General features: G+C 30.7%; 1 protein-coding gene and 1 pseudogene across 2 annotated transcripts; one reads left to right on the top strand and one right to left on the bottom strand.

Annotated features, from left to right (window-relative positions):
* Positions 1 to 43893: 43893 nt before the first annotated feature.
* Positions 43894 to 45962, bottom strand: BDCG_04262 (oxidoreductase). The gene is made up of 3 exons (XM_045419925.1): positions 45388 to 45962; positions 44855 to 45238; positions 43894 to 44769 (listed from the first exon to the last, which is right to left on the bottom strand). Exons 1-3 carry the CDS (start codon positions 45635 to 45637, stop codon positions 44522 to 44524), a joined length of 882 nt encoding a protein of 293 aa, XP_045276126.1. The 5' UTR covers positions 45638 to 45962; the 3' UTR covers positions 43894 to 44521.
* Positions 45963 to 52248: 6286 nt separating this feature from the next.
* Positions 52249 to 52337, top strand: BDCG_16900 (annotated as a pseudogene). The gene has a single exon. The product of its transcript is annotated as a tRNA-OTHER (tRNA).
* Positions 52338 to 72089: the final 19752 nt, after the last annotated feature.

Here is a 72089-nt window from a genome sequence, read left to right as displayed (position 1 = left end):
GTTTTTCTCTTTGTTATATAAGATCTATAATATTATACTGATCTATTCAGCGTAGACTTCTTACAGAAAATGAATGAAATATATATAATAATATTTATCTTTTACAGTGAACTCTTATAATTGATAATTAATTTATTATCTCTTTTCTTTTCTTACACATTTTCTTTATTTACTAGTTACTACTCTTACACAATCTCTATATAATACAGTATTCAGTGACTAGATTTAGCAGCTTTCATCTCTTGTAATTCTGTCTTATGTATTATACTGTCTCTCTTTACCTGCTCAGATTACTACAGTGAACAACTTATTAAAACTAACCTCACTCAATCTCTGAGCATTCTCAGAGATTGAGATGACTTAATCTGATATGTTCACAGATGTTTTAGATACTTTATTCTCTGTTATCTCTGTAATTAAACTGATATAAACAGTTGAATTCAACTCTGAATCTCTTTTTCTTCTATAATCTGATTCATGTGTAAGTCTGTCACTCTGAGACTGCTCTTTACTGTGTTACACTCACTGTCTGTAGTATGTTATTGTATAACTGACTAGAGTTACATTACTTATTAAAGTGTGATTTTTATCTGATTTCTTCATTGCTTCTATGAAAAGATTGAAATAAGTGTGTGACGGGCTGTACCTGATCAATCATATAGACTATTCTGTTACACTTCACAGATTTCAACCGCTTCATTCTTGAATGTGTTCACTCCGATTCTCAGCCATTATCAATCGCCGATCCTCGGCCGCCACAAACGCGTACACTCCGATTCTCAGTCATTCTCAATTACCGATTCTCGGCCGCCACATACGCGTATAAATATCCACTTCAATCACTGATTCTCACACTTTCTCTTTTCTTTTCTTCTCTAACATTTTTCTCTTTGTTATATAAGATCTATAATATTATATCAATCTATTCAGTGTAGGTCTCTTACACTAGAAAAATGTTTATCATCTTCTTATTAGAAATGATTATTCACATATTATCTTCTCATTAGAAACAATTATTCATTGAGAGATATCTGAACATGTAATAACATGTAAGAAATAGAGAAACAGCTAAACAGTTAAGTGAACACTGAGCTCTCAGATAGAAGCTTACTCATCAGTTACTCTGACTCTGTAACAAGATCTTACAAAGAGAGTAAGATCTTATAAGACAATGTCAGTTAAAGATCTGAGAGTTCTGACACTCAGATGTATAAGATATTTATATGATTACACTTCTTCAGATTTCACAGATATAACACATCTGACAAACAATATAATCATCTCTAATGATAATATGAGAGAATCTCTGAACACAAGTATAGACACAGTGCTACAGTGACTTTGAGCAATGTTGAAACTATATCAATAACAAATAGCTGATATGCATGCAACTCAATAATATCAATATGAAGAGATTTAACAATTATTACAATAAGAAACTCATGCAATTTTAACATCTACAGAATTGAATATAAAAGTGCTGAAAGAATGTTTAGATACTTCTGCATATTTCAATGCTTCTAATCTCACTCTCTACACATTATGAAGAATGAAAATGCTCACAAAACTGAGTGTAGATAAAGATGCTATTGATTTACTAATTAATCAAGATTGATATATCAATGAATAATTGAAGAATTATGTGAAACAGAAGTTTCATTCATGAATGAAAGCATGTGAATCAGTGTTACAAATATCTGACAATATCATGAAATATCTTGATATTCTGTTTTAAGACACTGCTATGTAACAGAAGATGTTAAATTGATTACAGAGTATCTGACAGAGAAACATTTCTCTTACAATATTTATCTCTGACTTTGACATCAAGATCTTAGAAGCAGATGATCAATCTTGAGAGAATTGAATGAAGATTAATATGCTTAAGAAGACATTAACTTTCAAACTCTTACAGGCTCTTGTAAGTGTAGATAAAGACCAGACTTATAAAGACTTCTACACACAGCTTCAGACATTGAATGACTATCTTATCAAGCTCAAGAGTATACAGAACAGTGATAGAAGATATTACATCTCAGTGACTTATACATCTGCACTGAGGAATAACAATGATGCAGATATCATGAATTGAGTAGACTTAAATGTCTATATATAAGCAAGAGTCTCTGCTGTCTGAACAGGCTTCTGAGTTTCTGAGATCACTTCTGAAGAAGTCATCAATCAATATCAATGAGAAGTATGCATTAACTGTAATTAATCAGAGCACATTGCTTTCAACTGCTGATTGACCTATGTATCTCTCTAATCAAGAGAAAGATCAGTGTCTTCTCATTTAAAAGATAAATCAGTGTCTATGTGTGTCAATCACATTGCAGTGAAGAAAGATTTAGAAGATAACTATAAGAATGTTCTGATGAAACAGGAAAAAGATTAACTTCTGTTCAAATTTATAAACAGAAGCTTGAAGAGATTGAATGATAACAATTTAAAGAGAAAATGACAATGAATGTGATTCTTATATCTACTGTGATTGATAATATATATAATATGAAAGTCATGATAGATAGCAGTCTATGTCACTATACAATGATAGAATCTTCAGTGTATTCTCTTATTAAAATCCTGACTTCTCACAGAATTTAATGACTTAAAAGATGTTTGTATCTATTACATGATGAAACTAAATATAGATGTGAGAGAATATCAATATAAAGATGTCTATGCATATGAAGTTGATAATCTTGATTATAATCTTATATTGAAACTTGTCTGACTATCTGAATAAGACATCTTATTGAATACTTGAAACAGCAGCTTGATATTCTCTAACAATGATAGAATTCATGAAGATAATATTTACAAGACTATGAATCTTATACAGATCTCTGTCAACACTTATAAAATACTCTGAAAAAGAAGTTATTATCAAAACTGCTGACAGAGTTACTGACAAAATCACTGATAGTAGAATTATATGTCAATCTATTTTATCAGTCTAATCAATATTAAGAAGACTCTAGAAAAGTTATTCTGTATTATAATAACAGATTCTTTTATAAAACTTTCTCAATAATATTATAATTATCTAGATATCTTTCAATAAAATAATATTATAAATATACCTTCTTTACAAGACTCAGAAGTGAATCACAGTATCAAGTTAGAAAAGAAGAATAATAAGAACTCTGAGTCACTGTGAAACTCTCTTTATAATATATCTTGAGATGAACTTCTTCTTCTTCAGAAGACACTAAATAATCTATTACATAAGAAATTCATATATATTAGTAACTCTTCTGCTGCAGCTTCTATTCTCTTTGTAAAGACGTCAAATAAAGAACTTTGATTCTGTGTGAACTACTGAGGTCTGAACAGATTGACAAAGAAATATTGATATCTCTTATCTCTTATCAATGAAATTCTAGTATGAATTAGATAAGCTCAATAATTTACAAAGCTAGATATTATTACTGTGTTTCATAAGATTTGTATTACTGAAGAAGATGAATGACTTACAGCATTCTGAACATATTATGATCTCTTTGAATGAATAGTCACACTCTTGAAACTGACTAACACTTTTAGTATATTTCAGAAGTATATCAACTAAGCACTCTGAGATTTTCATAATAAGTTTGTATCTGCTTATCTAGATAACATTCTCATCTTCACTGATAAATTCAGAAAAGAATATCAAGAGTATGTGTGAAGAGTATTACAATGACTATAAGAAGCAGAACTATCAATTGATATTGATAAGTATGATTTTAAAGTTAAGAGTATTAAATACTTAGATTTTATTATAGAAGCTGACAAGAGAATTCAAATGAATTCTGAGAAGATCTCTATCATTCTTGAATGAGAAGCTTTATATACTGTGAAAGATGTATGAAGCTTCATTGAATTTACTAACTTCTACTGATAATTAATATGAAACTTCTCAGATATCATGAGATCACTTACAGATCTCACTAAGAAAGACTCAGTATTTTAATGATTAGCAGATGCTAAAGCTGCATTTATATAAATGAAGAAGATATTTATTAATATCTCTCTACTAATAACATTTGATTCTGATTGTAAGATAGTTATTAAGATCAATTTCTCTGACTATGTAACAGAAGAAGTGATATTATAATATAATGATAAAGATGTTCTATAATCATATATCTTCATATCTAAGAAACTTAGTCTCACTGAATACAATTATGAAATCTATGATAAGAAACTCCTCACTATTATACACTATTTAGAAGAATGAAACTCTGAACTCTGAAGTGTCTCTGAATTTGAGATAATCATAGATTATAAGAACCTCAAATACTTCATAACTATCTGTAAACTCACAGAATGACAGATATGATGATCTGAGTTCTTAAGCTGCTTTTATTTTATAATACACTACTGTTCTGATAGTCAGAACTCAATGACAGATGTTCTCTTATAATGAGAGCAAGATATATTATCTAATGTAACAGATACTCACTGAATGAACTGAGAGTATAAGCTCTTGAACCTGAAGATACTAGTTAATCAAGATAAAACAGCTTATGACACTATACATACTTCTTCAATTAGAACTATATATACTTCTTCAGTTAGAACTATTACTGATATCTCAACTTCTTCTGAATCTATATTAGATAAGCTATGACATATAATAGCTCAAACTGATGAACTTCTCTTAGCACTCACTGAAGTAGTATAATAAGAAGCACTCTGATTTTCTTCAGCACTGTATATAAGAACTGACATCTCAGAATATTTAATTAATGATAATAACACTCTATAATTCTGTGAATAATACTGAGTCTCTCACTCTGAACTCTTACACACGTGAATAATGCAAGAGATGCATGATTTATATATAACTGATTATTCAGACAGTGAATAACTGTATAGAATAATCTTCTAAAAGTGTTATTAATCTGAGATATTAAACAGTATCAGATATTTTATCTGAAACTGTAATTACTATTCTTCTATTATCTTATGAAAGAACTGTAGAAAAGATCTACTGAAATCACTTGATATTTCTGATAGAATCTGATAAGATGTAGTAATTGACTTCACTGTTAATCTATTTAAGAGTAAAGATTGTAGAAACATTCTGATCATTGTTAACTAACTAAGTAAGAATATAATATTAAAATCTTATAATGAGATGAATACTGAACAAGTTACTGAAGTCTTCTTACAAAGTTCATTCTATCAGATATATGAATTACTGAGATTGATAGTATTGAATTAAGACTGTTAATTTATAAGTACTCTCTGAACAAGAATCTGTCAAGTTCTCAAGATTATATATTATCTGTTAACTGTCTATCACTCTGAGACTGATAATATATCAGAATGAATAATTCAGACTGTAAAGAATTATCTTCATAAGTTCTGTAATTACTTATAAGATGATTGATATAATCTTCTTCTATACACAGAGATTACTATTAACAGTCAAGATATTATTTTAACAGATATAAGTCTGTTCTTTCTTATATATAAATATCACATGAAAGTGTTGAATCTTCTAGAGACTACACAGTTCACATTAAATCACTACAGTCTGATTCAAATCACTGATAATATAGTAATAAAGCTCTGAGATATCTGTGACTCAGCAGAGGCCTTTATAATGACTGTGAAATAAGATCAAGAAGATCAAATCAACATCTGATGAGATTCTACAGAGTAGTATAAGATAGAAGATCTTGTATAATTGAATCTCAAGAATATATAAATCACATGTTCATCTTATATGCTAGAATACTGTTATATCAGATCTAAAGTGATAGAAGTTTTAGATAGTCACAACTACTGTCTTAATACATTATCAGAAATTTATAATGTCTTTCATACAAGCTTACTCTGTCACACTGTTATTAATTCATTCTCTTCTCAACTGACTTCTGACTGACAGCTGTCAGACATCATAGAAGAAGATAATGAACTTGAGTGAGAGATTGAGAATATTCTTGATAAGAGACTCTGCAGCTGCAGCTGATAATATCTTGTGAAATGAGTTAGCTATAATCAGCTTATCTGAACTCTGAGTTCTATATTATCTGAAACAGTGGCCCTTGACTGATGAGAACTGCTTCTGAAAAGAAGGAACTAATTTGATGAGCTGTGCCTGATCAATCATATAGACTATTCTGTTACACTTCACAGATTTCAACTGCTTCATTCTCAAATGTGTACACTCTGATTCTCAGCCATTCTTGATCACTCATTCTCAGCCGCCACATACGCGTATAAATATTCACTTCAATCACTGATTCTTGTACTTTCTCTTTTCTTTCCTTCTCTAACATTTTTCTCTTTCTTCTATAAGACCTATAATATTATACCGATCTATTCGGCGTAGGCCTCTTACAAAGTGAGATTATCTGATTTATAAGTATCTATGATTTCTCTTACTTTGTAAGACTTTTCAATGATAAGTCTCTTCTTTTTCAACACTGATAATAGTGCTGTAGATAATTATAATTTACTCAGATCTTACATCTTTATCTTTATAAGATGTGAATTATTTATTAAGTTATATAAGATCTGTCCCTCTAATTTTTTCAATGTGTATATTCTCAGAGAATGTGATTTGAGTATTTTATATAGCTTAAATCATCTAGGTTGAAACTTCTCAGAACTCTTATTATGTATAAAAACTTATATTCTTATCTTGAGACTTGATTTCTTAACTACTGAGTCTCATATTCTTTTCAATTGAACTGTTTAATTCAGAAGTAACTTGTTAGCTTTTGCATGTATATGACTGATCTCTTTCATTCTTAATTTTATATCTGCAACTGCTGTATCTACAACTATTGCATTTATAACTATTATTCTCTTTCTTCTCTTTTCTGAAGCATTCTCTGAGATGTGCAGATGCAATTCCTGTAACAGATAGAATAGTAAAAACTTGAAGACTGCATACTGTTGAATCTGTATGACTAATATTATCTGTTCAAGATATTTATCTCATAGTCTTGTAGACTTGTTTACTAGATATTTCATTACTATATTACTCAAGATTTCATTCAAGTGTTTCATCTGCTCATTTATTTATAAGTGATATAACATTGTTCTACAATGTCTTTTCTGTAACTGACTCATGAAATGCCTCACTACTTCTTTTATAAGATTTGTATCATTATTAGTTAGAATCTTGTATCACATTTCATAGTTGATATAGATCTCATTATATAGAAACTTCATCATCATCTTCTCTATTCTCTCTGAAACTGCTTTTGTGACTGATCAGTCAGTAGTGTAGTCAATAGCAGTAATTATTCAATAATTTTCATTTGATATTCATAGTAATATATTCATAAGGTTCATCTCTCATCATTTAATCAGTTGTATTATATATTTCATTAAATATTATACTTTCTTATATTCTAATCCTTTCTTAGATTCTTTTGCAACCTGGCAATTCAGACACTTATCAGTGTATGTCTTAATATTCTTGACTATGCTTGATCAGTACACTCTTGATTTGAGTACATTTATGAGTTCAGAACTTTCTAAGTAACTGCATTTCTTATATATATAAGCTATTAAGTTGTGTCTAAATAAATGTTTCAGATAGAGAGCTTCTGCATATTCTAGATCATAATAAAGTATAACATTATTTTTCAATTTTCTCAGCTTGAAGTTAAGAAGTATCTCTTCTACTACTTTTACAAGATGCTTATCATCTGATATTTTATCATTTCTTAAGTAAGAAATTATTGTATTCACTTATTCTGATTCCTTGCATCTTCTCAGTGTGTTTAATATGAACTCTTCTTATATCTGATTCACAGAATTCTTGCTCATGAAATCAGGTCTGTAACTGATTATATCAGATATTACATTGTTCAATTCCTTTTAGTATTTAATATGAAGATTGTATACTTAGAACTCTGAGATTCAACATACTAAACATTTGAAAGATTTCATTATTAATTATAAATAGATGAGACTTTCATGAGCTGTAATCACTGTTATTATATGTCTGTTATTAACATATCTATCTTATAATATCAGCACATGCTTAATCACTAGCAATTTCTTTTCATACACTGAGTAATTGAGCTCAGTGTCTGATAGTTTACTATCATTATATATCACTGAGTGTAGCTTGTTATTCTTGCTCATCTGCAGAAGAGCATCTCTGATAGCTTATTTAAATGTATCTGTCTTGATACAGAAAGGTTTATCATGATCTGATTAAATAAGTACTGAGAATGTTATTATATGTTTTCTCAGTGTGAGAAAGACCTCTTTGCATGCAGTATTTCAGATGATTGAATAAAACTTCTTCTTTTACAGATTTGTATCTGTTTCTCTTAAGAGATCTGAGAGTGATGCAGATATTCATATGAAATCCTTGATAAATCTGCACTAATATGAGATCAATCAAAGAAACTGTTATACATGATGTATATTTCTCAGCTACAGTCAATTCACTATGACATTCAATTTCTTCAGAATGAGATGTATACAGTTATCACTTACTACATATTCTATAAACTTCAACTCTTCTGTTTTAAACACACACTTTGTTGATTTAGTATAAAGCTTATACTCTGTCAGAGTTTTAAGCAGTTTATTGAGATACTTCAGATATTCATTGTATAAGTTTGAGAAGACTAGAATATTATTCAGATATATCAGATATGAGATTTTATTCTGTTTATAAAGAATTGTATTCATCATTATTTGAAAGATAACAGGTGTATTTATCAGACTGAATGATATTATCAGAAATTCAAACTTCTCTTATTATATATTAAAGACAGTTCACAGTACTGACAGTTTGTCTATATGAATCTGTCAATATTCTGAGAGAAGATCAATCTTTGATAGATATCAGATGTTTTCAACTCTATTCAACTGTTGTTGAATCTGTGATAATGAGTATTTATTCTTAATTATAAGCTTGTTGAGTGCTTGATAATTGATACACATCTATCACTTCTTATCTGTATTTTTCATAAATAGAACTGAGAAGCCTCACGCACTTGATGAGAATTATATGAGATCTCATTCTAGAAGATCTATGATCTGACACTTCTGTTCTTCAAGATGTGTTTATGACAGAGAATATACATTTTAATTGACTGGTTTCATGTTCCCTGTATTAATCTCATGTATAAATTCTCAATTCAGTGACAATTCTGATGAAAGATCTGTTCAGAAGATCTCATAATTCTTCAGAAGTTTCTTCATATACTTATCCTTCTGTATATTGTTTATCTTAATTTTCACTGCTTTCAGGTTCTGTATAACATACAGAATGCTTTCAGATAAGGTCTTGTAAATCATTCTCTTTACTTATTGATGTATAAGCAGATTTAATTCTTCTATATCAGAGACATGAAATATTCTTCTCATATCAGTTGATAAAATTGTATGAACTGTTTTCTTTCTATCAGTTAACTGTATATGATATGTACAGCATTGAATCTGCAGATTGAACCTTTGAAATCAATCAAGTTCAAGAATAAGATCATATTTTATATTCTACAGCTCTCATGCTTAAATATAGCTAGACTATTCTCTGAAGTGTAAGAGAACTCTTACTCTTACAGATAATACTAAATACTAGTTATCAGACAATATTATACATCAGGAATTCTTCACTCAATGAATCTCTTTTAGTCTTTGAATTATATAATTATTAATATATTATATAGAAGCTTCTGTGTCTGCTAATACTTTTGCAATTATCTCTTAATTATTATTTAAGTACTCTCTATACATTAATATTTCAGATCTTAAGATATTGAAATAAATACCTGCTGCTTCATTCTTATCTGCATCTTATTCAGAAGCCTGCTTTCTCTGAATATTCACAGAATTCAGAGAATCATCTAACATGAGCATCTCTTTCACTTTAAAGACTTTTCATAGAATATCAGTGAGTGTCTTTTAGCTCACTGTTTCTGCTAGTTTTTTAACTCTCTTGCTTGTCTTAACTGTGTACACTGTATGTAATTCTTTATATCATGATTTTAATATCTGCAGTTGAAGCAAGCTTGATGCTTATAATATCTAGATTTTCACTCAGAGAATATCTTTTTTAATGATTTCAGTACTTTAGTAATGATATTCAAATCTAGATCTATTATATTCAGATGTGAGACTTATGTTATAGAAGTCTGATTACTTATTCTTCACTGAGATATACTTAATTATAGTATTTTGTATTACAATTGACTTACTTGTTTCTATAGAATAAGAATATTGTATACTTCTTTTATCATATCTAATTATAAGATTAAGTGTTTTCATTTCACTCTCAACTAAGGTATAAGATCATGAATGAACATTTATAAATAGAAAGATATTAAGAGCTAGACTGGCCGCTGGAACCATGAATTTCACATTTGATCTCATTTGGTCTGGTCTCATACATTTCTTGGCGTGAATCCCGCTGGGACTGGCTATCAAAAAAACATGTAAAGTGACTATATATCAGATCTTAAAATGAAACCATGACTTGAAAAAATGAGAAAGTGATCTCATTTGATTTCATTTAGTTCTATTCTTGACATAAAGTTACTATTTTTAGACATTTTAAGGTTTTTTTTAGACTATTTTTAATGTTTTAAAAAGTAACGCTTTTTGATAACACTCAAATGAGATTTAAAGTCATTTAAAGCAATAAAAATAATTTAAATGAAGAAGTGAAAATCATGGTCTTATTTGAAAAATGTGATAAGAGTAGACAATAAGTCTCACTGAGACAGTATGAAACTACTATGTAATGTTAAAACCATGTAATGAGATCAGTTGAATTGATAATGTGTAAGAAATTCCGCTTCTTGCGGATTCTTTACCTCTATTCCTATCTCTCATGTAATCAATAGGGCTAGCGGCCCTTGGCTAGACACAACTATATAGACTGGAGTTCGCGAATACTATTCACAACTCAGCTTGAATGCTATTATACATTTAATCTCTACATTTTATCTTTCTACTGTGAATACTTCTAGTAGTTAACAGTACATATCATGTCAAGCTGCAAATACCTGAATAATTGTCTGTGAGCACTTATTCTTACATTTCAAGCTCAGTCAGTCAGCAACTGCCTGTTATAACTGAAAGAATTAGAAACTTGTATACTTCAATCTTTACAAACTCTACTGCAGACACTCAGAAGCAGTCATCTGAATCATGAATAATCTCTGTGAAAGAAGTCTCAGAGAACTTATTAATTACTTACAGAACATTATTCTCTGTATCTGTGACAGAGAAATTCTCTGAACTCATGAATAAATCAATCTCAGTGAAGAACATTCTTGAGTATTTTCTATAAGATCAAGCTATTTTTCTATAAGAAATGCTTACTGTCTGCAAACACTCTTAAACTGAGTCTCTAGACATAATCTTCAGAGATACTTATGAATTGAAAAGAAACTTTCTTAAGCTGTGATTACTTAAGATCACTTATCAAATCACAATCTATAAAAGCTTTTATGAGTTTGTATTTGAAATTGACTTACAAGTCTGACTGTGTAATATGAAAGATAAAGAAGCTGTTATCTATCTAATGACAGATTTCTATTACACTGAAGTCAAGAACTCACTGAATCATCTAAAGAATGATTATAAGAGATTCTGCTGATCTGTTCTCAAGATCTATCTAGAGAATAAGTTAAGAGACTTTATAAACTGAACAGAGAATATCTGAGCTGTGATTATTAATATTAGAAAAAGAGATGAGAAATCTGATGAAGACTACTCACAGTACTTCATAAAATTGTGATATGAATTGAGATCTGTGAAAACAGAGCTGTGAAATAAGATCTGAATGATAATATTTATAAAGAGACTGAATAAAGATATACAGAACAAGCTTATTGAGTAAGACTCTAAGCTCTTGACTCTGAAGAAACTGATGACTCTCATTCACTGCTTACAGATCACTGTAAGAGTCACAGATCTATGAAGAGCAGATCACTGACCAGCTCTGCAAGGATCAGAATAACAGAGAACAGATTTGTTAGAAAAAGATAACAAGATATAGAGAGATTTGTATCTGACTGCTGAGCAGAAAGAAAGAGCTTCACAAGCTTCTATAAACAGAGTGTATAACAGAGAGATTAAGAAAAAGAGACTCTACTTCATCTGTTCTAAATCAGAATATCTTTATACAAACTGTCTGAATAAATCAAAATAGAAATTTAAGAAGTCATGAACAGAGTCAGTAACAGTCTTCTTAAGAGTCTTGAAGCTGATACCTGAATCTGTTACTTCTTCAATGAAAATGCTTGCTTATGAGAAGAGACTGTACTGTGATACTGCTGCTCTGCAAGCATGAAAAGTATTAATAAACTCAGAATCTCAGGTCACTGTGATGTTTCTGAAGCTCACAGAGTGAATGAGCTGAAAGATGAAGACTGAGAATCTGCTCTTATAACAAGCAGGATATGAGAACTCAGATCTGAGAACTGAGAGACTTGTAAGAGTCATCTTTGAATTATAAGATCTCTCTGAAATCTGAAGAAGATTTGTGAAAACTGTGATTATTATGAATATTACAGATGATATGTACTTGAGACTTGTATAACTTCAGAGACACAATCTGCACATAGCTGTCTATGAGTCAGGTTTATACTTCTGATCAGTGTTGACAGACTTACTTATAAAGATAGAATTAGTTAATACTGCAGAGTTAATCAGAGAAGACAAGCTCATTTATATAATAGCTTTACAAGTGTCTGAGAATCTTGCAGTTATGAAAACTAAGCTTCAGATATCAGAGAAATACTGAGATCTCATAGAGATGTTCAGCTTAGTAAAGATCACTGAGCTTCTCTCTCACTGTGAGAAGAATCTAATACTAGATTTGATAGAAGAGTAGAAATCCTTCTGAGAATCAATCTATAAGCTCTCTTATCATAAGACAGAGGTCTTAAAGACCTATGTGAAGAAGAATCTGAAGAATGACTTTATCTGATCTTTACAGTTCTTCATGAAAGTCTCTGTGATATTCATGAAGAAGAAGAATGAAGATCTCACATTATATATAGACTATTATAATCTGAACTTCAAGATAATAAAGAGCTGCTACTCTCTGTCTCTGATTGAGAATATAATCAACTGTCTCACAGAAGCTGTTATATTCATATAACTGAATGTGATCAATGTATATACACAGCTGTGAATACAGTCAGAGAATGAATGAAAGACTGTCTTTAGAACTACACTGAGATTATTTGAATATCTAGTGATGTCTTTTGATCTGACTAATATCCCTGCAGTATTTCAGTCTTTTATCAATAAAATACTTCATACATATCTGAATGTCTTCATGATAATATATCTGAATGATGTGATGATGTACTCTGCAAAGAAGAAAGAACATACTAAGTATATATGAAGTGTGTTGAAGGTCTTAGATGAGACAGAACTGTATATTAAGCTTGTAAAGTGTAACTTCAGTATCTACTGAATTAATTTCCTAGAATATATAATCACTGTAAATGATATTCAGATGAAATCTTCACAGATTAAGACTATTCTATTATAATCAGAGTTAACTAGTATTCATGAGATTCAGATCTTTCTGAGCTTTGTGAATTTCTATAGATGATTTATCTTTGCATTTATAAGAATCTTCTTAACTCTTACAGACATGCTGAAGAATGAAAATAAGAAGAAATCATCTTATAAACAGAGAATGAAAAGATTATTGAGAAGAGAGAACTGTAAGAATTTTCTTATCTTAGAAGCTTACAGAGCTTTTATAAGGTTAAAATAGACATTTACAGATACAGTGATACTGTTTCACTTTGATTTCTTACTCTTAATCAGATTAAAGACAGATATCTTCTTCTTTATAATTTCAGAAATAGTCTTACAACTACAGTTAAATAAGAACTGAGTTTCAGTAGTCTTTTTCTCACAGAAGATGCAATCTGCAGAGATCAACTATAACATTTATAATCAGAAGCTTCTCATAATAGTGAAATTCTTCTGTTACTGATATCACTACTTTGAGAATCTTATAACAGTGATTACTGTTAGAACTGATTATAATAGCTTATAACAGTTTACTTCAATTAAGAAACTCTCACAGTAGCAGATTTACTGAGCTCAGAGACTGTGTGAGTTCTGATTCAAGATAGAATATATCAAGAGAACTAAGAACTCAGTAGATGAACTCTCTCACAGATCAGACTATGTTAAGAAGATCAGAATAACAGATATAGAGAGACTAGAGAAGATAGAAAAGCTTTACAGAATGCTCAGACTAAGTGTTATAAAGAGATTAACTGAAGAGTCTCTCAATCTCTCATAAGAGAAGAAGAAAGAGAGAGAGAAGAAGCCTGTACAACTACTCTCTATAACACTGAGAGTTAACACTCTGAGAATCTCTGTGAGAATTCTTGAAGAGAGTATCTATAATCTGAAGAGTTTGCAGGCTTTGAGAAGTGCTGTGAAAGACCTGATGTAAGAGAAAATAGAGTATAAGTCTTTGTAAGATCTTCTATTCAGATTGTCTGAACTACAACTGAAGAATGAATATGCTCAGTATATTCAGAAACTGCTCACAGCAGGAACTAATTCTGCAGAAATAAAGAATTAAAGAGACTTAAATAATCTCTTGTAAAGAGAGAGCTGGATTTATATGTCTGTGAATAAGTTTTTATATATAGAACTTATTAAAAGGTATCATGACTCTTCTCTAGTAGATTATTTTACAGATACTAGAACTCATGAGTTGCTTATAAGAAAATATTTCTGACTGAAGATGTAAGAACTTGTGAAGAAGATAGTGAATTCTTACACTGTTTATCAGAATTTGTGAGTAGTGTGATTCAGGTTATATAAAGAACTTACTCCTCTACTCATCTCATAGAAACCTTGAAAACAGCTAGAAATAAATATTCTTATAAGCCTCTCTGAAAGTAAGAATATATATGATGCCTGCTTTGACAGTGTGCTGATGATAGTGAATCACTTTATCAAGATAACACACTTTATACTCACCTGCAAGAACTTGAAGTCAAAGAATTTAACTTATATCTTCATCTGTAATGTGATCTGATTGCATGAATTGTCTGTAAATATTATCTTAGATAGAGAATTAATCTTTGTAGAAGAGTTCTGATCTGATCTGATAACTATACTGAAGATCTTGTGAGATCTAAGTATGACTTTTCATCAATAGATAGATGATCAGATAGAATATCTGATGAGTATATTAAAATAGTATCTGCAGTGCTTTGTCAATTATAATCAGAATAACTGAGTGCATTGATTGTCATTCACAGAGTTTATATATAATAACTTAAAGCATGTCAGTACAGATAAAACTCTCTTTGAGATACTCACTGAGACTCATTCACAGATGATCTTGATAGATCTGTGAGAGTATACTATAGAGTGTGATAATGTCTGTGAACAGGCTGAGAGAATTCAGAAGATCTGAGAGAAAGTCTGTGAATTCTTGAGAAAGGCTCAAGAGTATTAGAAGAGATACTATAACTTCAAGCATATTATAAAGAGTTTCAAGAAAGATGATAGAGTCTGACTGAGTCTAGAAAATATTATTATATAGAGATCTAGTAAGAAGCTGAATCTCTTGCAGACAGAGTCTTATAAGATTATAAAGAAAGTTAGTTCACAGTTTTACAGATTGAAACTGTTATCTGAGTTATAGATGTATAATATTTTTCATGTCTTTTTACTCTGTGAATATAAGAAATTCTTAGAAGAGAATTCTATGATTCATCACTCTGTCTATAAAGTACTAGAGAGTGAAAGAGAATATCAGATTAAAGAAATTATTGACTCAGAGAAGTGAGATTACAAGCTCTGATTCAAGATTCAGTAGCAAGAATATTCTGATAAGATGAATAAGTTCACTTGAAAATCATTCAGACAGATAAGATATCTGCAGAAGCTGAGACATGACTTTCATACTGTGAATTCTGATAAGTCAGAATGATGTGATCTTTGCTAAGAATCTGATTATAATAAAGATATTAACACTGTTATTTATAAACTCTAATCTATAAGATAATGAGTTTCTACTGAGATGAACAGTCTGCAGTGTACACAAGAGAAGAAGAAATTATATTCTTATTAAACTAAAAAATAAGAAAATAAACAGAGCTGTGAACACAATTTGAAGATTAATAAAGAAAAAATAAAGAAAACTCAAACTCACATTCTTAATATCTGTGACACTCAATTCTCTCATAACTATCAATTTTCTTCTTCAAAGAAGCAGAGAGTATTATATTCATGATACAGACAATTATTGCATTTGACATGAAGACTGTCAGAAATGCATAGACTTCAGAGAAGTCAGATATCAGAGTGTATACAGTTGTGACAGAGTCTTGAAGACTGATCATCTGTGTATATGATCAGATATTTCTCATGAAGCTGTGTTCACTCTCTCAGTTATACTGAAGTATTCAGCCTGAAAATAATTGAGATACAGAGAGAGAACTCATCTGCTCAGATCAACTCTTATCATGAATTCATGATATTCACATTGCCTTAATTTCCTGGATTTTGCAGGTACTCAGAGACTCATCTTTCATTGATAATGAGATTGCAGAAATGCGCTGCAGCGTGAGAATCATTGATAGAGAACTGAGACATATTCACATATACCTGGTCAGAGATTGTGCAGGCAGAAGAGAGATGATTATAGGCCTACAGAACTGCAGAAGACACTGATAATATAGAAAGCTTTGTAAGAACTGTCAGCTAGAGTCTGTAAGAAATTACTTATAAGAAGACTTATAGCAAAGAAAGAGACTGCACTGCTTAGAGTCAGAGACTGATCTGAGAGAGACAGAGAGTTGACTGCTGACCTGAAGATCAGATACAGTGACAGAGCTGAGAAGAGTGAAGACACAGTTATGAGCAGCAGTGTCCCTGCTTCATCAGCCAGTAAAAAGTGATTAGAGAAGTTGCAGAGATGCTCATAAGAAGCTCAGTAGCAGTCAGACATTGTTATGAAGATATTGAAATTGAAAAATTTTTATTCTTGAGAAGTTCTTGAATTAATATATAGATATTGTCAGAAACACTCTCTCTCTATTATCTGAGTGAAAACACTTCACAGATGAACAGAGATACTCACAGTTTATAAGAATGAAAGCTGTTACAGAAAAAGAGAAAAGAAGATGAGATTTCACAGACAGATCTGAGATATTTATACTACTTTAAAGAGATTTGTTTACACTGTGAGTGATTCTGTGAAACAGTTAAATTACTCTAGTAAACAAGAGTGATTATGAATTACAGACCTGAATCTTTCTATATGACTATAAAGAGTAATTGCAGACTGTGAATATCTTGATTCTACAATTCTACAGAGTTGATGAAAGAATGAAAAATTCCTTATAATTCTACAGTATCAAAGAACAATGATTTGTAAGAATGAGTGAAAGATTAACTTATAAATGTTTCTCTTTGATAAGAATAATCTCATAAAGAGTAATTCATCTGTGAGATGAATCTGTGTGATAATCACATAAGAATCTTATAAAAATAGTTAAAAGTCAACTGAAACTCTTCTGTATAAAAGATATGAGATGAATCTGTATAATAGTCAGAGAAAGATCTGTAGATTATAAAGAATCTCATAGAATAAGAAACTGAGTAACAGACTCTTTTCTCTTTATAATAATAAGGGATTTTTTCTCACTGAGATTTTTTATAGATGTGAAGAGTTTTTAGTGAGTATCACTGCAGTGCTGAGCTGATTCTATGAAATCACTCAGTGAAAGACTTCACAGACAAAGTCTTAGAGAGGAAGAGATATGTAAGAAATCCTGCTTCTCACAGATTCTTTATCTCTATTTCTATCTCTTATATAATCAATAGAGCTAGCAGCCCTTGGCTACACACAACTATATAGACTGAAGTTCACAAATACTATTCATAACTCAGCTTGAATGCTATTATACATTTGATCTCTACATTTTATCTTCCTACTGCAAATACTTCTAGTAGTTAACAGTACATATCACGCCAAGCTGCAAACACCCGAATAATCGCCTGCGAGCACTTATTCTTACATAATGAGACTATTAAAAAATCTGGTCCTGGTCTCAGACACGGTCACACGGTCAGTCTATTAAGAGCTCTTTATTTAATATGAGATAGTATAAGCTGAAGTGTATAAAGTATGATATATGATCACTTACTTATTTATACTCAGTGAAGCATTTATAATACTTATCTTATATATTCACTTTCTCAAAGTTATGTAAGATTCATTTGAAAAACTTATTTTATATTTATAAGAATGAATATTACTTCAGATCTGTGAGATTCATCTTTTTATCAGTTATTTATAATGACTTTGCTTTTTCACATAGAAATACAGTAGATCTTAACACTTGATGAAATTCTGTTGACTGTCTGTCTGTAAGTTTATATTTAATCTGATATTATGATCACATCTAACTTAGTCAGCTGATTTCAGTATTATTGTTTCAGTTATTATTAAAGCTTAATAGCATCAGCAGATTTCCTGACTTAATATATCTCATGTTTGAATTCTCATTCTGCACAGCAGTCTCAGATGATGTGTATACTTCTGAAAAGATTATAAACAATTGTAATAAGATCTTCAGATTCAGTGCAGTCATCTGTCTGTATAAACGTTTAATTTTCTACTACAGATCTATATTCTGATTTTTCTTATTCTTATTAATAATAATAATTGTGTCACTAAAGCTCTTCATAGTAAATGATTGATTTACAGTAAATATCAATTATTGCTTAGCTTCTGTCTCAGTCTGTCACTGTGTATGCAAGGCCTTGATCTTGTTTATAATTCTTGTGTATGTACAGAGTTTCACTTTCAGTTTGATGATTTCAGCTGCTTTTCTTACTACTTTAATTAAACTCTCTGAGAGATTCTGCATATCTTTCAGTTTAGATAGCAGAGAAGAATATTATTTATATTAACTAGAGAAGATGTTCATTTTAATAATTTCTCATTGATTATTTAATGTCTATCATTATATTATTATATTATTATATCATTTCTGATTTCTGATTTCTGTTATCATTATACAACTTCAGTGATGATTATTTCTCTTTTATTCTTCTGAGTAGAGAGCAGTCTTCTTTGAATTTGATTCACTGCTCTCATCTCTTTTCTCATATCTTATCTGTTCACATACATAGCATTCATCTGAGTGTGAAGTTTTTCTTCAATAAGCAAAGCAGTATCAATCAGATGCTCTTTTACTCACTGCTTCTTTATACACTATCTTTTGAGATATTTTAGAATCATACTGATATGATAACTATAAATCACTTCATAGATGAAATTATCATGCTCTGAAGAAGTCTGTACTTCTCACCATTTTTTAGACATGCTATGAGATGTAATTCAAAGATTGCTTGAGTCAGTATATAATTACAAACATACACTGGCTTCTTATATATGTTATACTAAATTAATTAGTGGCCGCTTTGGCTCCTTCACATTCATAAGCATGTTCAGAAGCGGCCGCGTAATTATCCGGCGGTTGTATATTCTTCCGAACCACACATTTCTTCCGAGAAGACAATAAACATTTTCCAAGTGTAAGAGGCCTACACTGAATAGATCAGTATTAATATATAGATCTTATATAATAAATGTGAAAAAGATTAGAAAAGGAAAAAGAGAGAAAGTATAGAAATCAGCAATTGAAGTGAATATTTATACACATATAAGATAAAGCTTCAGAGTAGAAGAATAGAAACTCTGTGAGTTCTTCAGCTGAGAATAAGTGACTGAGAATCAGAGCTTTCAGCAGGAATCTATGAAGTGTAATGAAATAGTCTTCATAATTGATCAGACACAGCCCGTCTCAGTGATCACTAATTTAAGTTAATATGAAAAGTATTAAAACGCTCTTAAAAATTCTCAAATTCTCACCTACAAATTAATCAAATTTTTAATAAATATAGAAGAAATTAAGGTATTTTCTACTACATTAATTATTGACTTTCTCTTACTTATAAATAGAAGTTATATTCTCTCTCTCTTGCTTTACAATGAAATATAGTACGAGAATACAGTCTGTTGTATTAGAATATAATACTTAACACAGTTACAGCATACAGAGCTGTATATAGACAGTGTGTAATAAATTAACAAGCTATATAAGTTGTTTATAAGTAGCAGTATTTCAATAAAAGTTATACAATATGAATAAACTACAAGTTTTGATTATATTTACAGAGAGTAAATTGCTCAAGTAGGTATATATATATTATACAAAAATAGTATTTTTTGATAATACTCAATCTCTAATATAATGAAAATGAACAAAGTGTTTATAAAAGATTTTCTTTTATCAGAAGAGTTGTTGCAAGAAGTCTACACTGAATAGATTGATATAATAGTTATAGATCTTATAATACAAAAGTGGAAAATATTAGAGAAGGAAAAAAAGAGAAAGTACAGAAATTAGCAATTAGAGTAGATATTTATACATATATGCAGTCAAGCTTCAGAGCGGAGAAATAGAAATTCTGTGAGTTTCAGCTGAGAATTGATGACTGAGAATCAGAGCTTTAGCAGGAATTTATAAAGTATAGTGAAATAGTCTATATAATTAATCAGGCGCAGCTCACTATATTAGCCCTCTCTTTTGAGAAGTGAGATTATGCATAATTCTCATTGATCAAGAGTCACTGTTTCAGATAATACAGAGCTCAGAGTTCAGATCAGATAATCATAGTTAACTTATTTCACAAGATATTATCAGCTGCAGCTGCAGAGTCTCTTATTAAGAATACCTTCAATCTCTTATTTAAGGTCATTATCTTCTTCTATGATTTCTGATAACTGTCAGTTGAAAGTCAGTCGAGAAGAGAATGAGTTAGTGACAGCATAGTGAAGCAAGCTCATATAAACACATTATAAATCTCTGATAATATGTCAAGATAATAGTTATTACTGTCTAGAACTTCTATCACTTTATACTTAGTATAACAGTAATTCAGTATATGAGATAAGTATGTGATTCATATATTCTTAAGATTCAATCACATCAGGTCTTCTATCTTATATTACTCAGCAGAGTCTCAGTGAATATTGATTTAATTCTCTTAATCTTGTTTAGTACTTGTCATGAATGCTTCTACTCAGTTATAGTTATCTCAGAGATTTATTACTATATTATCAGTGATCTGAATCAGACTGTGATAATTCAGTGTGAAATGTGTGATATCTAGAAGATTCAACATCTTTATCTAATAACTGTGTATAAGAAAGAACAGTTTTATATCTGTTGAAACAGTATTCTGATCATTAATGATAATCTCTGCATGAAGAAGAAGATTATATTAATCATCTTATAAATAATTATAGAACTATAAAGATAGTTCTTTACAGTCTGAATTATTCATTCTGATACATTATCAGTCTCAGAGTAATAGACAGTTGATAAACAGTGTATAATCTTGAGAACTTTATAATCTTGAGAACTTGATACATTCTTGTTCAGAGAGTGCCTATAAATTGATAACTCTGATCAGATACTACAGATCTCAGCAAGTCATGTATTGAATAGAATGAACATCATAGAAAGAATTCAGTGACTTGATTAATATTCATCTTATTACAAGATTTCAATATTATATCTTTACTCAATCAATCAATGATAATCAGAATATTCTTATAACTCTTACACTCAGAGAGATTAACAGCGCAGTTAATTACTAAATCTTATCAGGTTCTATGAGAGATATCAAGTGATTTCAGTAGTTCTTTTCTGTAATTCTTTTATAAGATAATAAAAGAATAATAGTTACAGTTTCAGATAAATCATCTAATACTATTTGATATCTCAGATCAGTAGAACTCTCAAGAGATTATTTAATACAGTTGTTCATAATCTGAGTGACCAATCATATATGAATCATGCATCTCTTGCATTATTCAGGGGTGTAAGAGTTCAGAATAAGAGACTCAGCATCATTCACAAAATCAGAGAGTATTATTATCATTAATTAAGCACTCTGAGATTTCAGTTCTTATATGTAGTTCTGAGAGGAATCAGAGTGCTTCTTGATGTACTACTTTAATACGTGCTTGAAGAAGTTCATCAGTTTGAGCTGTTGTATGTCACAATTTATTCAGTATAGGTTTGAGAGATGTTTTAATCAGAGAAGTATGTATAGTGTCATAAGTCATTTTATTATGATTAACTAATATTTTCAGATTTAAGAGTCAGTACTCTCAGTTCACTCAGTGAGAGTCTGTCACATCAGAAGGTATATCTTGCTCTTATTGTAAGAGAGCATCTGTCATCGAGTTCTGACTGCTGTGGCAGTAGTGTATAGTAAAATGAAAATGACTTAATAGCTCAGATCATTATATCTGTCATTCAGTAAGTTTATAAGTGATTATGAACTACTTGAGATTTTTATAATCTGTGCTTATCTCAAATTTGAAGACACTTCAGAGTTCAGAGTCTCATTCTTTTAAAAAGTATACAATCATAAGAAGTTTCTTATCATTGATCTTATAATTGCATTTAGCAGGACTCAGTTTCTTAGACATGAAGATATATAATTATAAGACATTGTTATTATTATATTGTAATATAGCTTCTTCTGTGATATAGCTGAAGAAATTAGCTTTAATAACTGTCTTATAATCAGAATCAAATGTTATCAGCAGAGAGATATTAATGACCATGTTCTTTATTTATATAAATGCAGCTTCAGCATCTGCTAATTATTGATATACTGAGTTCTTCTTAATAAGTTCTGTAAGTGATCTAGCAATATCTGAGAACTTCTGTATATATCACTGATAGAAGTTGTGTAAGACTAAATACTCTCAGCCGATTATTCGGGTGTGTGCAGCTTGACGTGATATGTACTGTTAACTACTATAAATATTCATGATAGAAGGATAAAATATAGAGATTAAATATATAATAGCATTCAAGCTGAGTTATACATAGTAATTGTGAACTTTAGTCTATATAGTTGTGTATAGTCAAGAGCTGCTAACTCTATTAATTACAGAAGAGATAGAAATAGAGATGAAGAATCTGTAAGAAGTAGAATTTCTTACATATTTCTCTCTCTCTAAGACTTTATCAGTGAAGTCTTTCACTGAGTGACTTCATAGAATCCAGCTCAATACTGTAGTGATACTTACTAAAACCTCTTTGCATCTATAAAAAATCTCAGTGAGGAAAAATCTCTTATTACTGTGAAGAGAAAAGAGTCTGTCACTCAGTTTCTTATTCTGTGAGATTCTTTATAATCTGCAGATTTTTCTCTGACTATTATACAGATTTATTTCACATCTTTCTTACAGAAGAATTTCAGTTAACTCTTAACTATTTCTATAAAATTCTTATATAATTATTATACAGATTTATTCTACAGATGAATCACTTTCTGTGAGATTGTTCTTATCAAGAAGAAGTATTTACAAGTTGATCTTTTACTTATTCTTATAAATTATCATTCTTTGATACTGTAGAGTGATAAGAAATTGTTCATTCTTTCATTAACTCTGTAAAATTATAGAATTAAGATATCTGCAGTCTGTAATTACTCTTTATAGTTATATAAAAAGATTGAGATCTACAATTCATAATTACTCTTTATTTACTAGAGTAGTCTGACTATTCTGTGAGATCACTTATAGTGTAAATAAATGTCTCTAAAGTAGTATAAATACTTTAGATCTGTCTGTGAAATCTTATCTTCTTTTCTCTTTTTCTATAACAGCTCTTATTCTCATAACTGTGAGTATTCTCATTCATTCACAAAGTGTTTTTATTCAGATAATAGAGAGAGTGTGTTTCTGACAATATCTGTCTATTGATTTAAGAACTTCTCAAGAATAAATATTTTTTCAATTTTAATATCTTTGTAAACAATATCTGACTGCTGCTGAGCTTCTTATAAGCATTTCTGTAACTTCTCTGATTACTTTTGACTAGCTGATGAAGCAGAGATTAAACTGGCCGCCGGAATCATGAATTTCACATTTGATCTTATTTGATCTGATCTCATACATTTCTTGGCGTGAATCCCGCTGCGACTGCCTATTAAAAACCCATGTAAAGTGACTATATATCAGATCTTAAAATGAAACCATCACTTGAAAAAAATGAGAAAGTGATTTCATTTGATTTCATTTAGTTCCATTCTTAGCATAAAGTTACTATTTTTAGACATTTTAAGGTTTTTTTTAGACTATTTTTAATTTTTTAAAAAGTAACGCTTTTTGATAACACTCAAATGAGATTTAAAGTCATTTAAAGCAATAAAAATAATTTAAATTGAGAAGTGAAAATCATGATCTTATTTGAAAAATGTGACAAGAGTAGACAGTAAGTCTCACTGAAATAGTATGAAACTACTATCTAATGTTAAAACTGTGTAATGGGATCAGTCGAATTGATAATGAAACTATCAAAAAATCTGGTTCTGGTTTCAGACATGGTCACACGGTCAGTCTAGCAGAGATATTACTATCTGTGACAGTGTCTTTCTCTCTCTCAGACTTATCACTGTATTTAATCTTCAGATCAGCAGCTAATTCTGTGCCTTCTTCAGATTAGTTTCTGACTCTTAGCAGTATAGTCTTACTCTTTACTGTAAGTCTCTCTGTAAGTACTTTCTTACAGACTCTAGCTAACAGTTTCTGCAAAGCTCTCAGTACTGTCAGTGCTTTCTACAGCTCTGCAGATGTATAATTACTTCTTCTCTATCTGCACAGTCTCTGATCAGAGATATATAACTATGTCTAGATTCTTCATCAACAGTTTTCATATCACAGTACATTTTTACAATTCTGTTATCAATAGAAGATTAGTTTCTGAGTATCTATAAAATTCAGGTAATTAAGACAACATGAATACTATGAATTTAAAACAGAAGTTAATCTCAGCAGATGAGCTCTCTCTTCATCTTTTAACTATTTTCAGACTGAATACTTCAGTATAACTGACAGAGTAAATACAGCTTTATAAGAGATATTTGATTATAAATACAGATGATCAGCTCTCAAGACTCAGTCATAACTGTACACACTCTGATATTTAGCTTTCTTAAAGTCTGTGCATTTCTGACAGTCTTTATATCAAATATAATAATTATCTATATCACAGATATAATACTCTCTACTTCTTTGAAGAGAACAATTAATAGTTACAGAGAAATTCACTGTTATAAATATTAAGAATATAAGTATGAATTTTCTTTGTTCTTTCTGTATTAATCACTAAATTGTGTTCATAGCTCTGTTTTTATTTTTCTTTATTTTTAACTTTAATAATAATGTAATTTCTTCTTCTCTTTATATATACTGTGAACTGTTTATCTCAGTAGAAACTCATTATCTTTATAGATAAAAATTTATAAATAACAGTGTTAATATCTTTATTACAATCACATTCTTAGTAAAGACTGCATTATTCTGACTTATTAAAATTTACAGTATGAAAGTCATGTCTCAGCTTCTACAGATATTTTATCTATCTGAATAATTCTTAAGTGAACTTATTCATCTTATCAGAATACTCCTATCACTGAATTTTAAATCAGAGCTTGTAATCTTACTTTTCTAAGTTAATAATTTCTTTAATCTGATATTCCCTTTCACTCTCTAATACTTCATGAACAGAGTGATGAGTCACAGAGTTCTCTTCTTAGAATTTCTTATATTTATGAAGTAAAAAGATATGAAAAATATTATATATCTATAACTCAGATAATAGTTTCAATCTATAGAACTATAAACTAATTTTCAAGACTCTGTCTGCAAGAGATTTAGCTTCTTACTAGATCTTCATATATTGATATTTTTCAGACTCAGTCAGACTCTATTATCTTTCTTAAAACTCTTTATAATATACTTAAAGTCATAGTATCTCTTCTGATACTCTTGAGTCTTTCTCAAGAATTTACAGACTTTCTTCTGAATATTCTGAATTCTCTCAGACTGTTCATAGATAGTATTACACTCTATAGTATACTCTGTCAGGTTTATCAAGATCATCTTTGCAATAGTGAAAGCTTTCAAACTCATTCAAATAAAATCTCATAAAAGAGAAATATGATTTGAACAAGGCATGAATATTCTCTGATAGTCAAGCTGCTTTAAAAAGACTTAGAAATTGTCAGATTTGTAATAATCAAATGAATCCTGAACCGATTTTAAACTATTTTTTGAAAATTCAAAAGAGAATAATATCAAAACTGATAATTCATCTGCACTGAGTTTCTGCTTGTATGCATATTTATGGCAATGAATTGGCTGATTCAGCTGTAAAAAGGAGTTCAGAATTAAGTGAATCTATTCAAAAAATTGTGTCCTGGTCTTTTATAAAGAGAAAGATATAAGAATTCTGTTTAGACAAGTGAAATGAAAGCTGGCAGAAACAAAAGATAAGTATACATTATTCAAGATTTGAAACAAAACTCATGTGGAAATCTTGTGCAATTAAATGTAAAACGAAAATATTCTCATCTATAATGCAGCTGAAACTAGAATATGGCTATTTCACATTCTATATACAAAGATTTGATAATAGATTTGATTTAATAGAATGCTCATTCTGCAATGTAAATGAGAATTCTGAGCATATTGTAATGCACTGTGCATTATACAATAGTCTCAGAGTCAGATTGAAAGAGAAGGATAATCTAAATCAATTAAATATGAGATTCTTATTCTTAACTGAGACAGGAATTAAATACTTAATAGAGTTTCTATCAGAAGCTTAAGCAGCTATAAGAAAATGACTAAATTCAGAAGTATCTGAATATGAAGAGGAGGAAATTGATCAGATATAGTCAGTTAAAACAGCTATACACTATTTTTTAATAGTTTGTTTTATTATAGTCTCTCTTTACTTTACTTTTTCCTTTCTATTCTTTTCTATCTATCTATTTAATGTGTCTATCTTTAAGACTGTGTTCTCTTTTCTTTTGTCATGATATTGTCAAATGATTTCAAAGTATCAGAAGATGTTAAAATACTGCAATTTGTAAACAGTTTTTATATTCTGAGCTGGAATTTTCTGATTTTGCATATCTGAAATTGGTAAATGTATAATAGTTCACTTTATAGATATAGGAAAAATCCTGAGAACTTTTAGCTCTCAGGTAGATATCGTAGTCTCTGACTGCATACATCTATAATTGAAGAATATTAATAATAATAATAATCAATATCATCTGTGAGTGAGTCTCAGTTAGTATTTGAAAGAGGATTTTATCTATACTAACATGCTTTGAGTTATTATATATAAACTTTATAAGTAATAATTGATACATTCAGTGATTCTGATTATAATTAATAAAGCATCACAGATACTATTCTAATATACTTATTAAATATTCTATCTGATTATCTGTCTCTTAATAAAAAGTCATGCTTAGATCTCATAAGATCTTCAGTATAGTTATCAGATCAGATCAGAACTTCTCTATAAAGATTGATCTTCTAACTGAGATAATATTTATTAGTAACTCATGCCACTGAATCACATTATAGATGAAGCTATAAGTCAAATTCTTTGACTTTAAGTTCTTATAAGTGAGTATAAATTGTGTTATCTTGATAAAGTAATCTACTATCATCAGCATATTGTCAAAGCTGGTATTATATATGTTCTTACTTTTAGAAAGACTTATAAGAGTCTTCATTTCTAGCTGTTTTTAAGATTTCTGTGAGATGAATGAAGAAGTAAGTTCTTTATATAATCTGAACTACACTACTCATGAACTCTGATAAATAGTATAAGAATTCACTATCTTCTTTACAAGTTCTTATATCTTCAGTCAGAAGTATTTTCTTATAAGCAACTTATGAGTTCTAGTATCTATAAAATGACTTACTACAGAAGAGTCATAATATCTTTTAATAAGTTCTATATATAGAGACTTATTCATAGATATATAAATTCAGTTCTTTCTTTATAAGAGATTATTTATATCTCTTCAATTCTTTATTTCTGCAGAGTTAATATCTATTTTAAGTAATTTTTAAATATACTGAGTATATTTATTCTTCAGTTACAGTTCTGATAATCTGAATAGAAGATCTAATAAATACTTATACTCTATATTCTCTTACATCAGATCTTCTACAGTATTTCTCAAAGTCTGTAATCTCTTCAGATTATAGATACTCTCTTCAAGAATTCTTATAAAGATTCTCAGAGTGCTGACTCTCAGTATTATAGAAAGTAATTATACAGAATTCTTTTCTCTCTTCTCTTTCTTCTCTTATAAGAAATTAAGAGACTCTTCAGTTAATCTCTTTATAACACTTAGTTTAAGTATTCTGTAAAGCTTTTCTATCTTCTCTAGTCTCTCTATATCTGTTATTCTGATCTTCTTGACATAGTCAGACTGTTAAGAGAGTTTATCTGCTGAGTTCTTAGTATTCTTAATGTACTCTATCTTGAATCAGAATTCACTCAGTTTCTGAGCTCAGTGAATCTGCTGTTATAAGAGTTTCTTGATTAAAGTAAACTATTATCAGCTGTTATAATCAGTTCTAACAGTAATCACTGTTATAAGACTCTCAATATAGTGATATCAGTGATAGAAGAATTTCACTATTATAAGAAGCTTCTGATTATAAATATTATAGTTGATCTTCACAGATTATATCTTCTATAAGAAACAAATCACTGAAATTCAATTCTCATTTAACTATAGTTATAAGACTATTTCTGAAATTATAAAGAAAAAGATATCTATCTTCAATCTGATTAAGAGTAAGAGATTAAAGTGAAACAGTATCACTATATCTGTGAATATGTATTTTAATCTTATAAAGACTCTATAAGTTTCTGAGATAAGAAAGTTCTCACAGCTCTTTCTTCTTAATATTCTTCTTATTCTTCATTTATAAAATCACTTTTTTTTATTTTCACTCTTCAGTATATCTATAAGAGTTAAGAAGATTCTTATAAATACAAAGATAAACTATTTATAGAAATTCATAAAGCTCAGAAAGATCTGAAGCTTATAAATACTAATTAGCTTCAGTTATAATAAAATAGTCTCAATCTGTGAAGATTTTATCTAAATATTATCTACAGTGATTATATATTCTAGAAAATTGTTTCAAATAGATACTGAAGTTGTACTTTATAAGTTTAATATACAATTCTTTCTTATCTAAGTTCTTTACTATAGTTTATATATACTCAGTATGTTCTTTCTTCTTTACAAAGTATACTATCATATTATTCAGATATATTACTATAAAGATATTCAGATATATATGAAGTATTTTATTAATAAAAGACTGAAATACTGTAAAGACATTAGTCAAACTAAAACATATGACTAGATATTCAAATGATCTCAGTATAATTCTAAAGACAGTTTTTTATTCATTCTCAGACTGTATTCACAGCTGTGTATATATATTAATTATATTCAGTTATGTTAATATAACAGCTTTTACAAGATAATTAATTACATTCTCAATCAGAGACAGAAAATAGTGAGTCTTTGTAGTCTTGAAGTTCAGATTATAATAGTTTATATATAATCTAAGATCTTCATTCTTCTTTCTTATAAAATTACAGAGACTCTTACAGAGATCTATAAAAATTAAATAAAGTTATTCTTCAGATTCTTCTTTATATAAGTCTGTAAGATCTCTATCTCATGATGAGAGAGCTTATAAATTAATTCTCAAAAGAGTTTCTACTCTTCTCTTAAATCTATTACTAGATTCTTCTTACAGTAAGATAAAAGCCTAGCTGTCTTAGCTGAACTGAATATCTCTGTAAGATCTCAGCATTTCTCTGATATTTAAAGCTCAAGTTTCATGATCATGAAGTTCTCAGACATTTATAAAGTTATTATATTGATAAGCTTGTCTTCTTTAATTAACTCTGTAGTATTAACTGATTCTATCTTTATTAGTAAGTCTATTAATACTGATTAGAAGTACAAACCAGACTTATAAACAGCTATATACAGATTGTGTCTTTGAAGTTATATAAGTTCTAAGTACATATTATCTGTAATATTTATGATAATCATAGTTTTTATAAATCTTCTCTAAATTTCAGAGAGATCTTGTAATTCAAAGATAACTCTTATAGATCTCTCAGTTCTCAGATCTGAGTTCTCACATTCTGCTTATTATAAGTGTAGATTCTCAGTTTTCATTACTCAGCTTATTCACTGTACAAGCTTTAGAATCACTACAGTGATCTGAGATTCTAAGTTTATCAATACTTTTCATACTAATGAGATAGCAGTACTGCAGTACAGTCTCTCTCTATAAGTATTTATTTTTATTGAGAGAGTAACAGATTCAGATACCTGCTTTAAGACTCTTGAGAAGACTATTACTGACTCTGTTAATAACTCTTTGAATTTCTATTTTAATTTATTTAGATAGTTTATATGAAGATATTCTGATTTAAAATAAATAAAGTAGAGACTCTTTTTCTTAGTCTCTCTATTATATACTCTATTCATAGAAGCTTATAAAGCTCTCTCTTTCTACTCAGTAGTCTGATATAAATCTCTCTATATCTTATTATCTTTCTCTAATAAATCTGTTCTCTGTTATTCTAACTCTTATAGAGTCAGTCAGTAATCTACTCTCTATAGATCTGTGACTCTTACAGTAATCTGTAAATAATGAATAAGAGTTATCAGTTTCTTCAGAATTAAGAACTTAGAGTCTTACTTAATAAGCTTATTCTGTATATCTTTATTCAGTCTCTTTATAGATATTATCATTCAGATCTTATTTTAGAACTCTGTTTTCACAGTTCTTAATTTATATTATAATTTTATAAAGTACTGTGAGTAGTCTTTGTCAGATTTCTCATCTCTTTTTCTAATATTAATAATCACAGTTCAGATATACTCTGTCTGACTTATAGAGTTTCTTAACTTATTCTCTAGAAAGGCTTTAAGAACAGATCAGTGAAATCTCTTATAATTATTCTGTAGATAATTTAATCAGTTCTTGACTTCAGTGTAGTAGAGATCTATTATCATATAGATAACAGCTTCTTCATCTTTTATATCACACAGTCAGACTTATAAGTCAATTTCAAATACAAACTTGTAAAAGCTTTTATAGATTGTGATTCAGTAGATAATTTTAAATAATTATAGCTTAAGAAAGTTTCTTTTCAGTTTATAAATATCTCTGTGAAGATTATATCTAGAGACTTAGTTTAAGAGTGTTTACAGACAGTAAGCATTTCTTATAGAAAAATAGCTTGTTTCTGTAGAAGATACTGAGAAATATTCTTTACTAAGATTAATTTATTCATGAGTTCAGAGAATTTCTCTGTTATAAATACAGAGAATGATATCTTATAAGTGATTGATAAGTTCTCTGTGACTTCTTTTATAAAGATTATTAATGATTCAGATAACTACTTCTTCTAAGTGTCTATAGTAGAGTTCACAGAGATTGAAGAATATAAGTTTCTAGTTCTTTCAGTCATATCAGGTGATTACTGACTGACAGAGCTTGAAAGATAATAGTAAGTACTCACAGAGTATTATTCAGATGTTTGCAGTTTGACATGATATATACTTTTAACTACTAGAAGTATTTGTAATAGAAGAATAAAATATAGAGATTAAATATATAATAGTGTTCAAGCTGAGTTATAAATAGTAATTACAAACTTCAGTCTATATAGTTATGTGTAGCCAAGAGTCACTAACTCTATTCATTATATAAGAGATAGAAATAGAGGTAAAGAATCCGCGAGAAGCGGGATTTCTTACAAGTTAGCAAATCTAATAGAGCTTTATACATCTTTCACACTGTATGAGATCTTTTATTTAATAATAGCAGAGATCTTATCAGAATTTATTCAGATTTTCTTATCAGCATCTATAATAAAATCTATATATTTTATACTCTTAACTTTAAAATCATACTTGTCTATATCTAGACCTAGTTCTACTTCTCATAGTTATTGTAATACTCTTTGCATATATTCTTGATATTCTTTTCTGAATTCATTAATGAAGATGAGAATGTTATTAAGATGAGCAGTTACAAACTTATTAAGAAAATCTCAGAGTGCTTAGTTAGTATACTTCTGAAATATATTGAGAGTGTTAGTCAGTTCTGAGACTTTGACTAGTCATTTAAAGAGATTGTAACAGATTTGAAATGCTGTAAGCTATTCATCTTCTTCAGCAATATAAATCTTATGAAACACAGTGATAATATCTAGCTTTATAAATTATTAAGCTCATCTGATACATGCTAGAGTTTCATTGATAAGAGATAAGAGATAACAGTCTTTCTTTATCAATCTGTTCAGATCTCAATAGTTTACACAGAATCAGTGTTCTTCACCTGATTTCTTTGCAAAGAGAATAGAAGCTACAGTGAAAGAGTTACTAATATATATAAGTTTCATATTCAACAGATCATTGAGTATCTTTCAAAGAAGAAAAAGTTCATATTGAGATATATTATAAAAAGAGTCATATAATGATTCAGAATTCTTATTATTCTTCTTTTCTAACTTAATACTGTGATTTACTTCCGTGTCTTGTAAGACAGATAAGTTTATAATATTATTTTATCAGAAGATATCTAGATATTTATAATATTATTAAGAGAGTTCTGTATGAAAAACTGTTATTATAATACAGAAGAACTTTTCTAGAGCTTTCTTAATATAAGTCAGAGTGATGAAGTAGATTGTCACATGATTCTGTTATCAGTGACTTTGTCAGTGACTTCTTTTTCAGAGTATTTCATAAGTATTGACAGAGATCTGTGTCAGATTCAGTCTTGTGAACATCATCTTCATGAATTTCATTATTATTATAGAATATTAAACTTCTGTTTCAAGAGTTTAATAAGATGTTTTATTCAAATAGTCAGACAAGTTCTAGTATAAAATTATAGTCAAGATTATTAACTTTATATATATAGACATTTTCATATTAATGTTCTTTAACATCTATATTTAGTTTTATTATATAATAAGTGTCAATGTCTTTTAAGTCATTAAATTCTGTGAGAAGTCAGAGTTTTAATAAGAAGATACACTAAAGATTATAACATCTTACAACTGAAGATTTAATCATTGCATAGTAACATGAACTGCTATCTATCATGACTTTCAAATTATGTATATTATTCATCACAGTAGATATAAGAATCATATACATTATCATTTTCTCTTTAAATTATTATCATCTGACCTCTTCAAGCTTCTGTTTATAACTTTGAACAGAAGCTAGTCTTTTCTCTGTTTCATTGAGACATTCTCATACTTATCTTCTGAATCATTCTCTAATATAACATGGTTGATGCACACTGCTTATATTAATCTTTCTTTCAAATGAGAAGATATATAGATTGATTAGCAGCTGAAAGTAATATGTTCTGATCAGTTACAATTGATGCACACTTCTTATTAGTGTTGATCAGTGACTTCTTCAGAAGCAATTTCAGAGACTCAGAAGTCTGTTCAAATAACAGAAACTCTTGTTTATATATAGGTATTTGAGTTCACTCAATTCATGTCATCTACATTGTTATTCTTTGATACAGCTGTATAAGTGACTGAGATATAACATCTTTTATCACTGTTCTGTATACTCTTAAGCTTGATAAGACAGTCATTCAATATCTGAAGTTGTATGCAGAAGCCTTTATATATCAGGTCTTCATCTACACTTATAAGAGCTTATAGAAGTTTAAAAGTTAATGTCTTCTTAAGCATGCTAATCTTCATTCAATTCTTTTAAGATTGATCACCTGCTTCTAGAATCTTGATGTTGAAGTCAGGGATGAATATAGTGAGAGAAGTATTTCTCTGTTAAGTACTCTGTAATCAATCTAATACTTTCTGTTGCATAGCAGTATCTCTGAACAGAATATTAAGATGTCTTATAATATTATCAGATATATATAACCCTGGTTCACATATCTTTATTCATGAATGAAACTGCTGTCTTATATGATCTGTCAATTAGACTGGCCGCTGGGATCATGAATTTCACATTTAGTCTCATTTAATTTGACCTCATATATTTCTTGGCATAAATCCCGCTGAGACTAGTTATTAAAAAAACATGCAAAGTGACTATATATCAGATTTTAAAATGAAACCATGACTTGAAAAAAATGAGAAAGTGATCTTATTTAATCTCATTTAGTCTCATTCTTAGAATAAAGTTACTATTTTTACATATTTTAAGGTTTTTTTAGACTATTTTTAATTTTTTAAAAAGTAACACTTTTTGATAACACTCAAATGAGATTTAAAGTCATTTAAAGCAATAAAAATAATTTAAATTGAGAAGTAGAAATCATAATCTCATTTGAAAAATATGATAAGAGTAGACAGTAAGTCTCACTGAGACAGTATGAGACTACTATTTAATGTTAAAACTGTGTAATGAGATCAGTTGAATTAATAATAAAACTATTAAAATATCTGATTCTGATCTCAGACACAGTCACACAGTCAGTCTACTTTCAATTGATTATTAATATATTAATCTTAATTAGTTAATGAATTAATAACATCTTCATCTACACTTAGTTTTATAAACATTTTCAATCTTTATAATGAGTAGAGAGTGAGATCAGAAGTATTAAAATATATCAAAGTATCTAAGCATTTCTTGAGTGCTTGTATTGTATTCATATTTAATTCTGTTAGTGTTGAAATTGTCTATGCAGAGATTTCTTATTAAGATAATCATTGAATATCTTCATATTAATGAGAAGATAATAAATGTTTTTCAAGTGTAAGAGATCTACACTAAATAGATTAGTATAATATTTATAAGTCTTATAATACAAAATTGAAAAACATTAGAGCAGAAAAAAAAGAGAAAGTGCTGAAATAAGTAATCAGAGTGAATATTTATACACATACATAGTAAAGCTTCAGAGTGAAAGAATAGAAATTCTGTGAGTTTTCAGCTGAGAATTAATAACTGAGAATTAAAGCTTTGACAGAAATCTATAAAGTATAATGAAATAGTCTATATAATTAATTAGCTGCAGCCCGCCACAGTTTTAATATTTTTTAAAATTATTTTTATATATTTTATCTGTGAAATCAATAAAAAGAGTAATTAATTTCAATATTTTATTTTCAATATAATTTAAGTGATAGTTGAGTTCATTTTAACTATACTTTTTAAGTGTATACTTTTTAATTGTTGATATTTATTTATATAAATATAAATATATATTGATTATTTATTATATAATATTAATATAATAATTCATCACAGCTATATTACTCTTAGACTGATGTAAGAATAAGTACTCACAGGCGATTATTCAGGTGTTTGCAGCTTGGTGTGATATGTACTGTTAACTACTAGAAGTATTCATGATAGAAAGATAAAATGTAGAGATCAAAGATATAATAGTATTCAAGCTGAGTTATAAATAGTATTCATGAACTCCAGTCTATATACTTGTGTGTAGCCAAGGGCTGCTAGCTCTATTAATTATGTGAGAGATAGAAATAGAGATAAAGAATTCATGAGAAGTGAGATTTCTTATATATTCTTCTCTCTCTAAGACTTTGTCCGTGAAGCCTTTCACTGAGTGATTTCATAGAATTAGCTCAGCACTGCAGTGATACTCACTAAAAACCCTTTATATCTATAAAAAATCTCAGTGAGGAAAAATTTCTTATTACTGCAAAGAGAAAAGAGTCTGTTACTCAGTTTCTTATTCTATAAGATTCTTTATAATTTACAGATTCTTCTCTGACTATCATACAGATTCATCTTACATCTTTTATACAGAAGAGTTTCAGTTGACTCTCAATTATTTTCATGAGATTCTTGTATGATCATTATACAGATTCATCTCACAGATAAATCACTCTCTATGAGATTATTCTTATCAAAGAGAAACATTTATGAGTTGATCTTTCACTCATTCTTATAAATCATTGTTCTTTGACACTGTAGAATTGTGAGAAATTTTTCATTCTTTCATCAACTCTGTAGAATTGTAGAATCAAGATATCTACAGTCTGTAATCACTCTTTGTAGTCATATAGAAAGATTCAGACCTGTAATTCACAATCACTCTTATTTACTAGAGTGATCTGACTGTTCTGTAGAATCACTCATAGTGTAAGTAAATCTCTCTATAGTAGTATAAATATCTCAGATCTGTCTGTGAAAACTCATCTTCTTTTCTCTTTTTCTATAACAGCTCTCATTCTCACAAACTGTGAGTATTCTTATTCATTTATGAAGTGTTTTTATTCAGATAATAGAGAGAGAGTGTTTCTGACAATATCTGTGTATTAATTCAAGAACTTTTCAAGAATAAAAAATTTTTCAATTTCAATATCTTCACAATAATATCTGACTGCTGCTGAGCTTCTTATAAGTGTCTCTGCAACTTCTCTAGTCACTTTTTATCAGCTGATGAAGCAGGGACATCACTGCTCATAATCATGTCTTCACTCTTCTCAGTCTCATCATCACACTCAATCTTCAGGCCAGTGACTCATCTCATTCCTCTCTCAGACCAGTCTCTGACTCTAAGCAGCATAGTTTCTCTCTTTGCTGTAAGTCTTCTTATAAGTAATTTCTTACAGACTCTAGCTAACAGTTCTTACAAAGCTTCTGATGTTGTCAGTGTCTTCTGCAGTCTCACAGGCCTACAATCACTCTCTTCCTGCTCACACAATCTCTGACCAGGTATATGCAAATATGTCTAGATTTCTCATCAATAGTTCTCACACTGCAGCGCATTTCCACAATTTCATTGTCAATGAAAGATGAGTTCTCAGATACCTGCAAAATTCAGATAATCAAGGCAATGTGAATGCTATGAATTCATGACAGAAGTTGATCTGAGTAGATAAGCTCTCTCTTCATATCTTAATTATTTTCAGGCTGAATACTCCAGCATAACTAGAGAAGCAGACACAGCTTTGTGAGAGATACCTGATCATACATGCAGACAGTCAGCTTTCAAGACTCTATCACAACTGCATGCACTCTGATGTTCAGCTTCTCTGAAGTCTGTACATTTCTGACAGTCTTTACATCAAATATAATAATTGTCTGTATCATGAGTATGATGCTCTCTGCTTCTTTGAAGAGAGAAATTAGTAGTTATGAGAGAATTAAGTATCATGAGTGTTAAGAATATAAGTTTGAGTTTTCTTTATTTTTTCTTTATTAGACTTCAAATTGTGTTTATGACTCTGTTTATTTTCTTGTTTTTTAGCTTAATAAGAATATGATTTCTTCTTCTCTTATGTATACTGCAGACTGTTCATCTCAGTAGAAACTTATTATCTTATAGACTAGGATTTGCAAATGACAGTGTTAATATCTTTATTACAATCAGGTTCTTAGTAAAGACTGCATTATTCTGACTTATCAGAATTTACAGTATGAAAGTCATATCTCAGCTTCTACAGATGTCTTATCTACTCAGATAATTCTCAAGTGAACTCATTCATCTTATCAGAATACTCTTATCACTGAACCTTGAATCAGAGCTTGTAATCTCACTTCTCTGAGTCAATAATCTCTTTAATCTGATATTCTCTTTCACTCTCTAGTACTTTATGAATAGAGTAATGAGTCACAGAATTCTCTTCTGAGAATTTCTTATATTCATAGAGTAAAGAGATATGAAAAACATTGTATATCTGCAACTCAGATAGCAGTTTCAATCTGTAGAACTGCAAGCTAACTTTCTTCACAATCTTATAAGACTCTGTTCACAAGAGATTCAGCTTCTTACTAGATCTCTGTATAATGATGTTTTCTAGACTCAGTCAGACTCTATCATCTTTCTTGAAACTCTTTATAATATACTTGAAGTTATAGTATCTCTTCTGATACTCTTGAGCCTTTCTCAAGAATTCTCAGACTTTCTCTCAGATCTTCTGAATTCTCTCAGCCTGTTCACAGGTATCATCACACTCTATTAGACTGGCCGCTGGGACCATGAATTTCACATTTAGTCCCATTTGGTCTGGTCTCATACATTTCTTGGCGTGAATCCCGCTGGGACTGGCTATCAAAAAAACAGGTAAAGTGACTATATATCAGATCTTAAAATGAAACCATGACTTGAAAAAAATGAGAAAGTGGTCTCATTTGGTCCCATTTAGTCCCATTCTTAGCATAAAGTTACTATTTTTAGACATTTTAAGGTTTTTTTTAGACTATTTTTAATTTTTTAAAAAGTAACGCTTTTTGGTAACACTCAAATAAGATTTAAAGTCATTTAAAGCAATAAAAATAATTTAAATTGAGAAGTGGAAATCATGATCTTATTTGGAAAATGTGACAAGAGTAGACAGTAAGTCTCACTGAGACAGTATGAGACTACTATCTAATGTTAAAACCGTGTAATGGGATCAGTCGAATTGGTAATGAAACTATCAAAAAATCTGGTCCTGGTCCCAGACACGGTCACACGGTCAGTCTACACTCTATAGTGTACTCTTACAAGTTTATCAAGATCATTCACAAATAAGTCTTAGTGAGCATCTCAAAGAGAGTTTTATCTATACTGACATACTTTGAGTTGTTGTACATAAACTCTGTAAGTGATAATCAATACACTCAGTTATTCTGATTATAATTGACAAAGCACTGTAGATACTGTTCTAATATACTTATCAGATATTCTGTCTGTTCATCTGTCTGTTAATGAAAAGCTGTACTTAGATCTTATGAGATCTTCAGTATAGTTATCAGGTCAGATCAGAACTCTTCTACAAAGATTGATTCTCTGTCTGAGACAATGTTTACAGATAATTCATGCAATCAGATCACATTATAAATGAAGATGTGAGTCAAATTCTTTGACTTCAAGTTCTTGTGAGTGAGTATAAAGTGTGCTATCTTGATAAAGTGATTCACTATCATCAGCACACTGTCAAAGCAGGCATTATATATATTCTTGCTTTCAGAGAGGCTTACAAGAGCATTCATTTCTAGCTATTCTCAAGATTTCTGTGAAATGAGTAGAGAAGTAAGTTCTTTATATGATCTGAACTACACTATCTATAAATTCTGATAAATAGTACAAGAATTCACTATCTTCTTCATAAGTTCTTATATCTTCAGTTAGAAGTATTTTCTTATGAGTAACTTATGAGTTCTAGTATCTGTAAAATGACCTACTAGAGAAGAGTCATGATACCTTTTAATGAGTTCTATGTATAGAAACTCATTTACAGGTACATAAATCTGACCCTCTTTTCACAAGAGATTATTTAAGTTTCTTCAATTCTTTATTTCTGCAGGATTAATCCCTGTCATGAGCAGTTTCTAAATATACTAAGTATATTCATTCTTCAGTTACAGTTCAGACAATCTGAATAGAAGATCTTATAAACACTTATACTCTGTTTTCTCTTATATCAGATCTTTCACAGTGCTTCTCAAAGCCTGCAAACTCTTCAGATTATAGATATCTTCTTCAAGAATTCTCACAGAGATTCTCAGAATGTTGACTCTCAGTGTTATAGAGAGTAGTTGTACAGACTTCTTCTCTCTCTCTTTCTTCTTCTCTTGTAAGAGATTGAGAGACTCTTCAGTCAATCTCTTTGTAACACTCAGTCTGAGCATTCTGTAAAGCTTTTCTATCTTCTCTAACTTCTCTATATCTGTTACTCTGACCTTCTTAACATAGTCTGATCTGTGAGAGAATCTGTCTGCTGAGTTCTTAGTTCTCTTGATATATTCTATCTTGAACTAGAACTCACTCAGTCTCTGAGCTCAGTGAACCTGCTGCTGTGAGAGTTTCTTGATTGAAGTAAACTATCACAAGCTGTCATGATCAGTTCTAACAGTAATCACTGTTACAAGACTCTCAAAGTAGTGATATCAGTAACAGAAGAATTTCACTATTGTGAGAAGCTTCTAATCATGAATGTCATAGTTAATCTCTGTGAGTTGTATCTTTCATAAGAAAAAGATCACTGAAACTCAGTTCTTATTTAACTGTAGTTATAAGACTATTTCTGAAATTGTAAAGAAGAAGACATCTGTCTTCAATCTGATTAAGAGTAAGAAATCAAAGTAAAACAGTATCACTGTATCTATGAATATCTGTTTCAATCTTACAAAGACTCTGTAAGCTTCTGAGATAAGAAAGTTCTCACAGTTCTCTCTTCTTAATAATCTTTATATTCTCTATTCATAGAATAACTTCTTCTTATTTTCACTCTTTAGCATGTCTGTAAGAGTCAAGAAGATTCTTATAAATACAAAGATAAATCATCTATAGAAATTCACAAAGCTCAGAAAGATCTGAATCTCATGAATACTAGTTAGCTTCAGTCATGATAGAATAGTCTTAATCTGTGAAGATTTCATCTGAATATCATCTACAGTGATTATATATTCTAGGAAATTAATTCAGTGAGCACTGAAGTTGCACTTTATAAGCTTAATATACAGTTCTGTCTCATCTAAGGCCTTCAACATGCTTTGCACATGCTCAGTGTATTCTTTCTTCTTCATAAAGTACATCATCACATTATTCAGATATATTATCATGAAGACATTCAGATATACATGAAGTGTTTTATTGATAAAAGACTGAAATACTGTGAGAGTATTAGTCAGATCAAAAGACATCACTAGATATTTAAATAATCTCAGTGTAGTTCTAAAGACAGTCTTTCATTCATTCTCAGACTGTATTCACAGCTGTGTATATATATTAATTACATTTAGTTGTGTGAATATAACAGCTTCTGTGAGACAGTTGATTACATTTTCAATCAGAGATAGAAAATAGTGACTCTTTATTATCTTAAAGTTCAGATTGTGATAGTCTATATATAATCTAAGATCTTCATTCTTCTTCTTCATGAATATCACAGAGGCTTCTGCAAAGGCCTGTGAAGATCAGATGAAGTCATTCTTCAGATTCTTCTTCACATAGATTTGCAAGATCTCTGTCTCATGATAAGAGAGTTTATAGATTAATTCTCAGAAGAGTTTCTACTCTTCTATCAAATCTATTATCAGATTCTTCTCATAGTGAGAGAGAAGCTCAGCTGTCTTTGCTGAGTTGAACATCTCTGCAAGGTCTCAGTATTTCTCTGATATCTGAAGCTCAGTTTTCATAACTGTGAGATTCTCAGACACTTATAAAGTCATTATATAGATAGACTTATATTCTCTGATCAACTCTGCAGCATCAACTGATTCTATCTTCATAAGTAAGTCTGTCAACACTGATCAGAAGTATAAACCTGACTTATGAACAGCTATATGCAGATTGTGTCTTTGAAGTTATACAAGTTTCAAGTACATGTTATCTATGATGTCTGCAATAATCACAGTTTTCATAAATCTTCTTCAGATTTCAGAGAGATCTTACAATTCAAAGATAACTCTTATAAGTTTCTCAACTCTCAGATCTGAGTTCTCATACTCTGCTTATTACAAGAGCAGATTCTTAGTTTTCATCTTTCAGCTCATTCACTCTGTGAGCTTCAGAGACATCACAGTGACCTGAGATTCTGAGTTCATCAATACTTTTCATGCTTGCAGAGCAGCAGTACTCCAGCACAGTCTCTTCTCATAAGCAAGCATTTTTATTAAGAGAGTAACAGATTCAGATATCAGCTTCAAGACTCTTAAGAAGGCTGTTGCTGACTCTGTCTATAACTCTTCAAACTTCTATTTTGATTTGTCTGAACAGTTTGTGCAGAGATATTCTAGTTTAGAACAGATAAAACAGAGTCTCTTTTCCTTGATCTCTCTGTTATATACTCTGTTTATGAAAGCTTGTAAAGCTCTTTCTCTCTGCTTAGCAGTCAGATATGAATCTCTCTATATCTTATTATCTTTTCTTAATAAACCTGTTCTCTGTTATTCTGACTCTCACAGAGCTAATCAGTGATTCACTCTCTGTGAGTCTGTGACTCTCACAGTGATCTGTAAGTGATGAATGAGAGTCATCAGTTTCTTCAGAATCAAGAGCTTAGAGTCTTGCTTAATGAGCTTGTTCTGCATGTCTTTATTCAGTCTCTTTATAAATATCATCATTCAGATCTTGTTTCAGAGCCCTGTTTTCACAGATCTCAATTCATATCATAATTCTATGAAGCACTGTGAGTAGTCTTTATCAGATTTCTTACCTCTTTTTCTAATATTAATGATCACAGTTCAGATATTCTCTGTTCAGCTTATGAAGTCTCTTAACTTATTCTCTAGATAGATCTTGAAAACAGATCAGTGAAATCTCTTATAATCATTCTCTAGATGATTCAGTCAGTTCTTGACTTCAGTGTAATAAAGATCTGTTATTATATAGATGACAGCTTCTTCATCTTTCATGTTACACAGCTGAGCTTGTAAGTCAATTTCAAATACAAACTTGCAAAAGCTTTTATAGATTATAATTCAATAAGTGGTCTTAAGTGATTGCAGCTTGAGAAAGTTTCTTTTCAGTTTGTGAGTATTTCTGAAGATCATGTCTAGAGACTCAGTTCAAGAGTGTTTACAGACAGTAAGCATTTCTTATAGAAAAATAGCTTGATTTCACAGAAGATGCTCAAGAATATTCTTCACTAAGATTGATTCATTTATGAGTTTGAAGAGTTTCTCTGTCACAGATGTAGAGAATTATATTCTGTGAGTAATTGATAAGTTCTCTAAGACTTCTTTCATAACAGTTATTCATAGTTCAGATGACTACTTCTGAGTGTCTGCAGTAGAGTTCACAGGGATTGAAGCATGTGAGTTTCTAGTTCTTTCAGACATAACAGATAGTTGCTGACTGACTGAGCTTGAAATGTAAGAATAAGTACTCATAGACAATTATTCAGGTGTTTACAGCTTGATGTGATATGTACTGTTAACTACTAGAAGTATTCATGATAGAAAGATAAAATGTAGAGATTAAAGATATAATAGCATTCAAGCTGAGTTATAAATAGTATTCACAAACTCCAGTCTATATAGTTGTGTGTAGTCAAGGGCCGCTAGCTCTATTGATTACATGAGAGATAGAAATAGAGGTAAAGAATTTATGAGAAGCGGGATTTCTTACAACTGATCACTGAGACTATGAATTTCATATTTAATCTTATTTAATCTGATCTTATACATTTCTTAACATGAATCTTACTGAAACTAGTTATCAAAAAAACATGTAAAGTGACTATATATCAGATCTTAAAATGAAATCATGACTTGAAAAAAATGAGAAAGTGATCTCATTTGATCTCATTTAGTCTCATTCTTAACATAAAGTTACTATTTTTAAACATTTTAAGGTTTTTTTTAGACTATTTTTAACTTTTTAAAAAGTAACACTTTTTGATAACACTCAAATGAGATTTAAAGTCATTTAAAGCAATAAAAATAATTTAAATTGAGAAGTGAAAATCATAATCTTATTTGAAAAATATAATAAGAGTAGACAGTAAGTTTTACTGAGACAGTATAAGACTACTATCTAATGTTAAAACTGTGTAATAAGATCAGTTGAATTAATAATAAAACTATTAAAAAATCTGATTCTGATCTCAGACACAGTCACACAGTCAGTTTAATTACTCTTACTATAAAAAATATACAGTAGATAATATATATTATAAAAACTCTAAGAAGTGATAAAATATTATAAATTTAAAATTATAACTTAATTTTTAAAAAATTCTTTTTACTTTTGAACTTTTTATATTATATTATTATTGTTTTTTATTTTAAATTTTTCTTTTTCTTTTTTTTTAATTTTCTTAATTTTTAACTTAAATTATATAAAGTATAAGTATCTTTAATTAAATTTTTAACTGTATTTAAAAAAATAATAAAATTTAATAATACTCTGTTAAATTTTCATTGAATGAAAACTATGTTATAATATTATATAAGTAAGAAATAATTTCACAGTTTAATTTAATATTATTTTTAATAATAAGAGTAGAATAAAATTATAATTAAGAATTTAAATATATTCTTTAACTGAGTTTAAATTTTTATTTGAAAAGTAAATCTGAGATTTTCAATATTTGAAATAAAGTGATTTAAGATCAATGTAATGAATATAAACTGTGATTAGAAGTAATGTCTTTAAACAACATGATAACTGTAAAGTTTGATCCTGGTCTCAGTCACAGTTAAACGGCCAGTCTAATGAGGAGTCACATGGGGTGTGCATTTTTTCAACCAATCATATCACAGAATGGGGCCTGCAAGATCTCACCTTCTATTCTAATCAGGTTTTGCAAGCACCTAACATATTACTTCGCTTCGCTCCGTAAATAGGATAACTCTAGCGCTTTTTAATCTCCCTATTCTTATTCTCATGATTGTCTTCTTGTGAAGTAAAGGAGGAAAGAGAGTGATAATCTATTTTAGTCCATTGGGGGAAAAAAGAAGAAAGGAGGGAGAGTGAAGGAAGGGCTTCTCTTTCCTCGTGGAGTTAATCCGCATTGATGTATAATAGCCACCCATCTATGCTAACCCTTATTTGCATCATGCTCAAAACGAGACATTCGGTTCCCAGTTTGAAATAATGTTGAAAAGTAGTATCATTTTTCAGATTAGGTAAAATGCGTAACAGCAAAGCAAAAGGTACCAGAAAACGTGATCATGGCAACACATATCCTCCATCAACAATAATATCGGCTCCGGTTGTGTAACTAGAAGCATCGGAGGCAAGGTACAGGTATGCGCCAGTAAGCTCGTGGGGCTCTCCCTCACGGCCCATGGGGATCTTTCCTCGCCAGATATCCTTGGTGGCCTCGGGGACGAAGTTGGAGAGCTCCGTGGCGATATACCCGGGCGAGACGGAGTTAGCACGTGCGAAGCGCACCCACTCGACGGCGAAAGATTTGCCTACAAGTTGTATGGTTAATAAAACGCCTCTGGTTTAAGATGGAGATCATCGATATTAGAGTAAAAACACAAGAAAGGCACTTACACATATGTATCACAGCGACCTTGGATGCATTATACGCCGCTTGTAGCTGCGGGTAATTGACAATGTGCGCACTCATCGATGCTGTGGCGATGAAGCTTCCATAGGAGAAATTTTCCAGCTTCTTGCCGTTGATATCGGTCCCCTCTTCTTTCTGGCGTCTCCAATGGTGGGCAGCAGCGCGGGCACAGTAGAAAACGCCGTCGATGTTTGTCGCGATGACCTGGCGGTAATGATCCAGTTCGGCATCTACCATGGGGCCTTGAGTCCAGGCGACGCCGGAGTTGGCAATGAAGACATCGAGGCGCCCGTTGAATTCCTTGACGATGTTATTTACGGCGTCAGAGACTGCTTGTGGGTCTGTGACGTTGACTTGATATGCTCTACCTGTATGTATGGAGTAGTCAGCTTCTGCTGACTGGGAGGACTTATGTTCGCTTTTGTAAACACGTAACTTCTTTTTTCGTAAAAAAAATAGGTTCAATTGAACACGAAGGGAACAGATATGTCGTAATAAATAACTAAAGAATGCTTACATTGAACACCATACTTCTTCTGGACCTCCGCCGCCCTGTCGAGAGCAGCTTTGTTGCTATTGTACCAGATGGCAACATTGGCACCCGCTTCGGCCAAAGCGTGTGCAACAGCCAGACCGATTCCTGCGCCAGCACCGGTGACGATAGCTGTTTTCCCCTTTAGTGAGAAGAGAGACATGATCCCCCGATTGGAGGAGGATGGCCTGGTGTTATCTGTCCGGAACTTGCCGTCGACAATTGGGGCGTCCATGTTGGAAATAGGTAGAGAGAAAGGTTGGAACTAGATTATCTAAGAATTGAGTGTCTGAAGACTAAAGCAGAGTCCTTCCAGCCCTCTAGACGTGTGTGTTTCGGTAGCTATAAGGGAAGATATATAAACAGCTGAAGTGTGAGGGGGCACGGGAGGAATCAGTTGGATGCTGAGTAAGAATTGGGGGGTTAATTGGGTTTAAATTACTCCGTTAGATGCGAGTCAACGGCGATTGTAATTTAAAGCAGATGTTAAATCGAACAAGTCAAAATCGTCATACACGGGCGACAGCGGCGGGAAACTGTCAGGAAAAAGAGGTTATACACTACTGAACGCCACCAACATTGTATTACTACAATATTTCTCATCATCATCAGCTTACTACAACACTCATCTAATACTCACTTATGCTAGCTCTCTTGGCTCACACATATATTTTACTATAAATAGCTCTATCTTTTGTATGAAATAGATATATTAAATAGTGTACAGATAATATAACAAGCAGATCTTGATACAAATAAGATTCATATGTCTTCAACATATTCATCTGTGACACTCAATTCAACAGTTATGAGCTCAGTAAGCAGCATCTGAAGAGAAGTGTGATACACTGATCTCAATTCTCATTTGAATTTGACAATAATCATTTGAACTGAGATGATTGATTCTCATTTATATACAGTTCAATCAACTCAATCATCATATCTGATTTCTGGTAAGCAGCATCTGAAGAGAAGTGTAATACACTAATCTCAATTCTTATTTAAATTTGATAACAATCATTTAAACTGAGACAATTATACACTGATCTCAATTCTCATTTGAACTGATAACTATTATTTGAACTGTGACAATTGATCACTGATTTCAATTCTTATTCAAACTGATAACTATTATTCAAACTGAGAAGATAGATTCTCACTTATATACATTCTAATATACTTGACTGTTATATACTCTGAATTCTGATCATATCTATCTGAGATACTTAACTTATATAACAGACAAGACAATGTCTAGTGCAACTGTACACCTTTGCATTTCTGAAGATTGAAAACTTTGATACAAGCATATACTAGAATATACAAAGAATAAGAAGGTATCAGACTTTATCAATCTTGATAAATCTGATATCTTCTCTGAACTAAAAGAACCTCTGAAATCAGAGTGTTCAGAAGAAGCTACTGTGAAGATCAAGATAGTATATAATATCAAGATCACTGTGTGAAAAATTAAATATATGAAATATAAGAAATTGAATGAAGGTATGACAAAGATATAAAATGTCATATGAAGAACAGTGAATATCACAGAGCTATAACATATACATAGTAAGAATGATGATTTAAAGATCATTATTCAATTGTTAAGATATTGTCTCTCTCTCACAACTGCAGACTATCAAGATAATGTGAGAACTTAATATCATAATCTCTGCAAAGCACTGAAAAACAGAGGTATAGAGAAGTGATTAAATAACTGATCACTTATTGAAGATGATATCAAAGAGATAGATATAGCTAAACTGACTGTGTGACCGTGTCTGAGATCAGAATCAGATTTTTTGATAGTTTCATTATCAATTCAACTGATCTCATTACACAGTTTTAACATTAGATAGTAGTCTCATAGTGTTTCAGTAAGACTTACTGTCTACTCTTGTCATATTTTTCAAATGAAACCATGATTTTCACTTCTCAATTTAAATTATTTTTATTCCTTTAAATGACTTTGAATCTCATTTGAGTGTTATCAAAAAGTGTTACTTTTTAAAAAATTAAAAATAGTCTAAAAAAAACTTTAAAAAGTCTAAAAATAGTAACTTTATGTCAAGAATGAGACTAAATGAAATCAAATGAAATCACTTTCTTATTTTTTTCAAGTCATGATTTCATTTTAAGATCTGATATATAGTCACTTTACATGTTTTTTTGATAGTCAGTCTCAGTGGAATTCACGTCAAGAAATGTATGAGACCAGATCAAATGAAATCAAATGTGAAATTCATAATCTCAGCGGCCAGTCTAGATATAGCTGAACAGTTCAACTTGAAGAAAGACTTCTTAAATGTGAATCTAGCTATTGATGCAGATTATACACAAGCATGAACAAAGAATGTCTAACATGATAAAGATGTTATATTGTTGATAGAGATAGTTAAGAACTTCAAGAAAAGATATAGAGAAATAAGTATTCTCAAAGAAGATAACTCTATGAACTTCACTACTCTTAATGAAAGATCTCAGCAATTATCATCAGTGATATTCAGAAACTGCATCTGCAGAGCCTGTTTCTGATATACTCAGTACTACTATCTCAATTCATCAAGAAAGTCATCTGAATGAAAGAAAAATGAGAAGAAGAGAACTCAGATCAATCAAGCTCTTAAAAATCAAGAATTGAAGAGATATGTTAATCATGCATTATCAAGAGATTCATCAATGAATACAGATATGATAGATGTCAATGAGACAGTTCTAGAAGAAATGATTCTGAAGCAATCAGATCATCAATCTATCAATTAACAGATCTGAAAAATATTCATGAACTCTTCAAATTCTCACTCCTATCTCTGAAACTCCTGAATCTTTGATACTGACGCGGAACAGCATATTTGCAATAATCAAACATGTTTTCTATTCTTTACACCTGTGAACAAGAATGCAGAAGTCTATACAGATGATTCTAGCACTAAAGTTGAAGATTATGAAACTGTTAGAACTATCATGATAAATGAAGCAGAAAAGCAGTTCAATGTCAATCTCATCAACACAGCTTATATACTGAATTTTCATACAAATATCATCGCATGGAAACCGTGTTTTCATATAGAAGGCATCTATTATGATGGAAAAGACTTCAGATTTTGAGAACACACAGAAACTACAATCTTTGCACATGTTGAAGTATTTGAGAGGTTGCTAGTTACAGAATATAATAGTGAAACAGCTGTTTTCTCAACTATCTTGGAAAAATCCACTACTGAAGTCAATGCAGCTATCACATCACACACATCTAATATCACTATATCTGAAAAAATAATATCTTCAAATTCTTCAACTTCTACAAATTCTTCTTCTAATCTGTTAAAACACACTTCAACAAATCATTCTTTCAACCTATCAATACACACAAAATCTTCTTAAAAACCTAAGATCTCTATAGCTACTCAGTCTACATGACATAAGAGATTAGAACATTCATTAAAAATCATCATTTAAAAGCTTATAAATGATGCAACTGGTGTTCAAATCATCAATCTAGAAGATGCTGAGAATGAGCTTATTACTGAGCTTTGTGAACCCTGTTATCTATCTAATGCAAAAAATCAAATATCTAGACATCTTTACATTAGATCTCAAATATCATTTGAACACCTACACGCGGATATCACACATGGCTCTACACAGTGCTATAATGATGAGTGTTATCTCATACATTTTATATGTGATTATCTATGTTTTCATATAACTATAACAGCTATCTGAAAATCAGAAATCTGAAAAGCTCTTAGATAAGCTATCAATTGAATTAAACATTAATTCAACTGTACTACAAAGATTATTTGTATCAACAATGATACTGTAATCAAGAAAGCAGTTGATTTCATAAATTAAGTGAATGATGAAGGTCTAGAGATGAAGTATTCTTCAGAGTATATTCATGAGCAAAATGATGCAGCAGAGTGAGCAGGAGTAATATTAATAACAAAGACAAGAACTCTACAGATAGAATCTCTTCTATCACAATCACTTTTCTCTGAGATTGCACTTACTGCCATCTATCTAGTGACTTGAATCTCTACTAGAATTCTAGATTGAAAGTCATCTTTACAAGTATTGAAAGAATTTCTACAAATCAAACCTCACTTCTGTGCTCATCTTTGAATCTATGAATGTCGCATCTAAGCAAAGATACTGAATGAAGTTCTCAATAGAAATCACTCTTAGAAGCTAGATCTCTGAGTATATATTAAATATCTAGTTGAATATGATTCTACAAACATCTATTGAATCTGAATTCCACACTTAGAACAGGTGATAAGAGCAAGAGATGTAATATTTGATAAGAATAGAAAATTCAACTCAGAAGATCTCTACATTGAAAAACAACTAAGAGATTGAGTATCTAAGAAGGTAAAGCTTCTATATATGAAAGTTTGAGAATCATCAATAACTTCTATCAATCAATTGAAAGAGATTATAGATGCAGATATTGATGTTTTTCATTTCAAAGAAAATGCTTAAAGCTCTGAAAAAATAGAGGAGAAAAATAATGTTTCAATTCTTTCTACATCAGATTCAACACCAGATTCAACGCCAGAGTCAACAGGTTCTGATATTAATATTAATACTCAATCAGCTGTGATAGATAATTGAACATGAAACATTGCATCTAGAGCTCATAATATCAGTGCTGATTTTGATGAAGCTAATATCATTGAAGACTGCAGAATATGAAAATACAGAGCTGCTCATTTTATGACAGTTGAAAATGTCAAAGACAATTCTTATTGAATGATCAATGATGCATTCTCTCATTCAAATTCACACATAGACTTTAATAAGTCTCAAAATTTATTTCCTAATACTGTTTTCACAGTTATCAACAATACAGCTATATCAAGAATTCATAGATCTCAACTGTTAAATTCACTGAATCACTGAGCAGATGTTGAAAAACACTCACATTGTGAAGAATTTGAGAACACTGTTAAGTGAGAATGAAATAGTATATCTCTGCAGAATACATATGAAATTACTAGTAGATTACAGAGAGACATCTCAGTAATTTTCTTATAATAAGTATTCATCTACAAATTCAATGATGAAGGTTTTCTTTTGAATTACAAAGCTCATATTTGTATACACAGAGATCTTCAATCAATCACAGATCTCACTACTATAGCTTACACACTAGCTGTCAGAGATCTCTGAATCTTATTAGCTTTAATAGCAGCATTTGATCTAGATGCAGAATAGTTAGATGAAATCAATATCTTCATTAATAGTAATATTGATGAGCTAGTATATATGAAACTATCTGATGAATGATGAAAGTTGAAGAGAGTGCAAAATTTGAAGTATTTAAATTATATACTAAAACTTCTATAAGCACTATATAAATTACACAGATCACTTCTTCTCTGATTAAATGAACTATCTTCAACATTGAGAACACTAGGCTTTATCTCTATATCAGAGAATTAATGTCTCTTCTTTAATAATTGATTAATCATCTTCTTCTATGTGAATGATATTATCATTCTATTATAATGAGAAGATTTGAAAGAAAGAGATTAACTAATCAAAGATCTTAAAAATGTCTATGAGATCTGACAGATGAGAGATTTGAAATGATTTCTCAACATGCAAATAATATATAATCACTTCAACTTGAAGCTCTGACTATGTCAGAATGCCTATATTGATAAGATAGTTGATACATATCATCTCAGACATGTCTGTAAGATATATACTTCACTAACTGATACTTCATTAGAGCCTTTTAACAAGTCAGTTATATCTGCAAAAATTCATTATTATCAATAACATATCAGCTTCTGTATCTACTCAGCAGTGATGACTCACTCTGATATTATATATACAGTGAGTAAACTAGCTATATTCATAATAAATTCATTGAAACATTACTTATCAGAGATAAATAGAATTATATCTTATCTATATAATATGAAGAATCTCACTATTTAATATAATGATAATATTGACAGATCTCTACAACTTGATCTCAAACCTGATATTATTAAAGTTATCAGTGATGCCTCTTTTACAGATAATTCAGATTGCTGCTCTATACAAGAATATATCTTCAAACTATTCAGTGAGACTGTTGATTGAAAATTAAATAGATAGATAATTATAACTACATCTATCACAGAAGCTGAGCTTATTACTATCTCATAAGCTAGCAAGAAGTCTATCTGATGAGATAGATTCTTTCAACATATTTCATTTAAACCTGGTTACAAGATCTGTATTCAATGTGATAACTGTCAAACTGTTGACATTCTTACAAAGAAAGACCTCTCTATAATCACAAAGCTTTATCATGTTGATATATATGGAAGCTGGCTCTGAGAACATGTTCAATTCAGTGATATTACAGTTGATTGAGTGCCTACGGCTCAGATGTTAGCGGATGGCCCCACTAAGGCTCTGCCACGCCAGAAACATATGGAATTTGTCAAGATGCTAGGCCTAGTTGATATATCAGATATCATCAAGGCGTAAGCAGAATGATGATATAAATAATCTATCTTGACAAAATCTCTACAGATTCATCTACACTCTTTTTTGTTGCAGCTTCATTTACACTTTCATTTACACTTTCATTTACAATTTCTTTTACATGTTACATTCGCTGAAGAGGGTGTGTCAGAAAAAAAAGGTTATAAACTACTGAACATCATCAACATCATATTACTACAATATTTCTCATCATCATCAGCTTACTACAATGCTCATCTAATACTCACTTATACTAGCTCTCTTGACTCACACATATATTTTACTATAAATAGCTCTATTTTTTGTATGAAATAGATATATTAGATAGTGTATGAATAATATAACAAGCAGATCTTTGCCCCGGTGGCCGAATGGTTAATGCGGCCACCCGGTAGCGCCTTGGCGTGGGAAACCAAGGCGTGTGGGTTCGAAACCCGCAGGGGATACATTAAATCCAGAACTCAAGCACCTCAGGTTCCTAATAAATACAGAGGTGTACAAATCGCTCCAATAAATCGCTCTATGTTCCTGGGCTGGGAAGTTATTATCGCATGTATCTAATTGTCACTCCTTTGTATTTCCTATGTTCTTGTTATCTTGGCGTGGTCTCAACACCTGTATTTCCTCCTGTATAACCAACACTTGGCCTGTATTTAACATCACGCAAGGACTCATCATAAGCTCTGCTTGCATATGAGTATAATGAAAGAATAATAATAATAATAATACAAGCAGATCTTGATACAAATAAGATTCATATGTCTTCAACATATTCATCCGTGACACTCAATCCGACAGAAACATATACTCAATTAGTCAAACGCAACTACATAATTATAGAATTTACTTTCCTCTTCATCATCACGAAAACACAGATTCACTAGCTACGCCTGGCTGGCAGCTTGACCGTAACGTTAGTGACTGGATATTGTCAGGGGAGCCGTGGCGGGGTAGTTAAAATTTATCGAAAATTGAATATTAATTGATTTATGGCACTCAGGTAAATGTCTCTGCAATCAGTACTAAATTGATCATTGAAGAGGCCAGAGTTCTGTTGATCATTACGGCTGTTACGGTTAGCAATCTCACTAGATCACATGACTCACCACTATATTATGTTCTTGTAGATAGATCTATCAATACAATCTTCAACTATTCTACAGATTATAGCCTGAATGGCACATTTTTCTTTTTAGAACATTGCATCAACATTTTTGACACAGATAGTTCATCTTTTTTAAAAAGACTCTTATTCTTTATTAAAGATATTTCATTTTCTCTGAATCTGCTTGTCAGCAGATTTATATACTTTATATTTTTGAGAAAGCATGTTCTTCATTGTGAAGAATATCACTTTTTTTTTTTTACATATCTAGAAGAAGCAGAGCCATCTCAATATAAGTGATATGTCTGTTACTTCTAGACTGGCCGTGTGACCGTGTCTGGGACCAGGACCAGATTTTTTAATAGTCTTATTACCAATTCAACTGCTCTCATTACACAGTTTTAACATTAGATAGTAGTCTCATACTGTCTCAGTGAGACTTACTGTCTACTCTTGTCACATTTTTCAAATGAGATCATGATTTCCACTTCTCAATTTAAATTATTTTTATTGCTTTAAATGACTTTAAATCTCATTTAAGTGTTATCAAAAAGTGTTACTTTTTAAAAAATTAAAAATAGTCTAAAAAAAACCTTAAAATGTCTAAAAATAGTAACTTTATGCCAAGAATGAGACTAAATGAGACTAAATGAGACCACTTTCTCATTTTTTTCAAGTCATGATTTCATTTTAAGATCTGATATATAGTCACTTTATCTGTTTTTTTGATAGCCAGTCCCAGCGGGATTCACGCCAAGAAATGTATGAGACCAGATCAAATGAAATCAAATGTGAAATTCATGGTCCCGGTTAGACTGGCCGCCAGGACCATGAATTTCATGTTTGGTTTCATTTGATCTGATCTCATACATTTCTTGGTGTGAATCCCGCTGGGACTGGCTATCAAAAAAAACAGATAAAGTGACTATATATCAGATCTTAAAATGAAACCATGACTTGAAAAAAATGAGAAAGTGGTTTCATTTGGTTCCATTTAGTCTCATTCTTGGCATAAAGTTACTATTTTTAGACATTTTAAGGTTTTTTTTAGACTATTTTTAATTTTTTAAAAAGTAATGCTTTTTGATAATGCTCAAATGAGATTTAAAGTCATTTAAAGTAATAAAAATAATTTAAAATGAGAAGTGGAAATCATGATCTTATTTGAAAAATGTGACAAGAGTAGACAGTAAGTCTCACTGAGACAGTATGAAACTACTATCTAATGTTAAAAGTGTGTAATGGGATCAGTCGAATTGGTAATGAGACTATCAAAAAATCTGGTCCTGGTCCCAGACACGGTCACACAGTCAGTCTAGTCCCGGCGGCCAGTCTAGTTACTTCAGAGTTCAGCTCAAGACTCAGAATCACATGCTTCACTAAACAACTTATTGATAGAATGATTACTCATTATGAGAAGACTTCTGACTTGCAAGATGAGACTGAGATCAGTTTTTATCAGAGTATGAAATTTGATAATGAGACAACAGAGAAACTTCAGAATAAAGAAAAGCAGAGTCAATATTTATCTACAGAATCTGTTCATTTCAACTTATTAAATTCTTCACTATCTCTTATCTCTGAAATGCTGACTTTTAATAATGATCTGAATCAATCTATCTATTACACTGCAGACAATCTTATGAATCTTATTGTAAGAAATCCCGCTTCTCGCGAATCCTTTACCTCTATTCCTATCTCTCATGTAATCAATAGGGCTAGCGGCCCTTGACTACACACAACTATATAGACTGAAGTTCATGAATACTATTATATATTTAATCTCTAAATTTTATCTTTCTACTGTGAATACTTCTAGTAGTTATCAGTATATATCACATCAAGCTGCAAACACCTGAATAATCACATGTGAGTACTTATTTTTACATTTCAAGCTCAGTCAGTCAGCAACTGTCTGTTATAACTGAAAGAACTAGAAACTTATATACTTCAATCTCTGTGAACTCTACTACAGACACTCAGAAGCAGTCATCTGAATCATGAATAATCTCTATAAAAGAAGTCTTAGAGAACTTATTAATCACTTACAGAACATTATTCTCTACATCTGTGACAGAGAAACTCTCTGAACTCATGAATAAATTAATCTCAGTGAAGAACATTCTTGAGCATCTCTTACAGAATCAAGCTATTTTTCTACAAGAAATGCTTACTGTCTGTAAACACTCTTAAATCAAGTCTCTAGACATGATCTTCAGAGATATTTATAAACTGAAAAGAAACTTTCTTAAGCTATAATCACTTAAGATCACTTATCAAATCATAATCTATAAAAGCTTTTGCAAGTTTGTATTTGAAATTGACTTACAAGCCTGACTATGTGATATAAAAGATGAAGAAGCTGTTATCTATATAATAACAGATCTCTATTACACTGAAGTCAAGAACTGGCTGAATTATCTAGAGAATAATTATAAGAGATTCTGCTGATCTGTTCTTAAGATCTATCTAGAGAATAAGTTAAGAAACTCTGTAAGCTGAACAGAGAACATCTGAACTGTAATCATCAATATCAGAAAAAGAGATGAGAAATCTGATAAAGACTACTCACAGTGCTTTATAAAATTGCAATGTGAATTAAGATCTGTAAAAACAGAGCTCTGAAACAAGACCTGAATAATGATATTTATAAAGAGACTGAATAAAGATATGCAGAACAAGCTCATTAAGTAAGACTCTAAGTTCTTGACTCTGAAGAAACTGATGACTCTCATTCATTACTTATAGATCACTGTGAGAGTCACAGATCTGCAGAGAGCAGATCACTGACTGATCTCATAAGAGTCAGAATAACAGAGAACAGATTTATTAGAAAAAGATAACAAGACACAGAGAGATTCACATCTGACTGCTAAGTAGAGAGAAAGAGCTTTATAAGCTCTTATAAACAGAGTGCACAACAGAGAGATTAAGAAAAAGAGACTCTACTTCATCTATTCTAAATCAGAACATCTTCACACAAACTGTTCAGATAAATTAAAATAGAAATTTAAGAAGTTATGAATAAAGTCAGTAACAGTCTTCTTAAGAGTCTTGAAACTGATACCTGAATCTGTCACTTCTTCAATAAAAATGCTTACTTATAGAAAGAGATCATATCACAGTACTGCTGTCTCACAAGCATAAGAAACATTAATGAACTCAGAATCTCAGGTCACTGTGATGTCTCTAAAGCTCACAGAGTGAATGAGCTGAAAGATGAAGACTGAAAACCTGCTCTTATAATAAGCAGAGTATGAGAACTCAGATCTGAGAGCTGAGAGACTCACAAGAGTTATCTTTAAATTACAAGATCTCTCTGAAATCTGAAGAAGATTTACAGAAACTGTGATTATCACAGATATTATAGATAACATGTACTTGAAACTTGTATGACTTTAAAGACACAATCTGTATATAGCTGTTCACAAGTCAGGTTTATACTTCTGATCAGTGTTAACAGACTCACTTATAGAGATAAAATTAGTTGATACTGCAGAGTTAATTAGAGAAGACAAGCTCATCTATACAATAACTTTGTAAGTGTCTGAAAATCTTATGATTATGAAAACTGAGCTTCAGATATCAAAGAAATACTGAGATCTTACAGAGATATTCAGCTCAGCAAAGATAGCTGAGCTTTCTTCTCACTGTGAGAAGAATCTGATAATAGATTTGATAGAAGAATAGAAATTCTTCTAAGAATTAATCTATAAGCTCTCTCACTATGAGACAGAGGTCTTGCAGATCTATGTAAAGAAGAATCTGAAGAATAACTTTATTCAATCTTCACAGTTCTTCACAGAAGTCTCTGTGATATTCATAAAAAAGAAGAATAAAGATCTCAGATTATATGTAAATTACTGTGATCTGAACTTCAAGATAATAAAGAGTCACTACTCTCTATCTCAGATTAAGAATGTGATCAATCATCTCACAGAAGCTGTTATATTCATACAACTGAATATGATCAATGTATATACACAGCTGTAAATACAGTTAAGAGATGAATAAAAGACTGTCTTTAGAACTGCACTGAGATTATTTGAATATCTAGTGATGTCTTTTAATCTGACTAATATCTCTACAGTATTTCAGTATTTTATCAATAAAACACTTTATATATATCTGAATGTCTTCATAATAATATATCTGAATGATATGATAATGTACTTCATAGAGAAGAAAAAACACACTGAGTATGTATAAAGTGTGTTAAAGGTCTTAAATAAGACAGAACTGTATATTAAGCTTACAAAGTACAACTTCAGTGTCTGTCAGATTAATTTTCTAGAATATATAATTATTACAGATAATATTCAGATGAAATCTTCATAAGTTAAGACTATTCTATTATAATCAGAGTTAACTAGTATTTATAAGATTCAGATCTTTCTGAGCTTTGTGAATTTCTATAGACAGTTTATCTTTATATTCATAAGAATCTTCTTGATTCTTACAGACATACTGAAGAGTCAAAATAAGAAGAAGTTATCTTATAAATAGAGAATGAAAAGATTATTGAGAAGAAAGAACTGTAAGAACTTTCTTATTTCAGAAGCTTACAGAGTTTTTGTAATATTAAAACAGATATTTATAGATACAGTAATACTGTTTCACTTTAATCTCTTACTCTTAATCAGATTGAAGATAGATATCTTCTTCTTTACAATTTCAGAAATAGTCTTATAACTACAGTTAAATAAGAACTGAGTTTCAGTGATATTTTTCTCATAGAAGATGCAACCTGCAGAGATCAACTATGACATTCATGATCAGAAGCTTCTCATAATAGTGAAATTCTTTTATCACTGATATCACTACTTTGAGAGTCTTACAACAGTGATTACTGTTAGAACTGATTATAACAGCTTATAACAGTTTACTTTAATCAAGAAACTCTCACAGTAGCAGATTTACTAAGCTCAGAGACTGAGTCAGTTCTGATTCAAGACAGAACATATCAAGAAATCTAAGAACTCAGTGAACAGACTCTCTCACAGATCAGACTATGTTAAGAAGGCCAGAATGACAGATATAGAGAGACTAGAGAAGACAGAAAAGCTTCACAGAATACTCAGACTGAGTGTTATAAAGAGATTAACTGAAGAGTCTCTTAATTCTCTGTGAGAGAAGAGAGAGAAGAGAGAGAAGAAGTCTGTATAATTACTTTCTATAACACTGAGAGTCAACACTCTGAGAATCTTCACAAGAATTCTTGAAGAGAGTATCTATAATCTGAAGAGTTTACAGGCTTTGAGAAGTACTGTAGAAGATCTAATGTAAGAAGAAATAAAGTATAAGTCTTCATAAAATCTTCTATTCAGATTGTCTGAACTGTAACTGAAGAATGAATATACTCAATATATTCAGAAACTGCTCATGACAGAGATTAATTCTGCAGAAATAAAGAATTGAAGAGACTTAAATAATCCCTTATAAAGAGAGAGCTGAATTTATATATCTGTGAATAAGTTTCTATATATAGAACTTATTAAAAGATATTATAACTCTTCTCTAGTAAATCATTTTATAGATACTAGAACTCATGAGTTGCTTATAAGAAAATACTTCTGACTGAAGATATGAGAACTTATGAAGAAGATAGTGAATTCTTATACTATTTATCAGAATTTGTAAGTAGTGCAGTTCAGATTATATAAAGAACTTACTTCTCTATTTATTTCACAGAAATCTTAAGAACAGCTAGAAATGAATGCTCTTATGAGTCTCTCTGAAAGTAAGAACATATATAATGTCTGCTTTGACAGTATACTGATAATAGTGAATCACTTCATCAAGATAACACACTTTATACTCACTTACAAGAACTTAAAGTTAAAGAATTTGACTCATATCTTCATCTGTAATGTGATTCAGTTATATGAATTATCTATGAATATTATCTCAGATAAAGAATTAATCTTCACAGAAGAGTTCTAATCTGATCTGATAACTATACTAAAGATCTTATAAGATCTAAGTATAGCTTTTCATTAACAGACAGATGATCAGATAGAATATCTGATGAGTATATTAAAACAGTATCTACAGTACTTTATTAATTATAATCAGAATGACTGAGTGCATTGATTATCACTCACAGAGTTTATATATAATAACTCAAAGCATATCAGCATAGATAAAATTCTCTTTGAGATACTCACTGAGACTTATCTGCAGATGATCTTAATGAATCTGTGAGAGTACACTATAGAGTGTGATAATGTCTGTGAACAGGCTAAGAGAATTCAGAAGATTCAGAAGAAAGCCTGTAAATTCTTGAGAAAGACTCAAGAGTATCAGAAGAGATACTATGACTTTAAGCATATTATAAAGAGTTTCAAGAAAGATAATAAAGTCTGACTGAGTTTAGAAAATATTATCACACAGAGATCTAGTAAGAAGCTGAATCTCTTATAAACAGAATCTTATAAGATTATGAAGAAAGTTAGTTTACAGTTCTATAGATTAAAACTGTTATCTGAGTTACAGATATATAATATTTTTCATGTCTCTTTACTCTGTAAATATAAGAAATTCTTAGAAGAGAATTCTGTGACTTATCACTTTATCTATAAAGTACTAGAGAGTGAAAGAGAATATCAGATCAAAGAAATTATTAACTCAGAGAAGTGAGATTATAAGCTCTGATTTAAGGTTCAGTGATAAGAATATTCTGATAAAATAAATAAGTTCACTTAAGAATTATTCAGATAGATAAGATATCTGTAGAAGCTGAGACATGACTTTTATACTATAAATTCTGATAAGTCAGAATGACACAGTCTTCACTAAGAATCTGATTGTGATAAAGATATTAATACTGTTATTTATGAATTCTAGTTTATAAGATAATGAATTTCTACTGAGATGAACAGTCTGCAGTATATACAAGAAAAGAAGAAATCATATTCTTATTAAAGCTAAAAAATAGAAAACAAACAGAGCTGTGAACACAATTTAGAGATTAATAAAGAAAAAATAAAGAAAACTCACACTCACACTCATACTCTTAACATCTATAACATTTAATTCTCTCACAATTACTAATTTTCTTCTTCAAAGAAGCAGAGAGCATTATGTCTACAGTATAGACAATTGTTGCATTTGATGTGAAGACTGTTAGAAATGCACAGACTTCAGAGAAGCTGAACATCAGAGTACATACAGTTGCAGCAGAGCTTTGAAGACTGATTATCTGTACATATGATCAGATATCTCTTATAAAGCTGTGTTCACTTCCTCAGTTATGCTGAAGTATTCAGTCTGAAAATAATTAAGATATGAAGAGAAGACTCATCTGCTCAGATCAACTTCTGTCATAAATTCATGACATTTGTATTGTCTTGATTACTCAGATTTTGCAGATACTCAGAGACTCATCTCTCATTGACAATGAAATTGCAGAAATGCACTGTGACGTGAGGATCATTGATAGAGAATCTAGACATATTTGTATATACCTGGTCAGAGATTGTGTAAGCAGAGAGAGAGTGATCATAGGCCTGCAGGACTGCAGAAGACACTGATAACACTGAGAGCTTCACAAGAACTATCAGCTAGAGTCTGTAAGGAATTACTTGTAAGAAGACTTACAGTAAAGAGAGAGACTACACTGCTTAAAGTCAGAAACTGATCTGAAGAAGGCAGAGAATTGACTGCTGATCTGAAGATCAGATGCAGTGACAGAGCTGAGAGAAATAAAGACACAGTTGTAAGCAGTGATATTTCTGCTTCATCAGTTAGTAAAAAGTGATCAGAGAAGTTGCAGAAACACTTATAAGAAGCTCAGCAGTAATCAGACATTATTTACAAAGATATTGAAATTGAAAAATTTTTTTATTCTTGAGAAGTCCTTGAATTAATATATAAATATTGTTAGAAACACTCTCTCTCTATCACCTGAATGAAAACACTTCACAGATAAATGAGAATACTCACAGTTTATAAGAATGAGAGCTGTTATAGAAAAAAAGACAAGAAGATGAAATTTCACAGACAGATCTGAGATATTTATACTACTCTAGAGAGATTTACTTACACTGTAAGTGATTCTGTGAAACAGTCAGATCACTCTAGTAAATAAAAGTGATTATAAATCACAGATCTGAATCTTTCTATATAATTACAAAGAGTGATTGCAGACTGCAGACATTTTGATTCTATAATTCTATAGAGTTAGTAAAAGAATGAAAAATTCCTTACAATTCTACAGTGTCAAAGAATAATGATTTATAAGAATGAGTAAAAGATTAACTTATGAATGCTTCTCTTTGATGAAGATAATCTCATAGAGAGTGATTTATCTGTAAGATGAATCTGTGTAATGATTACACAAGAATCTTGTGAAAATAATTAAGAGTCAACTGAAATTCTTCTATATAAAAGATATGAGATGAATCTGTGTAGTAGTCAGAGAAGAATCTGTAAATTATAAAGAATCTTACAGAATAAGAAACTGAGTGACAGACTCTTTTCTCTTCATAATAATAAGAGATTTTTTCTTACTGAGATTTTTTATAGATATGAAGGATTTTTAGTGAGTATCACTGCAGTGCTGAGCTGATTCTATGAAGTCACTCAGTGAAAGACTTTGCAGACAAAGTCTTAGAGAGAGAAAGATATGTAAGAAATCTCACTTCTTACAGATTCTTTATCTCTATTTCTATCTCTTACATAATTAATAGAGCTAGCAGCTCTTGACTACACACAACTATATAGACTGAAGTTCATGAATACTATTCACAACTCAGCTTGAATACTATTATACATTTGACCTCTACATTTTATCTTTCTACTGTGAATACTTCTAGTAGTTATCAGTATATATCACGCCAAGCTGCAAACACCCGAATAATCGCCTGCGAGCACTTATTCTTACACTTATACAGATAATGCTACAGAATCAAATGACTGCAGCTGAAATCACTTAACATCTCACTATATCTGTCTCTGCACAAAGAGACACTATAAGAGATGAGTTATGAGAATATCAGAAGAAAGTTAAATATACACTAGATATTAAATCAGTGATCACATTTGATAACTCTAATTATAAAGTCTGACATGTTGATATATTAACTAATATAGAAGTTATTGATGAAATCAACATTCTATTGAGAACTTAGCAAGAATTCTCTTTTACATGTTATATTAACTCTGAGAAGTGAAGAATTCATTTCAAGTCTCTATATAGATGTATGCTATCAAGTCTTGTTAAAAACATTTGAATCACTATTAAAATCTTGAAAGCTGACAATACTGCAGCTCTGTGAGATAAGATCAATATTGAATATATAATATCACTGACTGAAGAATGAGTTAATATCTTCAAGAAATTGACAAAATTACAAGTTAAGAAGAATGATTATCTTACTTTTCAGAGATGTTTCTACTATCTTATTATCTATCACAAGAAGCTCTGTCAGAGCACTGAGAATATATATTATGATCTTTTTCTTAACAATCTACAAGATTATCAAAGACTTTTTGTCAAGACATATTTGAATGAATTTTTCTCCACTGATCAGAGACTGATTGTCAACATTGATATTGATGATTTGATAAAGCAACTGATCAAGTGTGCATTCAAGAAGATCATCACTGAGTGAAAAAAGCAGCCTCAGGTCAATTCTGTGACTGCGAAAAAGAACAAGAACAAAGATAAGAACAAAGATAAGAATAAAGATAAGGATAAAAGCACATCTGTATGAAAGTGCACTCACTGCAGAAGATATAGACATACTGTTGACAGATGTTTCATCTTACACTCTGATAAAAAGAAAAAGAAGAATGATAAGAAGAGAGAGAAGAAGAATGACTTGATAAATTCTCAATCAGCAGCAAATGCAGTAATTATAAAGATTAAGTTCTATTTCTCTTTCACAGTCACTGAAAAATCATTCTCTAGATCTTGATATTTGAACACATGTGTAAGTCTGAATATGACAGATGAGCTTCATTCTTTTTCAAATATTAAATCTTTTAATGATAACATCTCTGTTGATTCTGTCACTGAGAGAACTGAGTTTATCAAGAAGATTGAAACTGTCACCTTGAAGATTGAGAGTGATGATGTTAACTTACAGAATATTCACTATATTTCTAATATTACAGTTAATCTGCTCTCATTTGCAAAGCTTGAAGATCAGAGATTTCAATTTACATTGTCTTTCACTATTCCCTCATTTTTCATTTGCAGAGCCTTGAACAGTGTTATTTTTCATACAGTTTGAACTGCTCAGAACAACATATATAAGGTCAATGAACAGGAGTTCAATGAGGATTTCAATCATTCAAACAAGGCAGTCAAGTATATTGTGATGATATCTCATAAGTAATTTTAACTGAAAAGTTGATCTTTCTGTGACTGCTGTCACTACTGTTAATAACATTGATTCTACAGTTTCAAATACAGATCTCAAGAATATAAGAATATCAAGACTCTTTTGAATTGATACTGTGATCTCAGTCACATTCACACTGATGCTATAATTACTATGGTCAAGAATTTTCATACTGAAGTCACAATTAAAGATTCTAAGACTAAGTTTTTTTGTAAGAAATGTGTCAAGACAGGTATAATGTGAGATTATTCAAAAACATCAATATCTAGATCTATTCAACTCATTGAGAAGGTTTATATTGACCTTGCAGATAATAAATGTATATTGAAAGATCTCTCTGATCATCTCTTAGAGTTCTGTCAGGAAATTAAATACTGAATGCTTATCATCTGTGATGTGACTCACTACTGTTGTGTGGTTCGGAAGAACGTACGACCGTCGGATAATAACGCGGCCGCTTCCGAACTACTAGCGTACGAATGTAAAGAGGGCCCTAGCGGCCACTAATTAATTTAGCGTATGAGATTCAATATATAAGAAGCTGATGTACGCCTGTAATCATACGCTGGCTTAAGCAACCTTTGAATCACATCTGATAGTATGTCTAAAAACTGATGAGAAGCACAGGCTCCTTCAGAGTGTGATAATTCTGTCTATGAAGTGATTTGTAGTTATTATGTCAGTGTGATTCTAGAACATCTCAAAAGATAGTGTACAAAGAGCAGTGAGTGAAAGAGCATCTGATTAATACTGCTTCACTTGTTGAGGGAAAACTCCATGCTCAGGCAAATGCCACATATGAGACACAAACAGATGAGATGTGAGAAAGGGAATGAGAGCAGTGAACCAGATTCAAAGAAGTCTGCTCCCTACTCAAAAGAAGGATAAAAAGAGGAAAGTGATCATCATCAGAGTTGTACAATGATAACAGAAATCATATAACAATATAACAATACAGCAATATAACAATAGACATTGTATGATCAATAAGAAAATCACTGAAATGAATACTTTCTCTAGTTAATATGAACAACACACTTCTCTGCTACCTGAACTGAAAGATATGCAGAATCTCTCAGAGAAATTACTTAAAGCAGTAAGAAAAGCAGCTGAGACAGCTGAATCAGAATCAAAGCTCTGTACATGTACAAGAATTCTAAACAAAATCAAGACCTTGTATACACAGTGACAGGCCAAGGTGAAAGTTAAATAACAATTGATATTCACTGCAAATCAAGCATTCACTATGAAGAGCTTTGTCAATGCAATCATTATCATCAATAAAAATAGAGAAAATCAGATCTTAGACCTGCAGCAGAAGATTAAATATTTACACAGATAGATGACTACACTGAATCTGAAGATCTTATCATGATTGTTCATGATCTCTTCAGAAGTGTACATATCATCAGAGACTGCTATGTAGAATGAGAATTCAAGTATGAAATACATCAAGCTGAGAGATCTGTCAAAGTTATCAAGCTTTAATAACAACTGAAAAAATGATGCTGTAATCAGCTGACTAAGTCAGATATAATTATATTATTGAATTGAATATGAACTCACAGATAAATAGTTAACAGAATTTTAACAAGTCTTAAGATCTGTCACATTTCTACATGAAAAAGTAAAGTCATTATAAATGACTGATGAAAAAATGAATCTCACAGACTCAGAGTAATACTCATTCTTATAAACATGAAATGAGTTTTTCAAATAAATCTTGTATAACTTTGAGAAAGTGAATATATAAGATAAGCATTATAAACACTTCACTGAGTGTAGACAAGTGAGTAATCTTATATCATACTTCACACACTTCAGCTTACACTATCTCACTTTGAATGAAGAGCTTTTAACATCTTTCTATTTATAGATCTTCATTCATGATCTTATATCTGAGTTGAGAGCAGAATGGAAATGCTTAATCTCACAGTCAGACACAGTGAAGAAAGCATATAATATTCTCATTATACAGAAATAAGCAAGTCAATTGTAACAGAAAATACTGCAATTGAGTATATCTCAGCAGAGAATGAGTAATCAGACTTCTATGACACAAGTTATATATCTAAATATAATGAATCTAGATCTGAATATCATCACTAAAGTGTGAAATTCTTTGAAAAAGGAATTCTCTGAGTGAAAATCTTGATATTGTTTACATCAAGCTTGCTTCAACTGCAGATACTAAAATCATGATGCAAAAGATTGCACTCAGTGTGCACAGTCAAGAGAAGTAAGAGAGTCAAAAAACTAGCAGAATCAGTGAGCTCAGAGACACTTACTGATATTCTATAAAAAGTCTTCAAAGTGAAAGAGATGTCTGTGTTAGATGATTCTCTGAATTCTGTGAATATAAAGAAGAAGCAGACTTCTGAATAAGATGTGAGTGAGAATAAAGTGAATATTCATCTCAATGTCTTGAGACCTGAAATGTTAATGTATAAGAGACACTTGAATAAGAATTGAGAGATAGCTGTAAAAGTGTTAACAGACACAGAAGCTTCTATACAATATATTAATAATTATATAATTCAAAGATTGAAAGAAGTTCACTGAGTAGAGAATTCTTAATACATAAAATTATCTGATAACTGATATCTGATATTACCTGCAAAAGTAAGAGTTCTCTTGCACTTCAGAGAATAATCTTGTTATATTTGAGTACAAGAGCTACAGAATGTGAAATACAACCTTATTCTTGAACTCAACTGATTTCAAAGGTTCAACCTGCAGATTCAATGATGTACATGCTATATATAGTTGACTGATAGAAAGAAAATGATTCATACAATTCTATTAACTGATATGAGAAGAACATTTCATGTCTCTGATATAGAAGAATTAAATCTGCTTATATATCAATAAGCAAAGAGAACAATTTGTAAGACCTCATCTGAAAGCATTCTGTATGTCATACAGGACTCAGAAGCAGAGGAAACCAAGATAAAGAATATATGAAAGAACAAGCATATGAAGAAGCTTCTGAAGAAGCATGAGAAGATCTTTCAAACAGATCTTTCACTGAAATTATCACTGAAATGAGAATTTGTACATGAGATTGACACAGAGGGTGCAAAATCAGTCAATCAGAATGCATACTCTCTGTCACAAATGCATCTTGAAGAATAGAAGTGTCAGATCACTGACCTTCTAGAACATAGTCTCATACAATTCTCATCAAGCATGTGAGGCTTTCCAGTTCTATTCATGGAAAAGATAGATGAGAAGTGATGAATGTGTATCAATTACTGAGCACTCAATAAGCTTATAATTAAGAATGAATATTCACTGCTACAGATTCAATAACAGTTGAATACAGTTGAAAACACCTGATATCTATCAAAGATTGATCTTCTCTCAGAATACTGACAGATCTGTATAGATGAACTGTCAGTTCTGTGAACTATATTTAATATGCAATGAAGAAAGTTTAAATTCCTGGCAATGTCATTCAGTCTGATAAATACACTCATCATCTTTCAAATAATGATGAATACAATTCTTCATAAACAGAATAAAATCTCATATCTTATATATCTCAATCTCATTCTAGTCTTTTCAAACTCATACAATAAATATCTGAAGCATCTCAATGAAATGCTTATAACTCTGACAGAGTATAAGCTCTATGTCAAATCAATCAAGTGTGTATTTGAAATGAAAGAGTTAGAGTTCATAGAATATGTAGTGAGTGATGAGTGTATACATCTCATTCTGAAGAAATTGAATATTATAGTAAATTGACTGTGACTGAGAAATGTACATCATGTACAATAGTTTCTTAAGTTGATCTCATACTACTGTAGATTCATCAAGGATTTCACATGAATATCTGCATCACTCTCAGATCTCTTAAGAGAAACAGATGCAAATCTGCAAAAGAAGAAGTTTTGTTCAATTATCTGAAATGCTGTGTGTGAAGAGGCTTTTCTCACACTGAGAGAATATATAACAATATTCTCAGTACTTATTCAATCAGATCATGATAAATCTTTCTACATTGAGATGAATACATCTGAATGAGCTATCAGAGGCGCTCTTCTACAGATGAGTAAGAATAGCAAGCTGCATCTGATAATGTACAATGGTAGAAAACTATCAGACACTGAGCTCAATTACTCAGTGCATGAAAAGGAATTGCTAGCAATCAAGCACACACTGGCATTGTGAAATAGATATATCAACAACAGATATACAATAACAGTGATTATGAATCATGAAAGCCTTGTCTATCTATAATCAACAATAAAACCTTTCAAACACTTAGTATGTTGAATCTCAGAGTTTCAAGCATATAATCTTCATATCAAATACTGAAAGAGATCAGACACAGTGATACCAGACACAATCAGTCACAGACTCAATTTCATGAGTGAGAGTTCTGTAAATCAGGCACAAGAGATGTTCATGTTAAATACACTGAGAGAATGCAAGGAATCAGAATGAGTGAACATTATAATCTCTTACTTAAAGAATGACAAGATGTTGAATGATAAGTATCTTATAAAAGTAGTAGAAGAGATACTTCTGAACTTCAAGTTGAGAAAATTGAAAAACAACATTATGCTTTATTATAATCTAGAATATGCAGAAGCTCTCTATCTAGAATCTTCATTTCAATGTGACTTGATGACTCACATGCACAAGGAATTCAGTCACTTAGAAAGCTCTGAACTCATGAGTGTACTTGAATCAAGAGTATACTGGTCAAGCATGGCTGAGAACATTCAGATATACACTCATGAGTGCTTAAATTGTCAGGTTGTAAAAGAATCTAAGAAAGAGTTAGAATGTGAGAAAGTACAACATCAGATGAAGTGTACAATACAACTGTTCAAACAATAAGAGATGAACCTTATAGACATATTACTGTGAACATTAAATGAAAATCAATGAATAATCACTGCTATTGATTATGCTACTAACTGGCCAGTTATGAAAGCAGTTTCAGAGATAATAGAGAAGGTGATGATGAAGTTTCTACATGATGAGATCTATATCAACTATGAAATGCTGTGTAAGATTCTAACTGATAACAGTGCAAATCTTGTAGAAGAAGTGATAAGGCATTTCATGAGCCAGTTACAGACAAGACATTGTAGAACAATGCTATATTATCTGCAGATGAATTGAAAGATGAAATGCTTGAATGAAATCTTGAGCAACATGCTGATGAAATATCTAGTGAGCAAGCCTACAAGACTATGAGATGAATATCTCGGGCAGGTACTACTGGCCACGCGGATTTGACAGCATGCAGTCTTCAAGCATTCATCATTCTATCTGTTGTATGGATTGCATCCGCGCATTCTGAAGAATGCTTTGGAAAAGATGAGAGAGAAAACAGCAGTTACAGACACAGCAGTAACAGTTGCAGATACAACAGTTGCAGACATGAAACCAAGATTGAAAGAGATCAGTCACACATGTGCAAAAGCTAACAAGTTACTCCTGAACTGAGCAATTCAATCAAAAAGAATATGAGACTCACTTGTTAAGAAATCAAGTCTCAAGATGAGAATGTGAGTTCTTGTATACAATGAGAATTCTGAGAAGTTTCAATCTAGGTGATTTGAGTCATATAAAATACTCAAATCACACTCTCTGAGAATGTACACATTGAAAGAATCAGAGAGACAGATCTTACACAACTTAATCAATGATTCATGACTTAAGAAAGTAAAGATATAAGATCTGAGTGAATTATAATCATCTACAGCACTATTATCAGTGTTGAAAAAGAAGAGTCTTATAATTGAAAAGCCTTACAAAGTAAGAGAAATCATAGACACTTATGAATCAGATAATCTCACTTATTCCAATCTTTTCACAATTATAAGAAAAGAATGAGAAGAAATGAAGAAATCAGATGAATATCATACTTCAATAAGTGATGAGACTGTAGTCAGTCATACAATAATGCACTGCAGACAGCAGACACAACACAGTAAAGAGTGATCTCAAAGCAGCAGACTTGCATGTGAGTCAGGTCACAGAAGAAAAAGAAATTCAGAGTTGAATTCAACTGTTTACACTAGTTCAATCATGAAGATCACAGAGAATAAACTATCTGACACATCTACAGATATATGAGATCAAGTCATCTTAACCTCTGAGAATACTCAGAGATCAGATGAGATTAGTTTTGATAAGCTGTTCACTGTAGTAGTCTGAGTGAGTGAAGAGAGACAGTATAATATGTGAGACAGAATCACAAAAAGTTGAAAGCTGCTGAACCTAGTCACTGAATGCTGTATCATATAGAGGTCATATAAGAGTAGTGACTAGCAGATAGAGAAAAAGTGTAAGAAAAGAGATGATGAATTAGTCATCAACTGTAAGAATCAGCTGTAAAAGACAAATATTATTATACACATCTCATTCATTTTCATACATCACATATTTAATCTATTTTCAACATCATGCCACCTGAAAAATGCCAAAAACAAAGGAAATCTCAAAACTCAAGATCTGTAAGAAATTCAAGAGCTGCAAGCTGCTCTTACAACAACACTGTGCATAACTCTGATTCCTCTACTGCTCTGTATACAACATTAATATCATTTATCACAAGATTGACTGAAATGTCAATATAGAAATGTGTATGTATATGTGTAGAGAAATTGAAGAAGAGCACAGAACCTGCAGAATCAGAAGCCAGAACAGAGAGAACAGAGATGAAAGAAACAGAAGAAGAAGAAGACACAGAACTGAATGAATGACAGTAGAAGTTATCTGAGACTGAACACTTATGATCTGATATGCACAGAATCTTCCCTGCAGAGAAGGAAGAGAAAGTGATGAAAGAAGCTTAAGAGAAGAATAGAATAGTCTCAGTGATATTATTATCTTTGATCAGAATGATCTCTGACACTGAAGTAACTAAGAATTATTATTAGCATATAAAAATTGTAAAATCAGAGATGAGAACAGTTACTGAATAAATACTCACTGATCTTAGAGTTGTATATACAATTGCAACATGCATGAGGCTTCTCAGAAAGAGAGAGAGAGACATGAGAAAATACAGAAAGTAGAACACAGTGTGTAAACAGCTCATTCTCATGATAACATCTCAGATAAAATATACAAGTCTCACACTCATGAGTGTAAAAGAGTACAACATTCACATTTCTGTTTCTGAAAACACAGATATCTTTTGTCTGCATCACAAAGTCAGATAACAGATGTCAGAAAATAGACTAATACAGATCTATTATTCTGAAGAAATTCATCAGAGTAGATATTCTCATGATATTGAACTTTATAATTGTAAAAAGTTTCTTGATATCTGTGAGTATCATGACTTCATACACAGTAAAATTCATAATAATTTTTTCTAAGAACAGAAAAATCAGCATTAGAAAGAAAAGATGAAAAAGAAAAAGACTTATAATCTTAACACTGTTAAGAGAGAGAGTGATTCTCTAATATGAATAAACAATTACTTTACTATGAATATTTAAAATAAATATAATAATCAGTGTCTGTGACTGAGCTTCAGATAGTCATGTTATATACAGTCTTTATACAATAAATTATTCTAGAGATCAGTAAGAAGAATGAGAGTATACATACTGAGAAATATGATTCATTGAGTCTATATAACATCTTCTTGAAACAGGAAGAGCTAGTAAGAAAGGCAGAGATGACAAAATCAGAAGTAGTGAGAGTAGAGATTATGAGAACAGAAGTAGCAGAAGCAGGAGAATCAGACACAGAGACAAGTGTAGAAGATTGAGAGAGAGTAGCAGAGAAAGAAGTGATAGAAGAGACAGAAGAAGATGCTGAAGACTCAGTCATATATGATACAGACAATTTCTTCATTATCATGTTCTTCAAGTTCTCAATCAATGATTCAACACTGAGTTCACTATTATTGACAGACACAGATCTGTCAACATGTGATAATTCTATATAAATAAAAACAAATATATCAGCATCTGCATTCATGCAAAATTGTGTCAGAAAACATGATCAGAAACCTGCTGAGAAGAAGAAACAGTCAAGAGCATATAAAAAGATGAAGAAGATGTGTCATCATTTATAATAATACATTGTTCTGATAATCATTAGAAGATAAACAAGTTCTGATCACATACATTTCACAATGTATTACACTCACTGCTAACAAACTGCCTGATATAAGCACTACAAGAATGCTTGTTATGAGAATAGAGAGTCATTGCCAGGAATGTGTACAACATGATAGATGAACAGATGAAAAGAGTTAAACAGAAAAAGGAGTAGAAATCTTGAATGAGATGATAGTATTAGATGATGACAATAATGAAGATGATGATTGAAGAATGAGAAAAGTTAGTGAATGAGTGATGTAATATAGTGAAAGTTTCTTTGTAAGAGCATACACAGAACACTAGTCAAATTAGAGATAGGTCACACAATCATGAGATGCTAGTGGCGAGCTAACCCGCATGAAGCTAGAGTGTATGACATGATCACATGAGCGTGACTGAATCTGATGAGAGAGAATGTGATTCAGAAGAATGTACAACTGTCAGATAATAACGCGGCTGCTTCCGACCTACTAGCATACAAATGTAAAGAAGGCCCTAGCGGCCACTAATTAATTTAGTGTACGAGATTCAATATATAAGAAGCCGGCGTACGCCTGTAATCGTACACTGGCTTAAGCAACCTTTGAATTATTATTATTATTATTATTATTATTCTTCAATTATAGATGTATGCAGTCAGAGACTATGACATCTACCTGA

Source organism: Blastomyces dermatitidis, assembly GCF_000003525.1.
Source record: "Blastomyces dermatitidis ER-3 genomic scaffold supercont1.4, whole genome shotgun sequence".
In the NCBI taxonomy this organism is placed as follows: Eukaryota; Fungi; Ascomycota; class Eurotiomycetes; order Onygenales; family Ajellomycetaceae; genus Blastomyces; species Blastomyces dermatitidis.
The sequence above is the reverse complement of the archived record's forward strand: the minus strand, read 5'-3'. Positions and strand labels throughout refer to the sequence as shown.

Coding starts and splice junctions, on each gene's coding strand:
- BDCG_04262 (XM_045419925.1), bottom strand. CDS start 45,637: ATGGACGCCCCAATTGTCGACGGCAAGTTCCGGACAGATAACACCAGG. Junction 45,239..45,387: donor GAAGAAGTATGGTGTTCAAT/GTAAGCATTCTT, acceptor CCATACATACAG/GTAGAGCATATCAAGTCAAC. Junction 44,770..44,854: donor GGTCGCTGTGATACATATGT/GTAAGTGCCTTT, acceptor TACAACTTGTAG/GCAAATCTTTCGCCGTCGAG.